Source organism: Chanodichthys erythropterus, chromosome 10 (assembly GCF_024489055.1).
Source record: "Chanodichthys erythropterus isolate Z2021 chromosome 10, ASM2448905v1, whole genome shotgun sequence".
NCBI classification, from domain to species: domain Eukaryota; kingdom Metazoa; phylum Chordata; class Actinopteri; order Cypriniformes; family Xenocyprididae; genus Chanodichthys; species Chanodichthys erythropterus.
Window position 1 is genome coordinate 18,676,777 of NC_090230.1, and position 72,089 is coordinate 18,748,865.

The window sequence follows — 72,089 nt, forward strand, 5'->3', positions numbered from 1 at the left end:
GTACTTTATTGTTAGTGCATATAAACGGTCAAAGATTAAGCTATAGATAGGGACTTTGTGAGAGCTCAATACTCGTTCAGCTGCACAAAAGCGCCACCTGTCGTATTTTAAAGGCGGTGCAGGCAGCGTTGATTTATACACATGATGTACAGGTGCTGGTCATATAATTAGAATATCATCAAAAAGTTGATTATTTCACTAATTCCATTCAAAATGCGAAACTTGTATATTATATTCATTCATTACACACAGACTGATATATTTCAAATGTTTGTTTCTTTTAATTTTGATGAGTATAACTGACAACTAAGGAAAATCCCAAATTCAGTGTCTCAGAAAATTATAATATTACTTAAGACCAATACAAAGAAAGGATTTTTAGAGATCTTGGCCAACTGAAAAGTATGAACATGAAAAGTATGAGCATGTACAGCACTCAATGCTTAGTTGGGGCTCCTTTTGCCTGAATTACTGCAGCGATGCGGCGTGGCATGGAGTCGATCAGTCTGTGGCACTGCTCAGGTGTTATGAGAGCCCAGGTTGCTCTGATCGTGGCCTTCAGCTCTTCTGCATTGTTGAGTCTGACATATCGCATCTTCCTCTTCACAATACCCCATAGATTTTCTATGGGGTTAAGGTTAGGCAAGTTTGCTAGCCAATTAAGAACAGGGATACCATGATCCTTAAACCAGGTACTGGTAGCTTCTGGCACTTTGCCAGCTTTGGTGCCAAGTCCTGTTAGAAAATGAAATCTGCATCTCCGTAAAGTTGGTCAGCAGCAGGAAGCATGAAGTGCTCTAAAACTTCCTGGTATACGTCTGCGTTGACCTTGGACTTCAGAAAACACAGTGGACCAACACCAGCAGATGACATGGCACCTCAAACCATCACTGACTGTGGAAACTTTACACTGGACCTCAAGCAACGTGGATTGTGTGCCTCTCCTCTCTTCCTCCAGACTCTGGGACCCTGATTTCCATAGGAAATGCTAAATTTACTTTCATCAGAGAACATAACTTTGGACCACTCAGCAGCAGTCCAGTCCTTTTTGTCATTAGCCCAGGCGAGACGCTTCTGACGCTGTCTGTTGTTCAAGAATGGCTTGACACAAGGAATGCGACAGCTGAAACCCATGTCTTGCATACGTCTGTGCGTAGTGGTTCTTGAAGCACTGACTCCACACTGAATCTCCCCCACATTTTTGAATGGGTTTTGTTTCACAATCCTCTCCAGGGTGCGGTTATCCCTATTGCTTGTACACTTTTTTCCTACCACATCTTTTCCTTCCCTTTCGCCTCTCTATTAATGTGCTTGGACACAGAGCTCTGTGAACAGCCAGCCTCTTTTGCAATGACCTTTTGTGTCTTGCCCTCCATGTGCAAGGTGTCAGTGGTCGTCTTTTGGACAACTGTCAAGTCAGCAGTCTTCCCCATGATTGTGTAGCCTACAGAACTAGACTGAGAGACCATTTAAAGGCCTTTGCAGGTGTTTTGAGTTAATTAGCTGATTAGAGTGTGGCACCAGGTGTCTTCAATATTGAACCTTTTCACAATATTCTAATTTTCTGAGATACTGAATTTGGGATTTTCCTTAGTTGTCAGTTATAATCATCAAAATTAAAAGAAATAAACATTTGAAATATATCAGTCTGTGTGTAATGAATGAATATAATATACAAGTTTCACTTTTTGAATGGAATTAGTGAAATAAATCATCTTTTTGATGATATTCTAATTATATGACAAGCACCTGTATATGTTTTGATTAATGTTTATAAAATCAGTTAAGCAGATTTATTTTATTGCTTGAGCACCAAATTATATTTACACCCATAGACTGTAAAAAAAAAAGGATAGACCATGAAAATTCTCAAATGAATTTTTTCTTTCCCTTGGGTGGAGTTTGAAGTCCTTCTCCCCCTTGCTGGATGCAACCACACCCTAACCCTACCCATAACCCTATCGCTAAACATAACTTTACCCATAAGGTCAACAAAGGTGGAGCTGGATGTCATTTGGCTCTGCACTGAGTGAGTGCCACTTCACAAACCCAACAAGGAAACGAAATTAGACTATGACAACACTTTATGTATCTATGTGGGAGGGGACGTTAGTGTTTCAGCTGTGAAAGTAGTTAACCCTATACCAACAAAAATGCAATATGCATAAAATAGCCTATAAAACAATCCAGAAAATAGGAAGTCCCAATTGCAAAAAACATTTGGTGATGTAGTTTAAGCATATGATTAAGTACTTGGAATTTGATAGGACAGCACAATTTGTAGTAGGCTATCCATTAGGTTTTGAATCTGCATAAACACATTAAACGCTAATGTCTATGCACACCCTTTTCATGGTTTTGCCCAGGCCCCTTAATTCCAATGAAGACAAATCTTGTTTCCTTCACTGTCAATCCACAAATCAAGGTTTATATAGAAATGGTTACTGAATCCCACCAAATGCCTTTAGGATGAATTGCAAGTCAGTGTTGTGATCTAATTTTCAGGGGAAGTTGCTAAAGAAGGGTCGATTTGTTGCTAAATGACATTGTGATGTCATTGCCTGATGACGTCATTACCTGATGACGTCAAACCATGACGCAAAACTTGTTATTGTGTAGAATACACATAAAAATATGATTTGAAATATGTCAATATGGATTTGTTCATAAAAATTTATATAAACATTTTATTTGTGAAAGTAATATAAACATCAGATATTTTTGTATTTAAATAGAATGTTGACTTACTGAACAGTTACACTTTTTTAACAATTACATTTTATGTGTAGGCCTATTTTCTTATTAACTAGTAAAACTACACATTTTTTAAAAAACAAAATATAGTTTTAAGCAGTATATTGCTAACTAACTAAGTGTGCTACACTCTAAGAAAAATCTGTAAAAATAGGGCACATTGTTCTGTGTTAATATGAAGGAATTATCCGTATTGATTTTTCACAGGTGTTTTACCTGTGTTTTAAATTACACATTGCATTTTGTGTTTTAGGGTTACACAGGATCACAACTTAATGGATAATGTCCTGGCAGAAAATTATTAGTACCTTTTCCATTTTTCTGTCATTTTTTTCTTAAAGTGTAAACCTAATAACATGCTGTATCATAAACAATTATTATTGAACAACTATCAACTTAATTCACGTTTGATGTGTGTACTGTTAGGCATCTTTCTTCAGCTCTATCCAGTGCTGCTTGCACTGCTATAGCTGTTCAGTGGTTTCCTCTTTTTGTGTTATTTAGATGAAAATATGTGCCTTTTTCCAGTAGTTTGAGTCACTTTTCAAAAGTTGCCAAATGCTTTTTAAAAAAAAAAAGAAAAAAAAAAAGTTGCTAGAGTAGTCTGAAAAGATGCTAAATAGCAACAAAATTGCTAAGTTGGCAACACCGCAGCAAGTAGAAGCTGTTAGGGAGGACTAACTGTCATGGCCCGTGGTTTTGACTTTAAATGTTTCACAAACATATATGGGTGTGATGTTTGAGTGTCTGGCTATAGTGTAGATCCAAACATAGTTTCACAACTTTTTGCTATAGTGGTTGGGTAAACAAGGGAACAACAGTGAAGCCATTCGAGTCAACTATATGATGAAGGGTTTAATTTTAAAGTGACAATGTTTTATTAAAGGGAATTTTTCATGTTACAACTCAATTACTGATGGATCCAAAATGGTCAATATTCATATTCTTGCATTTTTATGAATATTTATGTTAATCGTTTATGGCTTATGATTTATCAGTTTTACTTTTGATTTCATATATTTATGTACTTCTACTTTATATATATTAATTCTTATCATATTTTCAAGTATTTACTTGTTATTGTACCCTTATGGTTGTTCTTATTTTATATTTAAGAGTATGCTTGTTATGTTCAATTGTTCTTCAAAGTGTTCCAGTGTGACAGGTCACGCTGACACGTTTGTGGTTAGACATTGGACGCCTGCCAAGTACTGTAGAAGTGATGTTTTTAACATTTGCAAAATTCCCTAAGGGTTAAAACAACTATTTTTGACACTGGACCAGTGGACGACATAATGGGTGAAATTAACCTTTCTAATTTTAACAAAAACATCAGTTTGACTGGGTTGGGAATTTCACTGTATGCTTATGGTAGGCTATAATATGGACTGAGTTGTTGATAATGGGGCTTTTTCTCTCCTTTGCTCTCCTGGGCTTCTGCTTCTTCTCAATATCTGCAAATGTCTTAATGTTTTAATTCTTTTTGATTTTCATCTATTAGATACAATACTCTGGATTTTACAATACTCTAAATTTATGATTAACTATTGACTACTCCTTTATGATGGTTATTTTACCTTTTGGTTTTATTAAGTATTTATTATCAAGTTTTTGCATCAATTACAATGTCTGGTTTTAAATAAAACAAATACATTTCTATCATGACTCTTGAAGTATTTGGCATGCTAATGGGCAAGGCCGTAACCATGTTTTGAACATTTGGAGGGGACCACAACAGAACAGTGAAGGAAATTTTAGGTCTAATTCTAGTTGGGAAATAATCAACTATTTGCAAATAAGATTTGCATTAAAATATGCAGACATGTACTTTTATTTTTTATGCCTATCATGTCGAAGTCGAAAACGTTTCTTGTCTCGCTCGTCACAGTTTGGAATTAATGAATCACAAAACCTAAATGCATATTTTAAATTCAAAACGGCCATATTTGAGAAAAAGTTTTGAGTAGTTTGCATCACTGGATGTTATTGTCAGTCTTTTATCATTTCTATCGCAAAACAGCTGACATGTATTAGATGTTTCGCTGTTTACATCTTACCTCATTCTCTTTCGAGGTTAGGCTGGAATTCACGCTCTGCTTCTGTGAACAGTAAACCCCGCCTTCTTTGATTTGATTGGCCATCCCAATCATTTTGACATTGACGTGTGCTGTTAGACTGCTGAGGCAGACCAGTCACCAGGGCCCAGTTTTTCAAAAGTAATCCACTAGGATTTTGGATAACGGATTGGATCAAATCTTGAAAATGTGTTTTTTTTAGATCACGTAATCCAATCTTGGTTTTGATCCGGATCAAACCTTTAGTTTGGGTTTTTCAGAACTTTTTTGTAGGATTTGGATCACTTTGATAAAAAAAAAAACAGGATTATCCTGATCCCAACAGAGGGTAGGAATTCAAGGTGGATTCCAGGAGGAAAATGTAGTAAAACTTTAAAACTAGTCAAAAAATACAACATTTTTATCCAACCTGGTCTCATGACGAAAACGTACCCTTGGGGACGTTTTCGCGAGTCACGAAATACGTACCAGTGAGTACATATCGCTGCAGTTTCGCTCTGAAATGTCCACTGAGCATGTTTTTTTGTTTGTTTGTTTTTTTGTCGGAGCAGATAATAGAGTGACCCAGAGATGACGCGTTTTTGTAGGCAAAACCCGGAAGCGAGTTAGCATTTTAGGACTTCCGGTTCCAACGCTGTAAAGTCTTTTGAATGGGTTTTTCCTCTAAATACTTTCACGTTTTGATCTATGACATAAAACACACCAGTTATAACCCACTTGTGATTTTTTAAACTTTTAGTGAAGTTCCTAAACGTAATTTAGGGAGGAGCGAGCCCATCTAATCTTCCAATCAACAGCCAGAGTATATAAGCAGCTGCTTACCTCTCTTCAGTCTCAGCTGTTTCAGCATCCGGTAGTGCCGTACTGAACAATGTCCAACACCACGGAAATTCCACCATCCCCCTTCAGACGATGAACTTTCCCCGAGACACCAACAGTCACATCTCGCGTAAGATCGGATCTCACAGATCCAAACACGGATGCTCTTTCTGAGTGCTCATAAAGACCACGCTGCGGATAGCCACTCTCTCCTCCACGCTCAGGATCGCCCGTTTAACTGCGCCTCATCTGTCTTCTTCACAGACTTCATCTCTTCATTCTACCGCCGCTAATACACTGATTCTACCCATTTCAAATGGTCCGCCAACAGCCTACGTCAAGTCCTCTCCAGCTCTGGAATTAATTTCTCCCGCAGATCATCAAAAGCTAAACTACGTGCTGTAAATGTTTATGTTCAGGACATCAGGTCAGAAGAGAAACTTCTGAGTCTTGCTTTTATGATGCTGAAGTGTTTGTTGGCATGCTGGAACTGTTGTTAGAACTAAAGAAGATCGTAGAGTTTAGCTTTTGATGATCTGCGGGAGAAATTAATTCCAGAGCTGGAGAGGACTTGACGTAGGCTGTTGGCGGACCATTTGAAATGGGTAGAATCAGTGTATTAGCGGCGGTAGAATGAAGAGATGAAGTCTGTGAAGAAGACAGATGAGGCGCAGTTAAACGGGCGATCCTGAGCGTGGAGGAGAGAGTGGCTATCCGCAGCGTGGTCTTTATGAGCACTCAGAAAGAGCATCCGTGTTTGGATCTGCTAATCCACAGTCCGTTGCCGCCGCACGCACTTCCTCGTCCGCCGTTTTTCCGCCCGATCAACAACAGCTGCCGCAAAAACAGTCCCGCTTTTCCAGCTCTTCCCATATGCAGCTCCACTCCTCAGGCAAGAACTATCCAAACTTACTCCTGTCTCCCGCACTTTACTTCCTTCTATGGATTATGAAATGAAGCCTCTTGAATCTTGAAGCTTTTAAAAATAAATACATTTACAGCAGCCATAAACCAGCCAGTGCAGCCAAAGAATATAGATGTACAGCTCAGTCATTCCATTAAGCAAATTAAAGCCTGGCAATGTTAAACGTGTAGATTTCTGATAATATATTTTCCATACTAATGTGTTGCAATAAACTTAAATATAACAATAAAAATACTAACAGAGTTTGATGCAAGTAAATCATGCTCTAATTATGATAGGGTTTTATACTGTCTTTATGGCAGAATGTACGATCATGTAATGTAATGTACTGTAATGTAATGTAATGTAATGTAATATATATATATATATATATATATATATATATATTAGTAAATGGACTTTAAATTCCGTAAACCTGTAGAGTAGTGGTCTGGGTTCAACATTCTGAAACGCACGGCATTCATGTGACTGGAAAGATAGTTGAGACGTCTTTCATTTATCACCGCTCCTCTGAAAACATATGCATTCATTATAATTGAGCTGTGTATTCGATATGAGATTTGAAGCTTCAGTTTCATATGTAACATCACTAATTACTTCTGCTTTTTCAGTTCTTTTTCAATCTTCATCATGATAAACCCATGCGCCAGGATGCCCTCGCAGATGGTTACTTCTTGCTCACCCAGGAAGCGGATCCTAGCGTGAGGCTGCCTCCGCTAGTCATCCCTCACCCTCTATCCGTTTACAACTTACCTCATTCCTCCCCTCCCTTCTGTTCCCCAATTTCTTCTAACATTCTTCTTGGCACAGATCCTAGCATGAGGTTGTCTCCGCAAATGATCTCAACACACTTTTTGCCCACCAACCCCTTTCTCTCACTTCAGCCATCTTGGACACTAGTCAGTAATGGAGCCCTCCTCCCAGCATCCATCTTTTTCCAACACCAAACACTTCTTCAGGTCTGAGCCGCTTGCCAGCCCATTCTCTCGCAACAGCAGTCCCTCTTCCACCTCCTCCCAACGCAGTTAACATGGAACAACCAACATTCTCAACCCATAACTGTTCCCTAATTCCATCAGGTGCAGACATTTGATCTTCTTCCTTTGGAGCAGTCATTTTTATATCTACCTCAAGCTTTGCAGCTAAGTGAGCAGCCTCTCTCTTCTTCAATCATTATTTCCCAGTTAGTTAGTGAAATGGACACCATCCAGACAATTTCCAACCAGTTCTTTTTTCAGGCCTGACAGAATATTTCAGCCGCAGTCTGGAAAGTATACCTGACTCCAGCTTGATCTGCAATAACTTATAATCTGCAACAGCTGGACCTGATATAGTGGAAGGCCTCATCAAAAAGAACTAGATTCCAGATTCATGATCGGCCCATTTTGATTCTACACCTTATTCCGCATAAGCCCAATTGGAGTAACCAAATTAGATGAATTCTCCACCACCACAACATAGACCAAGCAATCATTCTCATAAACCTGTATCCCATAGTAGTAACAGCCAATCTATGGGGTTCCGAAATGTTAATTGCCCCTTAGAATTTCCGCCTGTTACCAGTTCATCATCATAGATGAACATATCCCAGGTCACCAAAATAAAATCACAGATGTTTTATCATCTTTTTCAAATTTAGAACATTGGCTCTGGAAGCAGACTCCAATCAACTTCAATTCCTCCTGATTCAGAACTCTCATTCGTCTGGTCCATTCCCTCAAGACCTCTTCATAACGCATCCACAAATACCATACTGCAAGCCGTTTCTCTCAGAACACTCCAAACCTACTGGACAGCTTGGAGTTCCTTCAAAAAACTTCCACAGAGCTTTCCAGGAGTTTTCCATCCTTTCAGTATCCTTCATCTCTTACCTCCATCATACCAATTTAATTCAGGAACAATCAAAATCTACCTCAGTGGCATACATTGCTCTCCAAGTTCATCCATGGCCAACAGTGCCCCGACTCAAGTCCCCAGATATCCCTCCTCATCAAAGGTTTACAAAACCAATCCCCCTCAGCCAAACACCAGACAACCTTGTAACCATCCATTTTTCTTATCTTTCTGCAAAGGTGCAGCCATCACAGCAGCCCAGAGGGGCCTATCCGAACACCAAATTTAAAAATGATCGGTCGATGCCCCGCCTTTAAAACAACATATGTTCGATCAGTTCTACATCACAAACACTAGCATCTTTCTGAGTCTGGACCGCTTCTCCCTACTATTTTTGCATCTCCCCGCTTACCAAGCCCCGCAGGGCTCATATTCATCTGGATGCAGTGAGAGCTCTCCCTTTTCGGATGTGTGTTAGCTACCACTCCTGGAGTGGGCTTTCCCATTCGAATTGCTGTGTGGGCTCCCCCGTCCAGATACTGTGCAGGCTCTCCCGTTCGACTTGCAGTGTGGGCTCTCCCGTTCGACTTGCAGAGTGAGCTTCCCGTTTATTTTATCGGGGGCTCTCTCCTTCGAAACGCAGCGGGAGCTCTCCCGGTCGAATCGCAGTGTGAGCTTCCGTTCAGGCGCCGTGGGGGCTCTCCCTTTCTGAATCGCAGTGTGATTCTTCATGTTCTTAACCATGGAGGCTCTCCTGTTCGGATCGCAGTGTGGGCCCTCCTATCTGAACAAGCGGACTGGAGGTACCAAGGATCGTATGTCCCATAAGGATTGCAGTGGGCCCTCATGTCCTTATGTGATCCAAACCACCTTGGAAGGACGGTAGCTCTGCGTTTTATCTATATACCGTAGGCTCCCTTTTTCTACGGCAGGCAGGTTCGCTCTGGATATCAGTGGCCCGTTTTCCCTTTTGGGACGAGGACCTCCTTCCCCCCTGTTGGCAGCTGGGGGCCCCATGTTGCAGACGTTGCGGCGGGACGTTCTCCAACCACGTACTCAAACCTCCAGTCCCAAAAAACACTCCCGCAGGAGTAATTTTAGAAGTCACTGCCGCAGCAGTGCAGCGGCGAGATGCATCCTAGTCAAACTCACACAGCAGCAATAAACGCAAGCTCCCGACAGAGTTCCTTAAATAACATTGCCGCAGCAGAAGCCTGCTCATAGCTCCACATGGTGGACATAGTAGGGCGACGCGTTCCAGCCCAGCTCCCACAGGAGCCTCATTAAATATCACTGCCGCAGCAGTATTCATTCATGACTCCAGGCCAATTAATCACAACCACCTTGTGTTCCGGCATAGGAAACACTAGTGCCACTCCTCACCTCAACTCTATTCTTCATGTCGCTTTAATCTTTCGCTCATTTTGGGGGGGTAACAAGCATTAAGCATCTGGGTATCCCATATACTTTAAATCCTTAAGCATTTTCAACCATCCAACTTGCTGTCCCAAATTTATTCTGCACTTTTTGGGGGGTGTATCAGAGCTCGAGTTGAAGATGCTTCATCGAGCCCCTCCTCAGTGGACAGCAAGCCAAATTAGCTAACCTAATATCCTAAAGATTATTTGGGCAAACGAACTCGTTAACTGTGTCTTAAAATCGGCGGTTGCTAACAAATTGCTAAAAGGGACTACTTCCTTTGGCGGGGACTTTAGACGTCATCATGACAAACAGGACATTTGGACAGCATTTCTCATGAAAAAGTGGATAAGTATTCATACACAGCGCAGATCATAATCAGCGAACATGTTTTTAAATAAAATTGTTTTTTTAATAATGTTTGAGGACGCTTGGTGGTGGTGACGTTGATCCGTGACCATGGTGTGCTGTAGTCCGTTTATAGCCTACTGTTAGCCTGACGACTTTATTTAGGCTTCAAAATGTATAAATGTTGTGTTAACTTGTAAAGATTATCTTGATAGACAAAACGTGTAAGTGTCATAACCCTTTGTTAAACACAGAGCTTATTTTCTGCGATTTTCCAAAAGTCTATGGGAAAAATGAATAGGCTTTCAGTCGAGGGAACCCGTGCGCCGCTAACTTCCGGGTTGGCCTACAAAAACGCGTCATCCCTGAGGCACTCTATAGGGTGAATGTGGTACGTTTTTATGACGTTGCTTTTTAGACGAATCGCCGCGGTTCTCGATTTGACATTTGCGCTCCTTTTCGTTTTAAAATAACTTCCCACGACGCCACACCTAAACCTACCCGATAGTGTTAACAAAAGCAAACGTGACGTAAGAAGCGTCCGTTTTTCAGCTCGTTTAGATCTCTCTTTTTTGCCGTCAGTCGCCTTTCGCGGGATTCGTACCCATGCAGGCAGGGGGAGTCGACTCCTCACCCTAAGTCCGACTCCGTATCGGCCAGGCTACCGAGCAAGCTTGGTCACGGTCAAAAAAAGCGAAACGCGTAGAGCCGGAGAGTCCAAAGTACGTTCGTTTACAAATCGGGCACTCCGGTCGGATGCGTTTTGAAGCCGTGACGTGATATTGCGTGAGGAGGCGCCAAGTACGTAATTTTGTGTCTCGCGAAAACGTGCCCACTGGTACGTCTCTCCCATGAGACCAGGTTGTTTTTATCATGTAATATACATACACATTTTTATCTTGCTCTTGATTAGTTTAACTGTTAAAGTAATAAATTAAATGCAGACATTAGTCTACATATTTAGCCTTTCGGTAACCTACTCTAAAGTAAAAAGAAATTTTGGTGCCATAAAACAATTCCTAAACAGCTGTAAATATCCAACAAAAATATATTTAATTCAAAACCCATATTCTTTCTATCAACATGTCCCTTTTGGGCTTCCGTAGAGCACTGGAAATCCAGATTTGGTGAAGAAGTTCCTATCCGGATCAGATTGATCCAATCCGATGTTGCTTTAAAAAACTGGCTCCAAAAGTAAGCTGGATTACGTGATCACCGACGGATCGCAAAAAAATTTTATCCAAATCAATTTTATCCGGATTAAACCTTTTGAAAAACCGGGCCCAGCAGACTAAAAATGTAACTTTTAAACCTTTTAAACAATCCCCACTTCAAAAAAAAAAAAAAAAAAAAACGCAACAAAGCTTTGTTTTATCGCCATATAAAGACTCATGTTTAATTATGCGCAAATAACCAGAACACGCATGACAATAACAACATCAACAAAGTTTCAATAATATGCAACAAAGCTACACACAAGCTTCCACATTTCAGAGGACGAGTGACAGACACAGGCTCAGTAACAAAGCACGTTTATTTTCAGCCGCGTAAAAGAAACATTGCAGAAATAGGCTAGCCTGCAGTGCATAAAAGAAGAGCAATGCGTAGATCAGTGGTTCTCAACCTTTTCCCAGTGGGCCGCACAATGGTCCAAGTGCAAGTCCCACTGGCCACATATAATTTACATATGACGTCACCAATGCAAACCAATCAGATTTAATGTTATGGTATTAGCAGATACTATTATTATACCTATTGTTGCACACAATAAATAACGAATAAAAACGAACTTACTGACAATAGCTTTACAATAATAATCAGATAGTATTGCTCAATGAAACTTTAAGTTGCTATTTAATTCTTTATGACTCTCTTCAACAGCATCGCAATAGCCACCAAACAATCACACAAACGCCTTAGGCAAATGTTACTCAGCTCTTTTTACAAACACTGAGCGCACTGTAATTACAATCTCTGACGATATCAAGCATTCTGTTACGTCGCAATCCCTCGCGCAGCATCGGATCCGCGAGCGCGCGGCCGAGTTGGGCTCATTCCAGCCGCCGTGCGCTGATACGGTTATTTTTACTGATTTAAAATAGGCCTACATCAAAAAAACACATCGAATTCACAGTTCAGTCTTTTGAAATTGTAGGCTTTGCTTGAGCAAACAGGAAGGCTGCCCATCTCGCTCATTAACAGCAAACTGATTCTTCCATTCTTCTTACCTTTAGGCTAGCTACTGCTGATGCTGCGACTCTTCTTGTTTGCATGTGTTCCTTCTTTGTATGTTCCACATTTAGTTTTTCTCCTCTAATAACAAATTTGACCATTTTGAGGCTTAAATTTACAAAAAAATAATGGCAACTGTTTCGTTAACTGAGTGATTTCGTCATTGCCTGATGTCTGAAAATAATAAATGCTCACCAAAATGATTTTATATGACAAATAAAGCATTATAGCTCATTTATATTTATTTATTTATCACTTCAATTTAAATTTAAAAACAAAAATAAATTGTAATGTTATAATTAAATTTTTTTAATTGTGGTCGGCATATCGCGGGCCGCATTACATTCGTGACGGGCCGCAGGTTGAGAACGGGAGTGTCTCATACGGTCTGAAAAGTGAAGCCACGCGCTCTTTGATCGCCCCCTGGAGGCTGGATGCAGTACAGGTCAAAAACCCCGCCCTCTCAATGCAGTCGAATGAGACTTCAGTGAAAACTTAAAAATAAATTCTGCTTCAAATAAAACTTTCTGAAAGATGGTTTTGGTCATTTAAGGTAGTTGTTATCACACTGATATATATTCAATTGTTCGTTTTTGTGATGATTTAGATTTTAGCTAGCAATTTGATGCTATAAAAATGGGGCGTGTCGTCATGATTCGAAGTTGATTGACAGCTTCTCTGAGGACTGTCGGAGCTTCGAGGGGAGATTGAAGATGTATTAATTAACTGTTAATTTTCGATTTCTTTGTTATTTAACACCAACAAAATGAGTTGTTCAGCAGTAAACTGTACTAACCGACGTACAGGATCTGACGGATCACTGAACTTTTTTTCTGTAACATCAAATGTGAGCGTTATAATAAATGTTATTAGTTAAGATAACACGCCTAATGTTAACCATGTCGGGAAAAAGCAGGTGATCGTTATCTGGCAGTTACTTATTATTTTTATGGGTATAAAATAATAATTAGCAGGACAAAACTAATGATAGCTTACTCTAATTAAAGCAATCGATCTCCTGTAACGTTAGTTGAACTTGATTTAAAATGGCAGGACCGTTTCTGACGATTTAGAGTTGTTTCTAGTGGCATATTATATTGATTTTTATCTACTGAATTTGCTGTTTCAAAAATATTATTGCTCTAGAAACAGAATAGCTTTATAGTTAGACTTTTAAATTGTGTATAATTTTTATAGTCTTTTTAAAATACATGAATTATGACGCAGTCGTCTGGGCGGAAGTTTGATATCACGACTCCGGCTCCACTGACGATTCCTTCTGCGCAGCGTGATTTTTTTTCCCCAAACCAGTTAAGTGCAAACCACGCCCCTTTACGTTAAAACCCCACCCCGCAGCCTTGACTCACGTCTCTAGCTCGATTTCATTGGTCAACTAAATCACGGCGCTGATTTGCCACACCGCCCCACATGAAAAAATACTATAATTTATATTAAGTACGATAGTGTTTGTAAACCGCACTATGGTAAAATGTAGTATAGAGTGTATATTTAAGTATTTACAACACTTTGTTTATAATACTGTAATACTGAATACTGTAGCATTAACTATAGTGAACTGATAAACTGTAATGAACAGTACAGTTTACTCTAGTAAAAACTAAAGTATACTATAGTGTATTGTAGTATAAGACACCCTATAGTTGTAGAATACTTACAGTATTGGGTAATTTGTTTATATTACTATAGTTTTTATATTACCACTACAACTAAAATTAAATTTGTGGTGGTAAATTCTAAAGTACTTTACTATAGTATGGTTCAAAACACTATAGTAATTACTATTATTTACTATAATATTTTTCATGTGGGAAACTAATTTTAATACAATACCCAATATACAAAAGGGATACACAAGTGTATACAAAGTGAAACGTTGCACACACAATTTACAACTTAAATAAAAAGGATGCATAAAGTGAATTAAAAGTGCATAAAACTACACACATATAGATTATAAAACACCCACAAACAAAAGGGTTTAATATATATATATATATATATATATATATATATATATATATATATATATATATATATATATATATATATATATTCTTTAGCTTATTCTTCATTCTTTAGTAAACAATATGACCTCATTACCCTGCAGTCTAAGGCTACCTGAAGCTGCGCAGACCAATCAGAGTATGACATCAAAGTACCCAGAGACTGATTTGAAAGCACACCTTTCTTTGAAATAATTTAATGATTACAAATGATCACAGAGCTGATTAAGAAAAAATACCACAGCACTGTGTGGTTAAAAAGATAAAATGCAAAAATGCCATGGTACACAAAAACAATATTACGTACAATTCACAATGCTATCAAGAACTTTAAAAGGATGCATGAAATTAAATTTGTCTGTGCAGTTCCTAGTGTAAACAAGTTTATGAATATGATTTTTAATATAACTTCATAACCTGCAGTCCTAACCTAGAATTCATAAATAATACTTGCAGTATAGGGTAAGTTCACCCAAAAATGAAAATTCTGTCATTAATTACTCACCGTCATGTCGTTCCACACCCGTAAGACCTTCGTTCATCTTCAGAACACAAATTAAGATATTTTTGATGAAATCTGAGAGGTATATGACTCGTCCATAGACAGAGATATATAAATCAACACTTTCAAGGTCCAGAAAGGTACTAAAGACATTGTTAAAACAGTGGTTCAACATGTTATGAAGAGACTAGAATTTTTTTTTTTTTTTTTTTAAGCGCACAAAAATTACAGCTTTATTCAACAATCTCTTCTCTTCTGTGTCATTCTCATAATTGTTTACGTCCAGCGCTTCCAGGTTCTACGTCAGAATGCCGGCTCAGTATTGGCTAAAGCTGATCATGTGATCAGCATGATGCATGCGTGTGATGCTGACGCAGGAGCCGGCCAATAATGAGTCGGCGTTCTGACGTAGAACCTGGAAGCGCTGGACGTAAGCAATTACAAGAATGACACAGAAGAGAAGAGATTGTTGAATAAAGTTGTAATTTTTGTTTTGTTTTTGCACACAAAAAGTATTTCTCATCATTAATAAATTTAAGGTTGAACCACTGCAGTCACATGACTGTTTTAATGATATCTTTAGTACCTTTCTGGACATTGAAAGTGTTGATTATATTGCCGTCTATGGACAAGTCATATACCACTTGGGTTTCATCAAAAATATCTTAATTTGTGTTCTCAAGATGAACAAAGGTCTTACAGGTGTGGAAAAACATGAGGGTGAGTAATTAATGACAGAATTTTCATTTTCGGGTGAACTAACCCTTAAACTTGTCTACTAATTGATATTTTGAAACATTCAAAACAAACAAATTAAAAACACCCAACCCACTCACACTATACAAACATTGGTACCATTTTAAGTTTGATGCGAGTAGTTCATTGCCACAGATTCTGACAATTTGTGGCGAACCCTGACAGCCCTTTTCCCCCCTTTTCCTGTATATCTGCTGTAGTCATGCTCTGGACCAGAACTACTTTTTCTGGGCCGTCCAGCTGTCAAACGCCGCCTAGAACCGGTCTTATTTGTTCTTCGGGCCACTGCTGTTGGCTGACAGCCAATAATAGGACCTGGTCTTCTAGCAGCTCGTCTTAATGCTGCTGCACGTTTTGACACAGACATCCCTTTACCAAAACAGTAAAATGCAGAGATCAGTTGGGTCGGGTTGTGCTGCATCTTTTCAAGCTGCTTGGCCATTGTAGTAATGGCATCACTGTAGTCAGAGTTTTCAGCCAGATCACTGAGCAGTCCCAGCATCCGTCTCACAGGAGACTGAGGTATAGATGCTGTTTAATAAGAAAACAATAAAACAATTAAACAACAACAAACACTTTGACCAGTAAACAAAACTGAGGGATGTCAATTTAGTCAAAACTAAATTATGTAACAGTAATGTCTTTCCACACAAACATCTGAATATAGCTGCAAACACTGCAAGCCCAAGCACTGCATGGCACATGCTTTTAACTCCCTAGTAATCTTTGCTGTTAGTTGTATGTTTTGATTTTTTACATCCGTTTACTTTTTCAGAATGGTATGATACTGAATCAGAATGATGATTTTGGTAGCAAACTTCTTTGGCTCTAATAACAATTAGACAGAATTTTTAATGTAATTAAGCTTCATGGACTCACCTTCCTCCGAGTTACCCGGCACACAGTGTCGTTTGGAGTATGTGTCCTCTAGAGTAGGTGATGTTTGGTGCAGTTGTGCAGAGCTGAGGGTAGACGGGCCCAGTTGATGCAAGTCTAAGGGTTCATAACAAGCACAGAGACAAAATGAAATGTAGCATGAGATATGCCACCATTAGAAAAAAAAAAAAAAAGGAATACATTGTAAAAAAAACAGCACCTCTCTCCCTTTATACTGACCGTCATCTTGAGCACTGAGATGGTACTGATGATCAGTATTGAAGTATTCTTGCCTGGGAGGCATGTCTATAACAATTGTATACTAATGTCACAATTCTTAATAAAAACAACTTGTACAGCAGTAAGTATATATAATGAAGGTTTTATGTCCCACTTGAACTTTCTTACCTACAGCTAACGTGCTTGGCTTAGGCATATTTTGCCGTAAAGGTTTCAGGAAGTCAAGAGAAACTGAGGCTGTGAAGATGATAAACAGGATATATTTGTTAAAATATCTTAAGAGGGTAGTGTCAGTCCATGTGTGAGAACCTATGCTGCAAAGAAAGAAAATTACCTTTTGTTATTTTCAGCAGCTCAGCCCTCATTTCAGCTGTTGTGGGAAGAAAGTTGATGGAGGTGATGTTGTAATTTTGCACTATTGCTGCCTGGTGTTTGCATGGTGCTCCACTATGACCAACAGGACAGAGCTCCAACTCCATGTCCACTGTATAGGTGTGCCCTGATGTGGAGGATATCACCTGAAACTTCTTCTCTCCAACCTAGATATTGTTGAATAGTCGTTATTTTGTTGTTTTGTTTTCTGGAGATGAACAAAGGTCTTATGAGTGTAGAACGACATGAGAGTGAGTAATAAATGACAGAATTTTCATTTTTGGGTGAACTAACCTTTTAAGTACCACCATGGTACTTAAATGGTTAGTTCACACCCAATGCACAATAAATAACATTTTACCTTTACATTTTAAATTTACATTTTACAGATGTTATAAATAATGTTTCAATAGGTTATATTATTTATATATTTTTTATTTTACTGCATGTATTCACAAAAACAAATATGCATATTTAATGTTACTAGCGCTTTGTCAATGTTAAGATTCTTTTTAATATGCCAATAAAACATACTGCAGGCTCTCTCCAAGTCTCTATCACTTAATTTCTGTGTAATTTCTGTAAAACAAAATGACAAATGTTTACTTTTTACATAGGGGTACTTTCATGCCTCCTTTGTACTTGCGTTCTTATTGGAATTGAACATTGACAGTTGATGATGACACAAGGCTGCAAGATGGCTTAAAAACATATAATGAGAAAAAAATCGTCAATTTTATAAAGATTTATATTTAAAAATCATACTTTACCTGAGAAATATCAGATGTTTTAATATTACTTTCTGTAGCAAGGAATCTTGATCGGTGGAATGCCTCCCAGTGGCCAAGTGCAACGTCTGTCACACGTGCTTCATAGTACATCTCTAGTCGGGTGACGAAAAGGTTGAATAATTGAGGGAGGTTGAATGCTTTTGTCCTCTGAAGTATTTTGTCTTTCAAGACTCGCATAGCAGCTTCCACATAGTTATTTGTTTGGTTGCCACGTGTTGGCAAGTCCCTTCTATAGCTGAGAGCCCAACTCTCACGTCGACTGAAAAGACTCTGTAGGTAGGTTAGGAACTTCTTGTATCTGTAATTAGTTTAAAAAAAAAAAATAATAATAATAATAATAATAATAAGTAAAGAATAAATACAGTACAATAAAAGCCTCTAAATAGGCCTCTCAGGGTAAACACACCAGAAATAATAAGAAAATATTCAAGCTACCTCTACCCGTCTACTATTTTCTCTACCTGGTGGTCAAAGGGTTGTTCAGGGCTTGCTGGTAGAGTAATTCAACTTTACTCATCTCCCTGGCATAAAGCATGTCTTTTACTATGCTGAACAGTGTCTGTCTTTCCTTCATCTCAACTTTGTGTTCTTTGTTCCACAACCACCTCCACACAGCTTGCAAAAGATGAAATATGCAGAGCAGCTGTGTGGCTTCAGGAAAGACCTGGGCTATAGCTCCCTTTTCTGCCTTTGAGTCATCTGTAAGAAACACACAAGGGCCTGCCTCACCTCTCCCTCCAAAGGCATCTTTTGTCAATAAGGACTTAAACAGCGTCAATCCCTCACTAACTGTCCTCTCATCTTCCGACTGGGTTATTACTATCCCAAGAGGAAGACCACCTGCACAGGTGTGTGTGAGAAGGAGAAACACCCTGCAGTTCTCCTGGTCCATGTTACCAGAAGAATCCATAAAACACATCTCTCCACTATTGGAAAGACTGTGTGTTTGTTTCATCAAAGGTGAACAAATGGCTACAAGTGGTGTTCCTGCTGAAGACATTCCAAGCTTTGCACAACTGTCATCACATGCTGCATTGTAGGATTTTACCTGCCTTTCCAAAGCTGCTAGCATTCCCTCCCCACTCTGCTCTCCAAACTCCTGCTTATTAACCTTCTGATACAGTCTGCAAATGAAATTATTTTTTTGAACTACATATGTCTGTCAAAGCTACTGATTTTACTTTGTAGACCTAGTACAATTTCACATACCTGTAGCAAAACTGAAGGTCTGGGCAAAGGGCACGGTTGGCTGAGGCATATAGTTGTTGCCATGCTCAGCCAGCAGGTCACTTTTAAGTACAGCCAGAGCTGATGTTGGGCTGTGCCCGATCTCAAACAACTGCGTCAGGGACTCTATTGCCTTGGCCCCTACATCCCTGTGTCTCAGTGCCTCCGCAACAAAGATGTTATGATTATGTCAACGCTATCTCACGACCAATTCGTACTTATTCTACGAGGTGGCTATTTCGTATAAATTCATACGACCTCACTCGTGCGAATTCGTACGATTTGTCTAAACCCCACTGACGGTTAGGTTTAGGGGCGGGGTTTGGGGTAGGTCATTCGTATGAATTCATACGAATTTGTCAACTCGTAAAATACATACGATTTAGCAAAAAACGTATGAATTAGTACGAGTGAGGTCGTATGAATTCATACGATTTAGCCACCTCGTAAAATACGTACGAATTGCCGTGAGATCGGGTTGGATTATGTACATTATACAAATGCACAGAAGTTGGGTAGGTGGGTATATGGGGATCATTGCTCCTGAAAAATAAAAACAAATCTCACAAAGCAGCTGGCAAAAACACTTATTTTATCTCATCTTCATATTTCTAACTCACCTACTAGATCCTCCCCTTTTGTCTACAGCCTTCACCAGAGTGCAAACCATTTTTGCCTCACAGCATGTATTTTTTGACAACCGTCTTTGATTAGCCGTGCCTGATCGAACACAAACATTGTGCTGGCACCTATAATGAGCCTACAGATAGATATAGATCAAATATGAATGTTTAAATATACAGAACTGTGCGCAAATCTTCGGCATGTTAGATTTTATTTAGTCATTTATATCTGTTGTATTAGTGTGCCAGTAAAAGGAAAAAAAAAAAAGTTTACATTTCTAAACTTTCATTTTGCCATCAATTGTTATAATAATAATAATAATAATAATTACTACCACCAATTTATTTATCTAGGAAAACATAAAATTGTGATGCATCTCTTCTTCCAGAGAGTCCTGGCTGACAATGACAGCAACAACAAATAAGCCAATGAGATTTTTTGTATTCACAAGGAGTCCAACACAGAGTTCTGATCTCACCATCATCATCGAGTCTGACTGGGATTACATGAGACAAAAAACTGAGACTGATTAAATCCTGTGGCAACATCTCTAATACTCATCTACCTGCAAAGCCGAAAAATGTAAAAATGTGTATGCATTTGAGAAAAATGCTGTAAATTGAGGATGTTTGAAAAAAATTCATAAATAAATGTTTTATTATTGTTTTAGATTTTATTGTTTTTAGATTTGCAGGTAGATTTCTCCAAGTGTATTAGAGATGTTGCCACAGTTTATTTTTCTCTTTATGCAATCCCAGATGGACTACATTATGGACTACATTATCTATGTGCGAACCATACCATTCTGGACTCGCTGTGCATACGAAAATCCACTTGTCCTAGGGTTGTGTAAATACTGGAGCCTACAGATGTCCAGTCCATCACAGGGATACAAATCTCACTGAACTAGTACAATTAATGGTAAAAGGAAAGTTTGAAAATGTTAACTGATATTTCTTACTGGCACACTAGTGAAATATATAATTGTCTTAAGATTTAGGTGAAGAATCTAATGTGCCTTTTGCACAATACAGTACTGTGTGTTAACACCATTTAGACTACTGTAAAGACATTTTCAGTGTAACAAATTGTCCTACACTAATTAAGTGTAAAGATGAATGAACTGATTTTACATTACCTTATAAAGCACACGTTGTCCCTTTCTTGGTTTCGTCACTGCCACTCTCCAACTCACTCCTGATGACTCACTAAGCTTTTTCACCCATTCCTTTACTTCACAACTTTCTGTTAGTGCAATTCTGAGCGACGCATCAAGTGTGGTCCAACTTTGATTGTGTAGTGCATGAACGATAGGCGCAGAAGTGATAGTTATACCCAGGAGGTAACAAGTTCTGTAAAAGTAAAAAGAAATTAGTCACCCTGCTACTTAACGCTGAGAGTTTGCCCATAAGCATTTTAACTGAGATGGCCTAGCGTTTAGACACACAAAGTTTTTTAAAACATAAATCATTATCAGAAAAGTGATGCATCAAATTAATTTAATTTAAATTTTTAACCCTAAGATGTACGGCTTGCTCTTCATCACAGCCAGAACAGGCGTAACGTTACTCCCCTGAGGGCGTCAGGTTGATCGAAATAAAGATAAGAGTAAAAATGAAAATTATAATAATAATACAAAAAACTCAAATTGAAACCTACAAATAACGTTACTTATGATAATAAAATGCAATTAAAAACAATTGGCAGGCTTATCTTACCGTTTGTCAGCGACGGATCCATCAACGGCCTTCATTATCGCCTCAGGTGACAATGTAACAGTGTTGACCAATGAAATCGAGCTAGAGACGTGAGTCAAGGCTGCGGGGTGGGGTTTTAACGTAAAGGGGCCTGGTTTGCGCTTAACTGGTTTGGGGAAAAAAATCACGCTTCTGCGCATGCCAGGGTTCCAAACTTTTTTTTTTTTTTACGTATTTTTTTACAGTCTATGGTATTGCGTAACGTGTGAGCGCCCATTCATCAGCCCATTTTGGCTTCAGTTCAATACGGTTCAATACAATGGAAGGAAGCGGCGTCGCGTCGTCCATCTTTTTTTACAGTCTATGGTTGAGAACCACTGGCGTAGAAGAAGACAGCAGCTGTCTTCTTCTACGTTTCTATCAAAAACTAATAAATTATAGTTTTTTATTTTAAAATAAAAGCGATTACAAAAATAAATGTTTACTGTTCATGTTTTTTTTATTGTATGGAAAAATCCCACTTAAAAAAAACAGACCGCCATTAAATTAAGGTATAGAAACTGCATTTCCAAAAGAAATCTATTCACTAGACAAAAACTGTCAAAACCAGCCCTGGTCTCCTAAAGAACAAAAGAAAGAAAAGAACAATAGAAACAAAAGAGGTCTGCATTTAGAGTATTGTAAGAGTGTATTGAGTCACACTTTACAGGACTCATGTTACAGTGCAATTACATTGGTAAGTACTAAAGTAGTGAAATGTATATACTTAAATTGCTTAAGTTTCCTTCACAGGGTTACATGATGCTAAACCAGTGTGAAAGCAACACCTGCCCCTATGCGCTGACAGGTGAGTGTGACTCCACCCTCATGTTTATCATACAGCGGCTCTCAGTATAAAATCAGCATCAGTCTCACACAAACACTCACACACTATAGACAAGCTTCAGAGACACTTGAGGACGACTACAGGGCAGCATGTCTAATATTGCAAAGGTTCTTTCTAGGAGGCAGGACAGAGGAGAAGGAGTGGGAACAAACGAGAATGCGATTCCCTACAACAAGCAGGACTATCAGAGCCTGAAGCAGGAATGTCTGGCAAAAAAAACCCTGTTCTGTGACCCGACCTTCCCTGCTGAATCCGACTCTCTGGGATACAACGAACTCGGGCGGTACTCCTTCAAGACCAGAGGAGTGGAGTGGAAGAGACCCAAGGTACTGTGATGTCCCTGTGTGAGTCTGTGTGGTTCTGGTAAACCCTACACGTTATAGGGATAAAATGTCCCCAGAAAGATAGCAATATTTGAAATCCTTGTCCTTGTGGGAACATTTTTGGTCCTCATGAGAAAAACAGCTTATAAATCACACAGAATGATGTAAAAATGCAGAAAGTTTTCTGTGAGGTTTAGTTTTAGGGGATAGAATATATAGGTTGTACAGTATAAAAATCATTATGCCTATGGAAAGTTCCCATAAAACATGGAAACCCAACATGTGTGTGTGTGTGTGTGCTTTCTTTACACAGGTGGAGTTTAGGTAAATATAAAGGCGTGTAATCTTTGTTTGTTTTATAGAATCTTAAAAAATACTTTTGTTATATACTTAATTTTGAAAAAAGTAAAATAAAAAAAGTAGTCAGGTTAATTCAAGACTATTAAGGTTAATTGAAAATATTAATATTAAATAACATTAAATATGAAGTATTTTTATATGGTTTTTGTCATCCTTGTGTTTTGTAGAATATACCTGACAGGACCTTTAAAAATTACTCTAGTTTTACCCAATTATCTAAATGTAAAAAAAAACAACTACTGTTTTAAGGTTAATTCTATATTACATATTTTAAATAATAACAGTATTAAAAAATAAAACCAGTTAATTTAGATGCTACCACATGAAACTAATTTTTAATTACATATTTTTGTAGTACATTTTGTAGTACATACAAAACATGTATTGTTCTGTGTGTGTGCATAGATATGCTCTCTATGGTAACTGACAGAAGCTCAGGTTACTATTCAGGTGTGAGGAGGATCTTTGTGTGTGTTTCTCTGTGTGTGTGTTGATACTTACAACAAGCATACTCTCTGCTCATTGGTATCTCTGTTTTTTCTTTTATGTATACACTAGCCACCACACAATTGTTCAAATGAACCTATTACATGCGTTGTTTGCTAAGAGCAAATAAAACATATTGTTATTCATGTGTAATAATATCAGCTCTAATTGTTCTCAATTTTCTGTTTTTTAAAGGAGCTGTGCTCAAACCCTGAGTTCATTGTGGACGGTGCCAAGCGGACAGACATCTGCCAGGGAGCTTTAGGTGAGAAAAGATCCTTTTGGTCACATTAGTGTTCAGGTGTGGCCTGTAGAGAAACACGATGAATCATTTATGATTTTCACTAACATGGTGGGCAGTGTAGGTGAAGACATTATTACTGATAAAAAAAAATAAAAAAAACATTCTGAATATGGCATTTCAGGTTCAGTTTAATTCAAATATCAAATGAAGTGTTTAGTTACCTGTATCTGCTGGTGTGTCTGTTTTATGTTGACTTGAGTACACTGTCCTCCACCCTAAACTCACACAGACTCATATTGTGCAGAGCTAACCACCATGACAAACAAATATAAATACTATATCAGAACAGATGCGACACATGCAGCTTCAATGATATTTAACACTATTAAAATGACAAATCAACACCATAGAGCCATTTTGTTTGTTCAAACAAAAAGAGATGTAAAATTGTACAGAGCCCCCAAGAGGACACGGTCATGGAAGAAATATGAGGAGGGAAAAAATTATATTTCAATGCAATGGAACTCTTTTCGTAATAGATCTCTTTTTGCAAAAGAATGCAAAAGTTTGTGCGAATGCAACACAAAAAGTAGGGCTGCAACTAACGATTATTTTGATAATCGATTAGTTAGCCGATAATTTCTTCAGTTAAACGATTAATAAAGAGCCCAGTTTTCTTTTTTTTAAATTTGTATTGACAAAACAAACTATTCCACATCCTGCCCAATGTTGTTGTTCAAACAAACATGCCAACTGAATGCTATGAAAACATATTGGTAATGTATATATCTTTATTCAAAAGAGCTATATCACAGTTTAAATCCCTACATTAAAAATGAAGATAATAATAAAGATGATAAAGAAAAACAAAAACACAAACTCAGTGTTAACAGATAAGAGGAATGTTCTGCAGGAACACACATTCACTCTGGACACAGTAACCTGTTACTGTCATTTCTTTATCCTGTAAATGTAAGAAACGTCTTACAATTATATTCAATTACACACTGTTATCCCTTTACAGTTACCACTCTCATAAAATACTTGAATTACATGTTGACTTCTAAACCTAAATTTAACATCCAACGCGCTGAATCAAAGACTACAGAATAACACAAGACGCGTCACTCATTGTTTTGATGGGAGGAAGCGCAATGCGCAATATGGCAGAATAAGACCCGCCTTCTAAATAAGAGCCAATCGCCAATTGGTAAAGTCATTGCGTCACTGCAGTGGCTGTTAGAAGCGGTGCCCAAGGAAGTCGACCGGAAGTTGAAGTCGGCCGCGTGCCGCCATCTTGTAGCAGAACTTCACTTGCGTTAGCATCCCATTGACTCCCATTCATTTTGGCGTCACTTTGACAGCGAATAACTTTACATCTGGGGCGTTTAAAGACTCCATTTGTCCATTATTTATTTCTAAACATACACGACAATGTATAAAGGGCTCCATTACCTTCTATGTTACATTATGGCCCCGTAGAAACAGTTTTTTGTAAAAATAGGCTAACGATTGCGTCATAACCACTCGACTCTTTTGCACAGTAGAGAAATTACCGTACAGACAGGAGGAGAAGCTCGCAGGCAATAGTATGCATTAATTTAATATGGCGTACTGGCATTACATTTTAAAATACTATACAAACTAATTAATCAGAATACTTACTCCTGCTCACTCACGCCAAAGAACTCTCCGCTCAAGCTCGCCGTCTCTGCAAGATTAACGATGGCAGTTTTCACGCACAGCTACTAGAAAATTTACATCTGTCAGACAGGTTGCTGACGTCATCAAGCTTAGTTTGAGTCTGCGCGTCAGAAACGGAAGTGCTAAAAATCACTAAAAATGGGCTTCACTTGTCTCAATTGAGTTCCAATGGGGTCGCTGTGTCCATTTCTTTTACTTTCTATGGTTAGAAGCTCCGGTTCCTAGAAATAGTCAGACGCGCGCCTCCGAAATGAGACACAAGAGACGCGCGTTTAGGACTGCGCATGCGCATTAGCTTGATCCATCCTGAAAAATAAATTTTTTTGTCATGATTCGAGCTTTTAGAAATAAAATTTATGAGACAGTTGTCAGATTTCATTGGTGATTTCAAATATGAAATTTAATCGAAAGCTTGTCAAACAACTTTTTTAGAAGTTGATGTTTCTCCCTTCAAAAAAATAGGAGCTGCACTTAAATGCCCGAGAGGCGTTTCAAAGATGGCCGCCGAGTAAAATGACTTGTCTTAAAATGACTTTGGCTGAATCTTAATTGTCTTCCTCTCTATGCGTCTGGTCTGTTTGACGCACATATGCATTTAACACACAAACACATTAAACAGCACTATCTGTCAAAGCGCCTGACAGGGCAAGCCATGTTTAACATTACGCTAATGCATCAGCTTGAAACTTAAACAGAATTCTCATGTTTTGGGCAGCTTGGATCACGTACCTTTCCCGCAGCAGCTCACTCCGTTTCCTACACTATTTTTAGATGCATTTTGTCCATGGAAATGCGTTATTCAGTGCTGTAATTTGACACGACTAGCGGAAGTTTTCCGTGCACGGTGGGCAGACACAACCATAATGACATGCATTGTCGAGGATTTTCATTATCGATTATTATCGATTAGTTGTTGCAGCCCTACACAAAAGTTGTAACGCAAAATTTTTGCAAGAGAATGCAAAAGTTGTGCGAGTGAATGAAAAGTTTCTTCGGGGAAATGCAGTTTCTTGGGCGAACGTAAAATCTGCAAGAGAACGCAAGGGTTTTGCGAGCAAATGCAAAAGCATTGAAATATGGAGAATGTGATGTGGGAGGAAATACATTCTCAAGTTTTAGTGGTAGCTCAAGCATGAGCAACAATATGAGTGATTCTAGTTTTAGTAACAGCTAATTAAAGTTACCTCACACTACAAGTGCTGTGGAAAAACATGGGAGTGGTCAAGTCTTAAGCTTGAAGGTTGTAGGTTCAAACCACACAATGGTTGATCCATTAACCATGACCATTGAGCAAGACATACACCCAGGATACTCCTTGAGAAAAACGCTGAAGCCTAGGTTGATCCTGCAAGACTATCAGTGTACTAGAAGTTAGTTTGCATAAAATAGGCATAATAAATACCTAATTACGTTTGATACATTGGCAGGTGACTGCTGGTTGCTGGCAGCCATTGCATCTCTGACTCTGGATAATGAGATTCTGGAACGTGTAGTTCCACCTGGACAGAGTTTTACGGAGAATTATGCTGGCATCTTCCACTTTCAGGTCAGAACATACAAACAAACTGACTCACACTGAAGTTCTATGGATTTAAAATCAAATTTAAACCTGGGGGAAAAAAGTCTGGTTTCAGACTTTTGGACTGCATTCAAGTACTTCTAACGATGCAATATATGATCATATAATTTCAGTGATAAAGCTTCACTGTCAGACTGATGGTGTTGTTCTCGTCTCTTCAGTTCTGGCAGTATGGTGAATGGGTGGACGTGGTCATTGATGACCGTTTGCCCACCAGAGACGGGAAGCTGCTGTTTGTTCACTCTGCCGAGGGCTCTGAGTTTTGGAGCGCTCTGCTGGAGAAGGCCTATGCAAAGTGAGTGTGCGTGTTTATTCATCATAATCTACCTGCTACTACTTACCTGAACTGCATTGTTGAACAATATGAAACTGGGTCACCCGAAACACTTGGTAAACACTGTGCCTACTGTACAACCACAGCCTTCAAAACACACAATGTTCATACAACGTCACATATCCATGACATACTAACCAGTGACTCAGATTTCTACCATATTTTAAAGGGTAAATGGCTCATATGAAGCTCTGACAGGAGGTTCGACCACTGAGGGTTTTGAGGATTTCACCGGAGGCATCGCTGAGATCTATGAGCTGAGCAAAGCTCCTCCGTACCTGTTTAACCTCATGCAGAAAGCACTGACGCTGGGCTCATTACTGGGCTGCTCCATTGATGTAAGTCTTATTCCACTTCTGTTGGCTTTCTTTTTGTTGCATTTTGAGCTGCTATAGCTTCTCTATGGCAATAATAACTAGTGATTAATACATAACAATGTGCAAGTCTTCAGATAAATGTTTTGTTGGAGCTGTGGTCTACTTAACAAACACACTTTAGACACCTAAGCTCTTATTTACGAATATCCAGATTAAAGGATACTTGTGAGACCGAACAATTTGAATGTGCTACAAGGATGTTTTGCAGGCGACTTACTAAGAATACTTTCCACATATGCAAATAGGCTCACCCATATTTAAAGGAGAATTTTGTGTGTGGAAATATGAAATGTTAGTTCACTCGTGGCTCACACTAAATACCAGGAGTTTCAAAAGTGACAATTAATATCATTGCTGTAATAGATAATTAAGGATACACATATATGAACATTTTGGCTGATAATGATGAAAATACTAATATATAGTATATGTACATGTAGTAATATATATGTACACACACTGCTGTTCAAAAGTTTAAAATCAAAGATTTTTTAACGTTTTTGAAAAAAAAGTATCTTATGCTAATGAAGGATGTTTTTATTTGATCAAAATACAGTAAAACAGCAATATTTAAATAATAGTATTAAAATCAAAATAATAGTTTTCTATTTCGAATATATGTTAAAGTCCCCCTGTAGTGAAAATCAAGTTCCCTTTCAGTCGGTCACGTTCGACGTACGTCAGTAGTGACCGACGAATTGGGATATCGCTTAGAGAGCCCTATCAGCTTCGTGTAAACTAAAACAAGCCAATGGAATTGGCGTGCGATATTTGCATAATGCTCACCGCCTCCGTCAGGTGTATATAAATAGGAAGCAGATGCAATCGCACTCTGTCTTTCGCTTCAGAGCCATACAGTGGTGTCCTATTTTCAGAAGACTCCTTTCTTCGTTAGAAACTAAACTGCCTCAGAAGAGGATTCTCAGCAGCCGTGTGTGCTGGTAGTTACGGCGCTTCAGCGAGGTCGCGAGCTTCCGAGGAGCCGAGCTATAAGCTCTCAAACTGCTGTTTTCACAGCAACAGGCCAAGAGTGAAAGTGTGTGTGTTGCGATTTGGGCCGGTTCCTCGGTGTGTCCAGGGAGTGGTGTACCTGGCACATCGCGTCACTCCCTGTGTGCTTCAGCACGAGCGAGTTGACTGTTTCCCCTTCTAAAAGAGCTTTACAGACGAACCCTGACAGTATGTCATTTCGTCTGTGCGTTAATGGGTGCGGTCGTTCCCTGGTCCCTGCTGATGGGCACAATCGTTGCATCTCGTGTTTGGGCGTTCAGCACGCTGAAGCAGCGTGGTTCTACAGCCCCTACTTCATTGTACCAAAAAAGGGCGGTGGGCTACGGCCAATCCTGGATCTGCGCGTCCTGAACCGGTATCTTCACAGGATGCCGTTCAAAATGCTCACGCAGAAGCGCATTTTCGAATGCGTCCGTCCCCGGGATTGGTTTGCAGCAGTAGATCTGAAGGACGCGTACTTTCATGTCTCGATTCTGCCTCGACACAGACCCTTCCTGCGGTTTGCGTTCGAGGGTCGGGCATATCAGTACAAAGTCCTACCCTTCGGGCTGGCCCTGTCACCCCGCGTCTTTACGAAGGTTGCGGAGGTGGCCATTGTTCCCCTCAAGGAACAGGGCGTTCGTATTCTCAACTATCTCGACGACTGGCTGATCCTGGCCAGCTCACGAGAGCAGTTGTGCGAACACAGGGACATGGTTTTAGCTCACCTCAGCCGGTTGGGTCTTCGGGTCAACTGGGACAAGAGCAAACTCGTCCCCGGGCAGAGGAACTCTTATCTCGGTCTCGAGCTAGACTCGGTTGCACGGACTGCACGTCTCACCGAGGCGCGCGTCCAGTCGGTGTTGAACTGCCTGAGCTCGCTCAAGCGCAGGACAGCGGCCCCACTGAAAGACTTTCAGAGGCTCCTGGGGCATATGGCATCTGCAGCCGCGGTCACGCCGCTCGGATTGCTCCATATGAGGCCGCTTCAACACTGGCTCCGGGGCCGGGTCCCGAGATGGGCGTGGCAGTGCGGCACGCTCCGTGTCCCCGTGACACCGAGCTGCCGTCGCACCCTTGTCCGGTGGTCGGACCCTTCGTTCCTGCGGGCCGGAGTACCCCTCGAACAAGTGTCCAGGCATGCTGTGGTCTCCACAGATGCCTCTGCCACAGGATGGGGGGCCACGTACAACGGGCATGCAGTGGCGGGCCTTTGGACGGGGCCTCAGATGCATTGGCATATCAATTGCCTTGAGTTGCTAGCGGTACGTCTTGCGCTGGCCCGCTTCAAGAAGCTGTTGTCAGACAAGCACGTTCTAGTCCGCTCAGACAGCACTGCGGGCGTTGCGTACATCAACCGTCAATGTGGTCTACGCTCCCATCGCATGTCGCAACTCGCCCGCCATCTCTTGTTGTGGAGTCAGAAGCATCTGAGGTCCCTTCGGGCCACTCATGTCCCAGGTGTGCTCAACCGTGCAGCCGACGAGCTGTCACGGCAGCCTCCACTTGCTGGCGTGTGGCGGCTCCACCTCCAGGTGGTTCAGCTGATTTGGCAGCATTTCGGCGAGGCCCAGGTAGACCTGTTTGCCTCCCCAGAAACTGCCCACTGCCAGTGGTTTTATTCCCTGACCGGCGGCACGCTCGGCACGGATGCCCTGGCACACAGCTGGCCCCCGGGTCTGCGCAAATATGCGTTCCCCCAGTGAGCCTTCTCGCACAACTCCTGTGCAAGGTCAGGGAGGACAGGGAGCAGGTTCCGTTAGTGGCTCCGTACTGGCCCACTCGGTCCTGGTTCTCGGACCTCATCCTCCTCGCGACAGCCCCTCCCTGGCCGATTCCTCTGAGGAAGGACCTCCTGACTCAGAGACGGGGCACCCTGTGGCACCCGCGTCCCGATCTATGGAACCTCCACGTGTGGTCCCTGGACAGGATGCGGAGGTTCTGAGTGATCTCCCGCAAGCGGTCGTAGACACCATCACTTCCGCTAGAGCTCCTTCCACTAGGAGTCTCTATGCGCTGAAGTGGAACCTGTCGAGTTCCTCCGCCTCCCCCTTCGGCTCGGACATTGCGGAGTGTCTGATGCTAGGCCTACATCCGTCGCTGATGCTGTCTGTTGGCTGGGGCCCATATGTCGTGACCCCTCTACGTGAGCGATCCCATATGTGTAATTATCCACGGTTTAAAACTCCCTACGGCGAGTCCGTGTCTTTCCCTTAGCAGAGCCAGCTCTGCTGTCACCTGTCAGATGAGTCTCCCCCTAACCAGGTGGAGCCATCCCAGGGACTCCATATGCGTACTGCCCCTCGGGCCAGTCCATATGTGTATTCCCACGTAAACTCCTCCCCCATTGGGTAGGTAGTGGCCTCCGCAGCGTCCCCTATGGGTTCGCTTCCCCAGTGTAGTCTAGTTTACTTAGTGGGTAGTGGTTAGACAGCAGTAAACTTTCTCGGCGTGGGCTCGCCCCCTTCTCCGTCCAGCCGGTGCTATGGGCGGCTGAGCTTGCGCTGGGCACTGGAAGGGGTTTCGTAACTGTGGCGCTTTAGTTGGGATCCCAATTCGTCGGTCACTACTGACGTACGTCGAACGTGACCGACTGAAAGGGAACGTCTCAGTTACGTATGTAACCCTTGTTCCCTGAAGGAGGGAACGGAGACGTACGTCCCGTCGCCACAGTTTCTGTAACCTCGCTGTAGCGCGGACACCAGTTGTCTCCTCAGCGAAAAACAGAGTGCGATTGCATCTGCTTCCTATTTATATACACCTGTCGGAGGCGGTGCGCATTATGCAAATATCGCACGCCAATTCCATTGGCTTGTTTTAGTTTACACGAAGCTGATAGGGCTCTCTAAGCGATATCCCAATTCGTCGGTCACTAGTGACGTACGTCTCCATTCCCTCCTTCAGGGAACGAGGGTTACATACGTAACCGAGACGTTTTTAATATTGTTTATATGTCTGTGGTGTTTTTAATATGCTTTAAGACAAACCATGTGCAAATTCATAAGTCAACACCATTGCTAAGTATTTTGTCTTTAAAACTGCTGTGATCTAAAGACAGTTTCAAAAATACAGTTTGAAATCGCTAGTGTTTCTGACATCACAAACTCCCATGTAACCAATCATGTCAACGTGCTGGCGGGCTTTAACATATCGTTAACTATGACCGCTCTGATGCAAGGGAGTCATGTAACATTAGCAACACATTATTATCTGTTTGATAACATAGTCAAGCAAATTATGTTACTTACTGTTATGTGTCCGACGTTGTAAAAAGCGATACCATTGTGCAGCGTTTACCTCAGTAAGTTGAGTAAGAGGGGGTGGGGCTAATTGGCATATTCATTTAAAAAACATATAAATATGTCATTTTGGAGTTTTAAGGGATGAAATTATTGACTACGGGGGACTTTAAAATGTTATTTTTACTCCAGTCACATGATCCTTCACAAGTCATTTTAATATGCTGATTTGATGCTCAAGAAACATTTCTGATTATTATCAATATTGAAACTGTTGCACGGCATAATATATTTTGTTTTTGTTTTTTTCAGGATTCTTTGATGAATAGAAAGTTCAAGAATGAACACTTTTGTAACTTTATAAATGTCTTTTTATTACTTTTGATTTGTTTAATGCATCCTTGCTGAATAAAAGTATTCATTTCTTTAAAAAAATCTTATGGTAGTGCCATTGCTCTCATGTGGGAAATACAGGTTTGAACTAGCTACAGTTTTTATCATTAAAATCATATTTTAATTATTGAGCAGATTACCAGTTCATATGAGACGGAGGCGGTGACAAGTCTGAAGCTGGTGAAGGGTCATGCCTACTCCGTCACGGGCGCAGAGGAGGTCAGATATCGCCACTGATGCTGAAATATGGATTTGATGGGAATAATCTGAAGGAGCTCTAATTATTGTCACCTTACATGCAGGTTCACTTCAGAGGCAATCTGGTTCAACTGGTGCGTATCAGGAACCCGTGGGGTCAGGTGGAGTGGACGGGTGCTTGGAGTGATAAGTGAGTTCCCTAAACAGATCGTACTCCTTCAACATCGGTCTTGAGAGTCCTGTAAAATGTTTCCCATCTTTTCCTCAGTTCCAAAGAATGGGATAGCGTCAAACCAGAGGAGAAAGCGAAACTGGATTATTCAGCTGAAGATGGAGAGTTCTGGTAAGAGAACTTCAGCTCTTTAGCCTTTTAACCCTCAACATTGTAACAAATAACTTGAATAATCTTCCTCATCCTGTCAGGATGGCGTATTCTGACTTCATAGAGCAGTTCTCGAAGTTGGAGATCTGTAATCTGACTCCAGACACTCTTTCAAGTGACAATGTGAGCCGGTGGAACTACAACCAGTTTGAAGGAAACTGGAGGGTGGGCTCCACTGCAGGGGGCTGCAGGAACAACCCAGGTATATTGAATCAACCTGAATGTGCTTGAAACCAGATTTGGTTTTAAAGTTGTTTTTGTTGCACCATCCAATCATTTGGTTTTTCTTCTCCAGCTACATTCTGCTCAAACCCTCAGTTTGTGATCAAGCTGGAAGATGCAGATGATGATCCTTATGATGGCGAAAATGGATGCACATTCCTTGTGGGTCTGATGCAGAAAGATAGTCGTAAAGACAAGCGGTTTGGACGAGACCTGAACACCATTGGCTTTGCTATTTATAAGGTAATTGGTTACATAATGCCATTGAAACTAGAAACAACTCTCAACACCAAAAACAACTTCACAACCAACAGTACCACTAACCTTGCAAACACTTTTTCAGCTGTCTTGGTTCTAAAAGTGTATTTCCAAGTCATTTTCTCCATAAAGATTAAAAACAACTTCAAGAAAGATTCATTAACCAAACCAACCTGCTAAGATTAATCGCAAAATTACAGAATTTTATTTGAAACTGTATCATTAGTAATGCAGTTCTTCACCTGTTTGATTACTAAAGATTTTTAGTAATGTTAAAGATTTTTGTGATGTTGAAATATTGATTAAAAGCCTCGTAGTTCTGTCTGGAAATGTAAAAAATACCTCTGTGGAGAATGTAATTTTGCTTCCAGAACCGGAACACATTATACAACACATTTTTCCATTAACATTATTATTTAATTTTTTAATTTTTTTTTTTATTGTGAAAATGTATGAATTTGAACATTGAATAATATAATATTCTTTGATGTTTTTCAGGTTCCAGATGAGGTGCGTATAAGCTCTATATGTTTTGTACATAAGAGTAGCTGGACAACACAAATGTAACCGGTCGTTCTTTCATTTATCCATTACTACGGAGCCCCTGAAGGGGCAAGGTGATGCTAAAAAAATGAGATTGAAGGAAAAAACTATATTTCAGTGCCTTTGCATTCCTTGTAAAACTCTTTCCTTTTGGGAGGGAATGCAAAGTTTCTTGGGGGAAAGCAATCCTTTTTCTAGGAGAATACCAGTTTTCTTGGGGGTACGTAGTCCTTTGGAAGAGAATGCAAAGTTTCTTGGGGGAGCGCAATCCTTCGGGAGAGAATGCAAAATATCTCAGGAAAACGCAAAATTTCTCTGCGGAGCGCACTCCTTTGGTAGAGAACGCAGTTTCTTGGAGGAGTGCATTCCTTTGGGAGAGAACGCAATGTTTCTCTGGAGAACGCAAAGTTTCTTGTAGGAGCACAATCCTTTGGGAGAGAACGCAATGTTTCTCTGGAGAACGCAAAGTTTCTTGGAGGAGCGCAATCCTTTGGGAGAGAACGCAATGTTTCTCTGGGGAACGCAAAGTTTCTTGGAGGAGCGCAATCCTTTGGGAGAGAACGCAATGTTTCTCTGGGGAACGCAAAGTTTCTTGTAGGAGCACAATCCTTTGGGAGAGAACGCAATGTTTCTCTGGAGAACGCAAAGTTTCTTGTAGGAGCACAATCCTTTGGGAGAGAACGCAAAGTTTCTCTGGGGAATGCAAAGTTTCTTGGAGGAGCGCAATCCTTTGGGAGAGAACGCAATGTTTCTCTGGGGAACGCAAAGTTTCTTGGAGGAGCACAATCCTTTGGGAGAGAACGCAATGTTTCTCTGGAGAACGCAAAGTTTCTTGGAGGAGCACAATCCTTTGGGAGAGAATGCATTGTTTCCGGGGGAACGCAATTCTTTGGGAGAGTATTTGGAAGTTTCTTGCGGGTACACAATCCTTTTTTCGAGAGAACGCAAAGATTATCGGGGGAATGCAATCTTTTGGGAGAGAATGCAAAGTTTCTCATGGGAGCACAATCGTTTTGGAGAGAATGCAAAGTTTCTCTGGGAAACACAAAGTTTACCAGGGAACGCAATTCTTTGGGAGAGTACTCAGAAGTTTTTTGCGGGAACACAATCCTTTTTTAGAAAGAATGCAAAGTTTCTTGGGGGAGTGCAATCCTTTTTTTGAGAGAAACCAGTTTCTCAGAGGAGCGCAATCCTTTGGGAGAGAACGTAAAGTTTCTCTGGGGAACGCAAAGTCTCTAAGGGGAACACAATCCTTTGGGAGAGAATACAAAAGTTTTGTGAGCAAATGCAAAAGCATTGAAATATAATTGTCCATTCCATCTTACATTTTTTCCATCACCATATGGAACAACCTTTTCAAGTTTTCAGATATTTTCGGAATTTTATCCATCTGTGTTTGTGTTGCAGTTAAAGGGTCGCAACAATATTCAACTCGGTCCTGATGTACTGCTGCGTCAGCGGTCCGTTGCAGGGAGCAACACCTTCATCAATCTGCGAGAGATAAGCGAGCGCTTCAAACTGCTTCCTGGTGAATACGTCATCATCCCCTCCACTTTCGAGCCGCATCGCAAGGGAAGCTTCGTACTCCGTGTGTTCACAGAGAAAGAGGCTGCTGCCAGGTTAGTTCTGAGTGTGTAAAAAACAGTGTAAATGGTTCTAGTTTTAGACCACATGGTGACGATGTTGCACAGGTCCTGTTTTGTCTACTCTAGAGTTGATCGTAACACTAAAACATCTGTTTGCTCTGTGTTTGTGTCTGTTTTTAAATCAGAACAAATAAATCACAATTGTTCTTTAAACATTCTTGTATTTGCACCCAAATGTATGATGGATGTAATTCTGAATTCGTCCCTGCAGCCCAATGGATGCAGAGATCAGTGCAGATATTAAAAAGGTGAATTTCATTTATCATTTACAAACATAGCGTATATTATACATATATATATATATATATATATATATATATATATATATATATATATATATATATATATATTTTTTTTTTTTTTTTTTTTTTTTTTCATTTAAAGAACACTTTTTTCTTTTCCAGCAATACATATCCGAGAGTGATGTGGACCCACATTTCAAACACCTTTTCAATAAGGTTGCTGGAAACGTAAGTCACATGACATCATTTTCAGTTTTGGGTCATTATCAAAAATTATATATTTTCCCAGTATGCATGATCTTGTATTTTCTCTGCAGGACTCAGAAGTATCTGTGACTGAACTCCAGAAGATCCTGGACAGTGTTGTCTCGAAACGTAGGAAAACACTATTATTCACATAAATGTATAGATATTTGCATTTAAAAGCCCCTTGAAATGGTTTAACAATCTGTTCTGTTCATTCTCACAAAGTTTTGTGCTTTTTCACACAGGAACTGATCTGAAAACAGATGGATTCAGTATGGAAACCTGTCGCCAGATTATCAGCCTGCTAGATGTATCCTTACCTCACTGGATGATATGAATAGATAGATAGTTTTTATCAGCCAAACCTCTATGTCCCTAAATATTTTCTTGAAGTACCCCCTTAGATTTTCAGTTAAATTTCAATGATTCTTATATTCTTATATTTCAGCACATTCGCATGTTCACGTTTCTCTGATTTCGGATGACTATTTCCATTCCTGATTATTTTCATATATCTTATATAATTTTTTTTAAATAGTTTTTGTAAGAGTTTTTGTTTTAAAAATGTTTATTTGTTTTGATTGTGCATTTTATGATTTAATTATTAGCTTTTCATCAACTCACAATATGCCTGCAAACCTCATTTTGGAATTTAAAACACGGATTATCTAAATGTTTTAAGGGTGCTTTAAGATTCTCAACACTAGCATTCTTCCATTGTACGACCGCAGCAAACAAATTAATCATCATAATCCTGCTATAACCTTTGACCTCAGTTCAGAGAGATGGCAGCGGCAAACTTGGCCTTGTGGAGTTTCACACATTGTGGACAAAGATCCAGAAATATTTGGTATAATATTTCAGATCAATTTTGGTATAATATTTCAGATCAATTTCATCATTTTTAGTGATGTTTATTAATGAATGTGGATTTTCTGTTGTACCTCACCAGGAAATTTTTAAGAACCGGGATTCAGACAACTCGGGCACTATGAGTTCCCATGAGATGAGAGATGCCGTGAAAGAAGCAGGTAATGAGTCTATGGTTAGACAGTGAATTAAGAATACATTTCTTCTAAAAGTGTGTAATAGCATATAGATCATAATATAGAGTGAAATAATGCTTGTATGTGTTTTCCTTTACAGGGTTCCAGCTGAACAACGAAGTACTTCAGGTGATAATCTCACGTTATGCGAATCAGCAGTACGCCATTGACTTTGATTGCTTCGTCAGCTGCCTGATTCGCCTGGAGATGCTCTTCAGTAAGTTTTAAGTTTTATCCAGAATGTTTTAAATGACTGGAAATAAATTTAATTATGACAGTTTGTTTATAAGTGTTTAACTGTAACGTTTTCGTCTGTGCTCTACACAGAAATGTTTAAAACGTTCGATAAGAAGAACACCGGGAAAATCGAGCTGGATATCCTGCAGGTGATGCACAAGTGTGAACACGGACGTTGATTTCTGTATCTCCTCAATGTAGCGTTATCATTTACAGATGTGTTGTTTTGTGTTGCAGTGGCTCTGCTTGGCTCTCAGTTGAAAATCTGCTTACCATAATTGCACAAGAAGTCCATTCATTTCCTGCAGTTAAACTAAGGAGGCAGACCAGGAATACACTAAATGGGGGTTGCTTGAGTAAAATCAACTATATGGGTATTAGCTAAACTTTGAATTGCTTTCAAAATGCAATATGTTTATGGTGCTTATCTGCTGAAAATAAACCATTTGCAATAATAAAGATGACTATTTTTCACATTTTTCATATTTACAAAGTCCTGTTTACAAATAATTACCATAGTTTCCACCAAAATAACATAGTACATTGTTTCTAAACTAATAACTCAGCCATAGAGTGGCCCAGATCTGAATTAAAGACAAGGGGCCACACATGAGCCATTACTGGCCCGTGTCTCAGCCAATTACTAACCCATAACTGGCCCATAACAAAAGGTTTGATTATTGGTACTGATTCTAAGCCTTAAGTAAACCAGAACCCCAAAAATGGAGCCGCACTTGAGCTTTATCTACTGTTAAAGGAGACCTATAATGCCCCTTTTACAAGATGTAGTATAAGTTCTGAACGGTTAGTGGATACATGTATGTAGTTGCTGTGGAGTTGATTCAACTCATCGACTAGCATGTGCCGTCATGTTAATCTTTTGTGCAAATCCAGCATTGAATTGACTCTCGTTTGTGAAGCAGTCTGGCGTAAAATGACGGCATGGCAACAACACTCTACTACAACAACACTTCCTCTTCTCTAAAGCAGCCAAACATGCCCTCACTCCCTTTGTTGCATGTTTCCGGGGGCAGGGAAACTGGTTGTAGTCCCTGTTGTAGTCCTTAAACTGCAAATTATTTAAAAGAAAATATCTCACATTGCATTGAACTTTGTAGATGTTGTTTAAGTTCCAACAGCAACTATTTAAAGTTACCCACCCCCCTTAAAAAAAAAAAAAAAAAAAAAACTCAGACAGAAACCCTTTAAATCTCAACAGAACATTAAACACTCTCTCAGAATCCAGACTTTGTCTTTCATACAAAAGTTGTTATTGAGAAGTAACAGGTTTAGATGTTGATGTTTTATTGAAAATAATAACGTTTGAAGTCACCATTATGGTGGTCAGTGTTTGCTTTTGTTGGACTCTTGCCGCTTTTATATTAGGTTTTCTCTGGCTGCTATAGCAAAAAATGGAAGAGAAAATCTGATCAGATGACAGACACTTTTAAGTGATGACGTAGTCATCATTTAGTGGCCTGATTCACTGATACTAGAGTCTAATCTTTAATTTCACATGCCAGTACTACTGCAGAAATTCCTGCAGTGACAGATTGTCATAATACTGATGCCGCAATATCACAGTAGTACTACTGTAAATCATGTGAAATGAACTGCTAATGTACTCAGAGATTTGACTTTAAGTGATATCAGTGAATCAGGCCACGTAATGATGACGATATCATCACCAGTATGTGACCAACATCATCTGATAAGATTTTCTCCTGCATTTTTTTTACCTTAACAAACGTGTATCAGAAACACCCACAGTTAAAGCAGGAAAAGAAAAACTTATATTAACAAGTCAAATGTCAAGAGCTCGACTAAAACAAACACCAGCCTTCCTGTTTTACATTGATTTTTTTTTTTTTTTTTTTTTGCTTTTAGTTTGTTACAAAAATGTATGTATTATTTAAAATAATTTATAAAAGACTTATGGTTTGCAAAAAGCCCACTTATTCTTATACTTTATGTTATTTCACTAATAAAATAAATATTTTTTTAATATTATTTTTTTACATCTCAAAATGTGATTCTTAAAATAAAAACAAAACAAACAAATAGGCTACACTAATTTTCATCACCATTTTTTCTGGTTATACAGGTTTATAAGTATTTAAAAAATAATCTTGAATAAATATTGGGGAAAAAAAAACAAAAAAAAAACGAAGAATTGTCCATAAAATTTGCAAATCCTAATTAATCTCAAATCAATTCAGATAGATTTCCAATTTGAACAGTCCACTTACACCAACTCATTTAGAGCAGTTTCAAAATAAAACAGGATAGTTTATAACACATGGTAAACATTTAATATAGTAACCTCTCAGTACCATAATAGGCCTATATCAAAATATTAGCATCCATAATGCCACCACAGTAGCATATTTTTGGAAGATAATTTTTGAAGAATTAGCTGTGTCACACGTTTAGTCTGAAGATTCTGAAGCTGGCTTTATATTTTCTTCAATTTTTTCAATTTTTTTTTCTGCTAATAGGTTTCTAAATATTTAAAAAATAATCTTGAATAAATAAAAAAAAAAAAAAAAAAAAACATGAAGAATTGTCCATAAAATTCACCTCTTTTTTTACCGCATAACTATCATAATAATCATAAGATTTTTTTTTTTTTTTTTTTGTAGGAAACTTCTTTAATTTTGTTAGTGATACAAAATGTGTTTGCCATTTTCCATGGCTTTGTCCCAGTTATGTGTAAAAAGTTGTCATGACATCAAATGCGTTATTATTATGCGTTCATCAATGTTAAGGTGGTGACCTTTAACTTGTAAATTATGTTTTACGCCGATAATAAATAGATTTATGTAGTGAAATCATATAGGCAAATCCCATAGTTAGATTAATGCAAAACAATATGCCTATAGAAAAGTTTTGTTTTTTTCACACTGCCCTACTGACTAAAGGCTAGTTACGCCCCCTGACCACGCCCTTTACATTTAACATGTTGTGAGCTAAGGTGTTCTGTTTGTTGTGACGGACGCGCAGAGATGTCAGGAATTGCGGCGAAGCTCCAGCAAAACAGGGCGCGAGCAGCGGGCATCGGTACCAACGCTCAAGCGGTCAAATTCCTCAATCAGGACTATGAAGCGCTCAAGCGAGAGTGTCTGGAGTGCGGACGCTTATTTCAGGATGACATGTTTGAAGCCAATACATCTGCGCTCGGGTTCAAGGAACTGGGACCAAACTCATCTAAAGTGCGCGGGGTTGAGTGGCTGAGACCAAAGGTGAGTGTAATACAAATCGTTTTCATTGTACAAAATGTTGATAACAAAAGATGTTGTACAGAACTGTCGCATATAGAATGGCCATCAGAAGTCAGCCACTGAAATACTGAGACACAATAGCAGTTTTTCTGGTTGAGGGAGTTTCTTTGAAGGGCGGATAGAGGACATTGAAAATCATCAAAATTGTAAAGGGAAACACCCTGTTTGAACACACTAATTCATTCTGATCTTACCTTGCTCATCTTGTTGTTCTGTGTTCAGTAATTACTCTGAAGCTTCCTGAATTTTGGCTCACCATCATTTGTTTTTGAGGCACTATGATCAGGAAGCTGCACTTGTAGTTAATATAGGTCAGTCAGATCATTGTAAGGTAAATCTGATTTCAGAAAAACAAATGCATATCAGTGTTTCAGTGTGTTTTCAAATATCATCCAGGCAGCCAAGAAATAACATAAAGTCTACACTAATGACTATGTAAAGCCATTGCATGTTAGTCTTAAATTGACAAACTGCTTCAGTGCAGTTCAGACCAGGAAATTATGGGAACATATACTCCCCCAGCAGCATCATCTCTTTAAATGCTGCATACTTATGCTTTGTGAGCGCCATTATGCATTACTCCTTACCAGAATCCCTTTTAGAGTCAATTAGAGTGAATATGATCCTTACAGCTGGTATGATGAGTGGTTATTGTTGTATTCAAGAATGTTGTCAGTTGGACTCACAGCTTTTTTCACGGGTATTCAAACAAGTTTTAGAACAAATATACTGTAGAATATGAGTGATAGGAAAACCTTTGAGATTTCTTGAGCTCTCTGGCTATTAAAGGTGCCCTAGAGGTGCCTTTTCAAAAGATGTAATATAAGTCTAAGGTGTCCCCTGAACGTGTCTGTGAAGTTTCAGCTCAAAATACCCCATAGATTTTTTTTAATTAATTTTTTTAACTGCCTATTTTGAGCCATTATTACATATGCACAGATTAAGCGTGCAGCCCCTTTAAATTTCCCGCTCCCCCGCCCGTGAGCTCTCAACTGCCTTAAACAGCAAACACAAAGTTCACACAGCTAATATAACCCTCAGAATGGATCTTTACAAAGTGTTCATGCATACATCGATTCCTGTGAGTATAGTATTTATTTGGATGTTTGCATTTGATTCTGAATGAATTTGAGGCTATGCTCCATGGCTAACGGCTAATGCTACACTGTTGGAGAGATTTAAGAATGAAGTTGTGTTTCTGAATTATACAGACTGCAAGTGTTTAAAAATGAAAATAGCGATGGCTCTCTTGTCTCCGTGAATACAGTAATAAACGATGGTAAATTTAACCACATTTAAAAGTACATTAGCAACATGCTAACGAAACATTTAGAAAGACAGTTTACAAATATCACTAAAAATATCATGTTATCAATGATCATGTCAGTTATTATCGCTTCATCTGCCATTTTTCGCAATTGTCCTTGCTTGCTTACCTAGTCTGATGATTCAGCTGTGCACAGATCCAGACGTTAATACTGGCTTGTGTAATGCATTGAACATGGGCTGGCATATGCAAATATTGGGGGCGTACACCCCGATTGTTACATAACCGTCGGTGTTATGTTGAGATTTGCCTGTTCTTTGGAGGTCTTTTAAACAAATGAGATTTATATAAGAAGGAGGAAACAGTGGAGTTTGAGACTCACTGTATGTCATTTCCATGTACTGAACTCTTGTTATTCAACTATGCCGACGTAAATTAAATTTTTGAATCTACGGCACCTTTAAGGAAACAAGATGCAATTGGCACTTTCCACAAATAGAGTACACTTTCTTGTCCATATAGGCTACTTAAGAAAACTCCCATATTTTTTTGTAAAAACTATTTACATTTATTAGACAAACTAATTATATAACAAACCTAGCATGAAAAGTAGCTTGTCCATGAAAGCTTTTGACATTGATAGTATCCAACAGTTAAAATCAAACAAAAATATAATACATTGTTGTACTGATATTCAATGATTGTACTGATATTCAATGAGTTGAATATCTCAAAGAAAAAAACTTTTTTTTTAACGCTGTTATCGCATGATTTGCCCCATTTATAGAAAATATAACATTCAATAAAATCAAAACACCCAAGAAGAAACATCATTTGGACCCTTCCCATGGTAGGAGGACAAAATAATTAATTTTCATTGTAATAACCATTCAACCCTGTTACACTGGGTATTGTAATAAAAATTATCAAGTAAATATATTTCTTTAAGGTTAATCAATAACTAGGCTATACACCAACAAAATAACCTCAAAATTTCTTGCTCCTACTGAGTTATGTTTTTTTATTGAGCTAATTTTGCAGCCCTGTTACTGCATTTGCCCCTGTAATAGAAAATGTAACTTAAACTTGTAACCCCCAAGAAGAAATATCAATTGGACCCTTCTAATGTCGGAAGACAAATAACTTCATTTTCATTGTCAGTTTTTACACAAATTTCAGTGTTGACTGCTTAACCATTCAACCCTGTTTCTCAGATTATTGTAAAAACAATAATCAAGCAAATATGCGTCTTTTGGTAAATATAGGTTAATCGGTAACTACAAATCAATAAAATAACCAGAAAAGCACCTACTGAGTTATGTGTTATTTAAGCTAATTTTGCAACTCTGTTACTGCATTTCCTCCATTATAGAAAATGTAACTTAAAATTGTGACCCTGAAGAGGAAATATGTTTTGAACACTTCATGTGGCTGGAAGACAAAATGGCTTCATTCTCAGTGTCAGTTTTTACACAAATTTCAGAGTTAACTGATTAACAGCATTCTTCCCTGTTACTCAGGTTAATGCAAAAAAAAAAAAAAAAAAAAAATTATTCAGCAAATATATGTTTTTAATTAGTGGTAAATAAAGGTTCAAACAGTAACTACAATCCAGTAAAATAACCACAAAATCTGTAGCTCCTACTGAGTTATGTGTTATTTAATCTAATTTTGCAACCCTGTACTGCATTTCCCCCCTGTTATGGATAACTTCATTTTCATTGTTAATTTTTACACAAATTTCAGAGTTGACTGCTCAACCAATCAACCCCGTTACTCAGGTTATTGTAATAAAAATGAGCAAGAAAATAGTAAAACAACCACAAAATATCTAGCTCCTACTGAGTTATATGTTATTTAAGCTAAATTTTCCAACCCTGTTACTTGGCCCTATTTTGTATACTGTATGGAAAGGACCATGTGTTTGATCATGTTGGTTCAGCAATTAACTCATCACTTGTTAAGGTAAACCTGTGATTCATGTTTCTGGAATGTGTTTTGTCATCCAGCAACTGACGTCCAACCCAACGTTCATTAGTGGAGGAGCGACTAGAACTGACATCTGCCAGGGTGCTTTGGGTGAGTTCATTTACCTGTAATATTAGCCCATTGTTGAGCTGGTGAAACTTTAGAAATGTTGATAACAAAAGATGTTGTACAGAACTGTCCCATATAGAATGGCCATCAGAAGTCAGCCACTGAAATACTGAGACACAATAGCAGTTTTTCTGGTTGAGGGAGTTTCTTTGAAGGGCGGATAGAGGACATTGAAAATCATCAAAATTGTAAAGGGAAACACCCTGTTTGAACACACTAATTCATTCTGATCCTTTTTTATATTATTATAATGTCCGTTTCTCATATCTGGGAATTTTATTAATTGCATATGTTCTTAAAGAAGTATTCTGAAAATGACTTCCAGGCTGTTGTAGAATATGAAAAAAGCAAATCCTGTCTAGGTTACAACTCTTAATCCTAAACAAACACACATACACACCCTGCCAAACCTGCTTTACTCCATACAACCCAAACACTGGTGTGCTTTTATCCTGTCCTGGTTAAAACGCAACAGTTTTCTCTCATGCAAACATGTCCTAGGGGTCTTCAGCTTTCCACTGTAGCTGAAAATGTTTGGTACGAGCCCTTTTCAGAATCACAATCACTATTGGTTGAGTTTTGGATGCCACTGACTTTACTGGCTATAAAGGAAACGTCCGTGATGCAAATGAGTTTGCAAAATGAGTAGGAAAAATAGGACAGGTGTTGTCCTGAAGCTTGGCATAGCAGCTTAAAGCATAGGTTGATAGGTAGTTATGTTTTACCAATAATATAGGATGTCACTGTTGAAGTTTTGCTTACAATAGTCAGTTGTAGGTAACATGATACAGTGCAGTACATCAGCTCATTTAGATTTGAACACAAAATTATACCACATTTCCTACTGGTTTCCCAGGTGACTGTTGGCTTCTAGCTGCCATCGCTTCTCTTACCCTGAACCAAGACGTGTTCGCCCGTGTGGTCCCACCTGGTCAGACCTTTGACGGTGACTACGCTGGAATATTTCATTTCCAGGTTAATAGCCTCTCGTTCACTTAAAAGCCAACCAACCAAAAATATTACAAATAGTATGAATGATATTGCGTTTTTATGGCCACTACCAATACAGATTATTTTAATGTTTAAGTGCCTGCTAACCGATTATTGTTTTCTTTGTGTTTTTTTTTTTTTTTTTTACATAATATTAATAACATACTTATACAAATATTTACTTATTTCATTAATTTCTTATTAATTTATTTCTTTGCAGTATTACTATTGTTGTAATGTATGCAAAGTTGTCTTCCGATCTAAAAGTCAGATTTATTTTCATTGTTATTTTGGGCTCATTATTAAGCTATTTAATTTGCTTTATTTAACCAGGGGAAGTCATAGCTATACATTTCTCTGTTAAAAATTAAATGGATTACCATACATTCAGAAACAGTATTGCTGTAATATTTAATTGGCATTTTGTCAAAAATTAACCATAACCATCATGTCATTCCAAACCTGTAAGACTTTCGTTCATCTTCAAAACACAAATGAAGATATTTTAAATGAAATCTGAGAGATTTCTGTCCCTCAAATGACAGCCTACGCAACTACCACATTGTGGCTTCAAAAAGTTCATAAAGAGATTGTAAAGTCCACATTTTCTGAAGAGACACGATTGCTTTATTTGATAATCAGATTGAATTTCGGCTTTTTTTAACATATTAAAATTGATTAGCGAACATAAACAGAAGCTCAACTGAACCTGCTTGACACTCGAGAGCAAACCTCTTGCTCTCAAGATGCATAACACACAAGAATGAACCTCAGTGTCTCGCACATCAAGCAAACATGCTTAAGCTTCCGTTTACTAGATCTGATGTGTGCGATGATAAATGTTTATATGTGAACAAAAGGTGAAATTCAAAATTATATGGTAGTTCTCAGTTCTCAATCTCTCAGATTTCATCAAAAATATGTTCATTGGTTTGGAATGACATGAGGGTGAGTAATTAATGACAGAATTTTCATTTTTGGGTGAACTGACTCTTTAATGTTTACATACATTGACCGTCTCTTCAGTTCTGGCAGTATGGTGAATGGGTGGATGTGGTCATTGACGACCGTCTGCCTGCAAGAAAAGGAGAGTTGCTGTTCGTCCACTCCGCCGAGGGCTCTGAGTTTTGGAGCGCTCTGCTGGAAAAAGCCTATGCAAAGTGAGTGTTTGCTTATCAGCTCGGTAGATTAAAAGCCCTCAAACACTTCGTTGGAAATAATAGTGGAAAAACTACTTCCTTGTCCTCAGGCTGAATGGCTCATATGAAGCTCTTTCTGGTGGCACCACCACAGAGGGTTTTGAGGATTTCACCGGAGGCATCGCAGAGGTCCACGAATTGGCGAAAGCAGGTCCAAATCTCTTCAAAACCATCCAGAAGGCTTTGAGCTGGGGCTCACTGCTGGGCTGCTCAATTGATGTGAGAAACTTCATGTTTATGTGTGTTCAGTTGCTGAACCTTGTAATTACTAGCAGTTTGTAACCGGATCTGTTGTGCAACTGTCAGTGAACTATAATAAACAGTTGTGTGTAACCGGTTCTGTTGTGTAATGTTTTATTTCGGTTTGCATTAGATCACAAGCTCTGCTGATTCAGAGGCAATTACTAGTCAGAAACTGGTGAAAGGACACGCCTACTCGCTTACAGGAGCCGAAGAGGTTAGTGTTGACTAGTATTTTCAAGAATTTATATTTTATTGGTTTGCTTAGATCATAAATGTTACCTGGTGTCTGCACAGGTGGAGTACAGGGGTGAGTTAACCAAACTGGTCCGGATCAGGAACCCCTGGGGGCAGGTGGAGTGGACTGGACCCTGGAGTGATGGGTGGGTAAGCCTTTGTTGGCTTCAAAACGCATGTCTGCAAATTGTTTAAAGCTATAATTCTGAGATACGTTTGAGGTTACGTAGGTGGTGTTGCAGAAAGTAACCACACCCACCTGTGGCTCCTATCAAACATGTTGCCTGGGAGAGAGACCTGAGTTGCTATGGGAACTCTGTTTAAGCCCTTATGCCCTCAGGTGTAGGAAGAACAGGTTCAGTGCCACCCATCCTTCTTGTCAGGCAGTGTACGCCTAACAAACGCAATAAAGTTCTGCCTCGTTTCACAAAAAAAAGGACTGGAGTAATTATGCTGAAATTTTAGCTTTGCATCACATGAATAAATTGTATTTTAAAATATATTCAAATAGAAAACATTTATTTTAAATTACAATGATATGTCACAATATTGCTGATATTACTGTATTTATGATCAAATAATTGCAGTCTTGTTGAGAGTAAGAGATGTTCTTCAAAAAATAAATAAATAAATAAATCTTACAGACCCCAAAACTTTGAACAGTTGTGTATATAAGAGCAAATTTAATAGTTTATCTATATAATGACCTGGAAATTCACTGAATGTCATGTGATTGGCTTGTAGGTCTACAGAATGGCGTCAGATCAGTGACAGTGACCGTGAGAAACTGAACTCCAAAGCAGAAGATGGAGAGTTCTGGTAATCTGCGAATGTTTTATTTATTCATTTTTTTCCCTACATCTTTATTTAGCATTTTTCCTACATTTTAGTTAAGGTGTTTGCTTTCTAAGATCACTGACAGGATATTTCTCTGTATCCCAGGATGTCATACTCTGATTTCCTGCGTCATTACTCACGGGTGGAGATCTGTAATCTGACCCCTGATGCTCTCACAGATGAGAGTGTCAATAAGTGGGCGCTGTCCAAGTTTGATGGCAACTGGAGGAGTGGATCTACTGCTGGAGGCTGCAGGAACTTTCCAAGTAATTAACTGAATCGACTGCCTGATTATTATATTACATTATATTAAAGAAAAATTATTATATTAAAGTAAATATTTTACTAAACATACAAAACAAGAAATAATCAAAATAACATCTAAAAGCAGAACAAAATAATACTAAACAAAGACAACAAAAATGAAATAAAACACCAAACAAAAAGGAACAGCACAAAACAAAAGTATACTTAACAAAAACAACAGCAAAAAAGATAGTAAACAAGAACAACAGCACAAAACAAAACAAAAGTATTCTAAACAAAAATAACAGCACTAAACAAAACAGAAGTATACTAAATACAAAAACAACCGCACCGAACAAAAGTATACTAAACAAAAACAACAGCACAAAACAAAAGTATGCTAAACAAAAACAGCACAGAACAAAACAAAAGGATAGTAAACAAAAACAACCGCACCGAACAAGTATATTAAAGAAAACCAACAGCTTAAAACAAAAGTATACTAAACAAAAACAACCACACCGAACAAAAGTATACTAAAGAAAACCAACAGCACAAAACAAAAAGTATACTCAACAAAAACAACCACACCGAACAAAAGTATATTAATGAAAACCAACAGCACAAAACAAAAGTATACTAAACAAAAACAAAAACAACAGCACAGAACAAAACAAAAAGGATAGTAAACAAAAACAACCGAACAAAACTAAAGTATAGTAAACAAAAACAACGGCAAAAACAAAAGTATTCTAAACAAAAATAACAGCACTAAACAAAACAGAAATATACTAAATACAAAAACAACCGCACCGAACAAAAGTATACTAAACAAAAACAACAGCACAAAACAAAAGTATACTAAACAAAAACAGCACAGAACAAAACAAAAGGATAGTAAACAAAAACAACCGCACTGAATAAAACAAAAGTATACTAAACAAAAACAATAGCAAAAAAACAAAACAAAAGTATTCTAAACAAAAATAATGGCACTAAAAAACAAACAAAAGTATACTAAAAAACAAAAGCACAAAACAAAAGTTTACTAAACAAAACAGCACAAAACAGAAGTATACTAAACAAAAACAAAAAAACTATACTAAACAAAAACAACAATACAAAACAAAAGGGTTACACTTTATTTTAAGGTGTTATATAATTACACCATAACAATATTTAAGTACAGAGTAATATTAATTAACAACATGTATATAGGGTTAGGGTAGGATAAATGTTTGGTTGAGGGTTAGTAGCATGTAATTATGCATAATTTACTGTTATTACTATGTCCTTGTTACATATGTTACATGTACTTACCACTGTAAAATTAAGTGTTACCAACAAAAGGATAGTAAACAAAAACAATTTTTTTTGTTTAATTTTACTACTTATTACAACAAAAGCCATGTTGTTTGACCTTCGTTTTGTTCCCGGCAGACTCGTTCTGGATGAACCCCCAGTTTTTGATCAAGCTGGAAGAGGAGGATGATGATCCGGCTGATAATGAAGCGGGGTGCAGCTTTGTTGTGGGTCTGATCCAGAAGAACCGTCGCAAAATGAGAAAGGTCGGAGAGGACATGCACACCATTGGCTTCGCCATCTACGAGGTGAGCAGCCTAACGCTGTCTACACCCTTGAAGTACACTCACACAGCCAGACATCTGATTTTCAGTGGTAAGAATTATTTTACAAACGTAAATAAATTATAAATATCTATATCTCTCTTAATGTCATCCACAGGTTCCTCAAGAGGTATGGACTGCTCATACTAAAGCACAAAATGTCCAGAAATACAGTACAAATTCCACTAGTGTCTTCATCTGATCCTCTTAAAGAGATATTTCACCTCAAAATTAACACCAATAATCAAATTCCTATTGAAACGTTCTGTTGTAGTTTGTTGGGAAGAGGAACGTCCATCTGGATCGTAACTTCTTCGTGCGACATGCCTCAGCGGCCCGCTCCGAGACCTTCATCAACCTGCGGGAGGTGTGCTCTCGATTCTGTCTGCCCCCCGGCGAGTATCTCATCGTGCCATCCACCTTTGAGCCCAACAAAGATGGAGACTTCTGCGTGCGCGTCTTCTCTGAAAAACAGGCAGAGTTCCAGTGAGTTCCTGGACAGATTGTGGCCCGCAATAAGTAGATTAGTCCTAATGAGAAGTTTATGTCTCCTCACTGAAATGTGTTTGTTTTTTTAGAGAGCTTGATGACCCTGTCAAGTGCAATGTTCCAGAGGTATATTTCTCCACCATGTCCAATATGAATATAATACTGTATTATGACATAAACATGCATTATTTCACTTTTAATCTTGCAGATTGATGTGAAAGAGAGTGATATTGATAGCCGGTTTAAGAATCTGTTTGGACAGCTTGCTGGGGCCGTGAGTATTACAGGATAATGATTTAATTATGCTATTTTTGTTCATATTAATTTTAATAAACCATATGCAATCACATTTCCTCCGACAAGGACTGTGAGATCTCACCATTTGAACTGCAAAATATCCTGAACAAAGTGATATCTAAACGTAAGTGGGCCATTTTTACATGCTTTTTATCAGATACAGATTACATTTTTAAAAAATATAGTAAATAATTAATTAAATAATATTTTAGAGATATTATGAATAAAATTCAATAAATATAACAATTTATAACAATAAATGTAAGTAAATAATAATTTACGTAAAATTGCTGCTGCTGCTTGAATAGACATAAATCCTGTAGCAGATCTAGGCCGGTGGAGCTGGGGGAGGTGGAGGGTTTCAGAGGAACTCTGATAGCGCTGCAGGACTAGCTCACAGCAAACACTGAACCAGTAAATGTTGAGGAAGCAATCTCACTGGCTGCAGGATCAGCCAATCAGCTTGTGCCATACAGTAATGATGTGATTGCTTGCAGATTGCTTGCGCCCTCTAGAGTTTCATGACTGAACTATACTATATTATATAGGACAGTCCAAAAGTTTGGAACCACTAAGATTTTTAATGTTTTTAAAAGAAGTTTCGTCTGCTCACCAAGGCTAAATTTATTTAATTAAAAATACAGTAAAAAACAGTAATATTGTGAAATACTATTACAATTTAAAATAACTGTGTACTATTTGAATATATTTGACAAAGTAATTTATTCCTGTGATGCAAAGCTGAATTTTCAGCATCATTACTCCAGTCTTCAGTGTCACATGATCCTTCAGAAATCATTCTAATATGCTGATCTGCTGCTCAAGAAACATTTATGATTATTTTCAATGTTGAAAACAGTTGTGTCCTTTTTTTTTAGGATTCCTTGATGAATAGAAAGTTCAAAAGAACAGCATTTATCTGAAATACAAAGCTTCTGTAGCATTATACACTACCGTTCAAAAGTTTGGGGTCAGTAAGAATTTTAATTTTTTTGAAAGAAATTAAAGAAATGAATACTTTTATTCAACAAGGATGCATTAAATCAATCAAAGTGGCAGTAAAGACATTTATAATGTTACAAAAGATTAGATTTCAGATAAACACTGTTCTTTTGAACTTTCTATTCATCAAATAATCCTGAAAAAAAATATTGTACACAAATATTTTGTACAATTGTACAAATCAGCATATTAGAATGATTTCTGAAGGATCATGTGACACTGAAGACTGGAGTAACGATGCTGAAAATTCAGCTTTGCATCACAGGAATAAATTACTTTGTCAAATATATTCAAATAGAAAACAGTTATTTTAAATTGTAATAATATTTCACAATATTACTGTTTTTACTGTATTTTTAATTAAATAAATGTAGCCTTGGTGAGCAGACGAAACTTCTTTTAAAAACATTAAAAATCTTAGTGGTTCCAAACTTTTGGACTGTACTATATTATATATATATATATTTTTTTTTTTATTTTATTTTTTTCTCCTTTTTTTTTTTTAAATAACCTTTTATAATAACTTTTTTTTAAAAGGCAAAGACATTAGAACTGATGGATTTAGTTTGGACACTAGCCGCAACATGGTCAACTTACTGGATGTATCCTTTTGAAGAAATACACAAGATGTGACAGATCAGGTGACTCAAAGAACATTTAAACTATGTATTTCTACTCTATTCTGCTCTAGCTTTGTCTATTCTATTATTTCCTTTATTGAGGTCTCAGAAAGACGGCAGTGGCAAACTGGGCCTGCTTGAATTTAAGATTCTCTGGACTAAAATTGAGATGTACCTGGTACGTTTTCATGCTTCTATCATTTTCATTATTTGTACAATCCAACTTCGAAGGTGGTATATAGTTATAAAATGTCATAACATTGCAGTCCGCCTGTGTTTGTGTTCTGACAGGACATCTACTGTACAATTGATAAGGACAAATCAGGCACAATGAGCTCTATGGAGATGAGAGAGGCAGTAGAGAAAGCAGGTCAGATCTTGTGTCTTAAGTACAACCAAAAATGTCAATTCTGTTATCATTTAATAACCCTCATGTTTTTTTTGTTTTTGTTTTTTGAACAGGCTTCTCTCTGAGCAACCCTCTACACCAGATCCTGGTAGCACGCTACAGCGACTCCAATCTCACCATCGACTTTGACAACTTCGTGGGCTGTATTATGCGTCTTGAATGCATGTTCAGTAAGTGTCCGGAAAAAAGAGCGCTATTTGAATAAAGACTGATATGTAAATTGTGCATTTACATATCTAAATTCTCATTTGCAGAAACATTTAACATGCTGGACAAGGACAAGAATGGCACAGTAGAGCTGAACATGGCGGAGGTTAGTGTCTTAGACTGTGAATGTTAGTCATGTGACCAACAGTGAAGCTTCTAGATTGATCTTGAATCACGGCATGTTTATGAAGGAAAACTTTTTTGAATTGTACTTTGTGAAAATTTAATTTCACCAAATTATCTCAAAAACAGTCAAAAATGACTATTACTTTATGACTGCAATTCTGATTCACCACACTACTCTTAGAAAAGAAGGTTCAATAGGGTTCTTCACCCTTTATGCCAAAAAGGTTCTTTACAAGGAGACATGTCTTAAATGATTGAATAATACTTTGAGCGGCTTAATTAATACAATTTAATCAAAATTACAGTCATGCACTTACAATGCAAGTCTATGGGGCAAAATACTGTATAGCCACAAGACTGTACATGTTAACATGATTATAGTGATGGAACCCCTAAAAGGTTCTATATATGAAGCGCCTGATAGAACCTGATAAGGTTCTATATAGAACCTTTTCTTCTTTCACACCAAGGACGATAACTATAACAATAATGATTAGATAGTTCTAGTTCTAAAAATCATTCTAAATATAAAAGAATAGCAGAGTCCACACAACAGCTGTAACGATAACAGCACAGAGAAAAAATATCGTTGGAATCCCTTTCAGAAGTTTTTTTTTTTTTTTTTTTTTTTTTTTTACAGCTAATGAGTGATAAAAACATTGACAGCCAATCAGAATCCATCCTGCTTTAAAGGGGCAGTGTGTAAATTTTAGCGGCATCTAGCGGTGAGATTGTGAATTGCAATATAGAGAAGCTATGGTAGCCAACAAAGGACAAAACCATTGTCGTCTGAGACAGCAGAGAGTAGTCAGTCAAGTAAACATGCTCTGTAGATCAGTTTGTCCGTTTAGGGCTACTGTAGAAACATGCCGGCGCAAAATGGCGACTCAATGTAAGGGGATCCGCGGCGTATGTAGATACAAATGGCTCATTCTAAGTTAATAAAAACATAACAGTTCATTATGTAAGGTCTTTATACACCACAGTTATGTATATCATATTGCATTTTTGTCAATAGATCCTCCTAAAATTTACACCTTTAAGAGCTTGAGCATTTAAAGCGGCAGATGACAAAACTGCAGCGCATGCTTATAATAAACAGAACAATATCTTGCACTGGTGTGGACGCTGATATAGTTATCATTATAGTTATCATTCTTGGTGTGATTAGGCCTTAAGAGTGTAAAAATGGAAGGTCAAGTTGAGCGCATTCCATCATGAGATACATTATTCCATCTTTCTATTCAATGCACCATCCTGTTAATGTGCATACTGAGCCCAGTATACATATAATATGCTGCAGCAACCATTGGAAAATTATGCTTTGCTCTTCATTCCCAGTCGTTTGACTGTAAAAATGTATTTTGTCTCCCTCTAGTGGCTGAATTTTTCCATGCTTTGAGGAAAATTAGCAGATTCTGGACCACTGGGAGGAATCTGACCTGCATCAAACTGATCACCATCTTCATATGCTAAATAAATAAATAAAGAGGTCCCTGTGCAGTACATAGATTTCATTTATTGGTGGTTTAGCAGTTTATTATTGCTTATTTTGTTGTGCAGTTCATAGAAGGGTATCATAAAACGATAGCACAATAGATGACAAAAATTTGTTAGATACAAACAAACTGTTATGTGTGTTTCTTTTCTGAAAATGTAATGGACAAAAATTAATTGTTTAATTTAATTATTTCTTTCCCTCTCTGTATGTCTATACTGTAAAAAAAAATATATATATATATTTTCATGATTTATCATCAACATTTTTTCTTTTGTCAAATCAACTTAAATAATTAATGTCGTTCAGATAACATACTATTTTGAGTTTCTGTTGATTAAACCAAGTGCCTTCATTGTATTAACTCAAATTTTTAACTTCAATGAACTCAATTTTAGGGCAACCAGGTAACTTAAATTGAACAAACAATTCTTTTTTACAGTGTATATACACTTCTTTAAAAAACAAACAAACAAAAAAACTTACTTTTGAGAGATGTACTAGGGATTTTGAGCAAGTTACAGGCTTTTGCAGGTAATATATTGTGTGGTGTTTACATAGTTGACTCCTCGATGAATCAAACAAGAACAGCATAAATTGTAGGAATAAATTATATTTTAAAGTATATTCAAATAGAAAACCATTATTTTAAATTGTAACAATATTTCACACTATTGCTGTTTTTGATCAAATAAATGCAGGATGAGATTGACTGTTTTTCATGCTGCATAATTATGGTACAAAAATGGTAATATAATAAAGTCCTTTCACCTCACTATTTCGCCAGCATACACTTCACATAATAAGCCTGTAAGTGGCATTTGGGCTTCATTAATGATAGTTTCATCAAATAGTAAACGTGTATATACATAAATACACTAAATGAAATGAACACTACTTACTTACCATTAACGCGGCTTTTGGTGCTGCATGGTTTTATGCTGTGTGTTGTAGTCAGTTAACATTCATTTGGTCAGCGATGCAATTTGATTTGGGAGTCATTCTACGAAACAGGTGCCATTTGGGTCCGCAACGTTTGATCAGATGCATAAAGGCACAAAAAATGTCCCAAAGTCTGTTTCCAAAGCTTAAAATTATTAGTTCAAGTGTGATTTTTTTTTTTTTTTTTTTTTTTGAAGATTAGCATATCATTTGTCATTATTACATAGCCAATTTCACTTGTCCGTGTTAACCAACATGACATTTGCATCTAAAATATCACCAAATAAGTTATATATTTTTTTCAAACATATACTATTTTCAGGATTATATGAAGCTTGCTCAGCTTCATCTGCCAGTTTATGCCTCGCTCTTCATAGCTCTGCTGCCGCCATGTTTCCAACACCTGGCCCCGCCTTGACGCGGGGATGTGATCGGCTCAAAATGCATTTTCAAATCCACATTGAATTTTGCTACATTCATTGCGGGACATTTCATGAAAATGCAATTAAGAAAAATAACATTTAAATGATCATTTTGCGAAAATTTTTGCTTGAACGTGTTAAACATATACAATAATTTCTGTAATACATTTTCATTTTAATTTTGCAACTTATAAAGCATTAAAATATATGTTTAAATTATATGTTAACAGTAGTGTAAATGGCAAATGTAAAGTATATTATTGAATTTGAATTATCATTTTGGTCCAAACATTGCGTATGGAAAATGTAAATTTAAACACAGAAATGCATTGCCATTTTACATATTACATTGCCATTTTGCATATTACATTTCAAATTGAATATTGCTACACATAAGCTTCCATAGGTGAGACGCCACTCAGAACTATCATAAATGACCTGCAGAGGGCAGCAGATGAGATCTGATTAGAGGTCTGCACAGGCTTTAAACAGAGGCATGAGCCCGGCCGTACCCGAGCAGTACTGTTATAGCTGTTATAACCAGCTTTGTAAGAACTACACTGCACGCAGGGGCGGTTTCTTCATTAAGGCAATAGGGCGACGCACCACCAAAGTGAGAAAGGGACGGATTTTATCATTATTGAAGACAACTGATGATAACAAGCAGAATCACCAAAGGAGAAAAATCACAATTTTTAAGTTACCATCATCGAGGTCAGGGTTTGTTTTAGTTGAGCTCTTGACCCTTGACTTTGTAGTATTAGATTCTGTTTGGGCAGTTTTAACTGCATTAAAACCAACCAGACAAGCAAAGTTAAAAGATGATCAGGTGTTGGTTAAGTTTTCACATAATTAATTGATCTGAACTCATTTAGAGCCCAATCTCTGAGTTAGATTTACATTATTGACTACAGCAACACTGTGATTCTACAGTATAAGATCAGCTTTAACAATACAGAATTTTTTTTTTGTAAAAAAAGATTTTCTTATCACAAAAAAAGGAAATATTTTAGGCACACACAGACATAAAAAATCAGCATATAAATCTCAACAACAATGACAAGCAACATATTCTGATCAACAGATCAACTCTAAACATTAGAAAACAAGCTACTAAAAAGTCGCAGAAAAACAGCTAAATTTTAAAAGCTGAACTTGTGCTGTAGAATCACAGTGCTGCTGTAATCAATAATGTAAATCTAACTCAGAGATTGGGCTCTAGATGAGTTCAGTGATTCAGATCAAATAATGATTATGTGAAAACATAACCAACACAACCTGATCATCTTTTAACTTTGCTTGTCTGGTTGGTTTTAAAACAGCCCAAACAAAATCTAATATTAAAAAGTCAAGGGTCAAGAGCTCAACTAAAACAAACCCTGACCTCGATGATGGTAACTTAAAAATAGTGATTTTCTCCTTTGGTGATTCTGCTTGTTATCATCAGGTGTCTTCAATAATGCTCAATCATCACTCAATTAATCACTTATTTATCTCATTAATGCTTCAGTGGATGAGATAAAAATATGGCAGGACTTTTACTCTTTGACCCCTGGAATACCAACCCACCTCTGCTCTGGATATAGTCCAATCAGCGTTGAGTCACGCGCACGCTCTGTGGAGTCTGGCGGAGATTTGCCCCAACTGCTCCCTTAGACTTCCATTCAAATAACTTTTTTTTCGAACTGCAGGCGCTGCAATGCATTCTCTATGGGTTCCGGGAGGGCTCGCACTAACATACTTTCGTCATCATACGTAACCTTAACTTGTGCAGCGATTGGTGGAAACAAACATTCCTCTATTAATATTTTTTTTGAGTTGAAGTGACATTTAATAATTTCGTCAGTGCATAATTTACATTTCACAGACATATTCTCCATCTGTAAAAGTTAGAAAGTCGAGAAAATATTTCCATTTTGCAGCCAGGCGTGGACGAGCCTTCAGCAAGCACAAACTTCCGTGAACGAGCGCCACCGCGCGCCGAACAGACAGAGTTCAATCTGAGTAAAATACATTTTGCTCAAAAATTTGTTGAAAATTCGTTTTTGTTGGCGAACATAATAAGGTCATATGTAGAATTTCAAACCTACAACTAAGTGTATTTATACGATAGCAGTAACTGTGTAAAGTGACTATTCTAGGGTAATCGTAATAATAATTATTATCAATCTGTTCTGTTCTTTTGTTTTTATTTAATTTTAATTTTTAGTGTATTTAATTTCGGCTTCAAAAATATTTTGTTTTTAGATTGTAAAGGTACAATTTTAGAATGTAGCCTAGGCCTAATGTGATTTGACCCCTTTTTTTGCACATCATTTATAGCTGTAACGAATGGGACTCACAGGGTCCCCACCCACCAGTAAAGCTAGAGCCACTCAGTTGTAATGCCAGACCTATATATCGTTCTAGAGTCCCATCAGGATCATGCAGTGGCATGAGGGAACTGAGCGGATCAGAAAGTCCCCCACGAAAGAATATCATAACGCCCCCCTCCCGGAAGGCGCGTCCTCGCGCCGTAAAAGGAACAGCTAGGGAGGGGGAGGTGGGTGCATTGGAGATCTAACGGCAGACGGGGACGGAATCTCCAATGTTCGGGCAACCGCGGCAGGTCAGGTGGCTCAGGCGGCCACGGCAGTTCAGATGGCCTGGGCAGCCACGGTAGGTCGGGTGGTTCAGGCAACCACAGCAGGTTAGGTGGCTCGGGCGGCCACGGTAGATCAGGTGGCTCGGGCGGCCACGGCAGGTCAGGTGGCCTGGGTAACCACGGCAGGTCAGGTGGCTTGGACAGCCGCAGCAATGAGTCCATAAATGGCCCAAGTGGGCTACAGTCCATAAATGGCCCTGACAACAGTGGCTTGGCAGGGTCCCCACCCACAGTAAAGCTAGAGCCACTCAGTTGTAATGCCAGATCTATATATTGTTCTAGAGTCCCATCAGGATCATGCAGTGGCATGAGGGAACTGAGCGGATCAGAAAGTCCCCCACGAAAGAATATCATGAGACATACTGTGTCAAAGGTTGTTAAATGTGCCAGTCCAATAAAATCCTCGACATAATCCTCAATTGTTCTGTCTCCTTGACGGAGACACATTAACTGGACAGAATGACTCATATTAGCTGAGACAGGAACACTCACGAAAGCTGCTGGATCTCGGTGTGGCGAAGTCTTCTGTAACGAATGGGACTCACAGGCAGGGGATCCAAATGCAGAATTTATTAGAAGTAAGAGTGGTCGTACAGGCAGGGTCAAAACAGGAACAAACTGGAACAGTGAGGAACAGGCAGAGTCGTAGTCAAGGGACAGGCAATGATCAGGACAGGCAGCAACGGGTCAAAAACAAGAAACAGGCAGGAATGATAACAAGCAGGCAGACAGGATAGAAACGCTCGGAAATGACACAATGGTAATTAAGACTTCACCGTGAGGTGGTGTGTGTGCGAGTCTTTTATAGTCCTGGTAATGAGTATCAGCTGGGTGTGGTGATTAGTGTGGAGTGTACATGGCAGTATGTGGCAACAGGTGATTGGTGGAGTGAGTGCATGTGATTGACAGGGAGGATTATGGGAAATGGAGTCCGGAGTGAACAGGAACGGGCAATGATCGTGACAATAGCATATACTACATAGTTACCTTCATGTTTGTTTTCATAGCCTTCAATATGAACATTATTTCTAGGACAATGTTGGGCAGGATCTTAATCTGTATTTAATTAAAAAAAAAAAAAAAAAAATTTTACAATTTAACAATTAGCCTATTCATTCCTGCATTTCTAAATTGTTTTTTTTTTTTTTTTGCGCCCCCCTAAATATTTTTTGCACCAGCCGCCACTGACTGCACGTAACCGCTGAGCTATTTATTGGTTGAATGACAAGATCATACCATACAACGTTTAAATAGACAGAAACATCTAACTTCTAAGTAGTAGAAAAGACGCACAGAGGCCAGTTTTTCTTGATCTGTCAGTGTAATGAAAATGAGTTTAAGCAACATGAGCGAGAGCTAGAGACAAAGCGCATTTCGGCCACGTCCACAATGGGGGGCGGAGGGTGGGGTGGAAAGACAATCCAACCCTCTCCATTTACTTTGTATTGTGTGAAGCTGCTTCCTTGTCATTTCTTCCTTCTAACAAAAAACAATGCCTTAAAGCTGCTGTGTGACAGCAAACAAGCTAAAAAAACCCAGGCTAAGAAACCCAAGGAGGCAGCTTCGCGCAATACAAAGTCAATGGAGATTGTTAGATTTCCTGCATGACATTAGGCTCATTTGAGATGTGCCTTGCAGCAAAGTCCCTTTCAAGAAAAGTCTGTTCACTCTGCGGCCATATTTGCATCGCTTCTGGGCAGCTATTTCAGGCACCCAAGACCTAGGCTGTGTTCCAGTTCGTTTTTTAAATGCCCTTCCCTCGCTAACTTCCCTCAGTCTCGTTGACTCGGATGTACGTCATTGCTTATGTAGCACGAGTGCCCACTACTGGCGGAAACTTTGCAATGGGCTAAGCCCTTGATCACTTGGAATCCACAATGGAGCTGATTATTTATTTTTTCCCCTTACAAAATTGTTTAATGCAGTATTCTATATGCATATGTGTGTGTTTTAAATATTTAAAATTAATTAATTAATATATATCCTAGAGTTGTTTGTGGTGGGTAAATTAAACGCGATATGCGGTGACATCACGATTGTGTTGCATTGTGGGTTCTGGAGCTGCCTGAAGTGTACATATGAAGTAGACTCACTCCCTCTGTCAAAATCGAGGGAGCAAGAGTCTGTCCATATAAACTTCCCTTGTCCACTTCACAAAGTGGAACACACTTCAAAATGGCGGCAGGGATTCCCCCGAGGGGAAGTGCTTAGGGAAGTTTGCGAGTGCATGTCCAAAACTGGAGTGGAACGCAGCCCAAGCCCTACCTATTTGAATGACGGAATCCTGAAATCTCAAACAGTACTTGGCGAACTCCCAATTAAATTACATATTTCAAATCAGCAACAAAATACGACATGAACTGTTCCATAAATGTTGTTTCTTATGCTAGCATAGCATTAAAACCGCTTATTTTTCAGGCTAGACCCAGGTTTTTATGGGAACCGGAGCCTCTAACGGCAGCTACAGTGACGCAATGACTTTATCAATCAGCGATTGGCTCTTTTACTTAGAAGGCATGTCCTTAATTTAATTTCATTATTATTAATTCAGTGTTTATAATGCTAATACTAGATCTTTTAAAGAATTGTAACCCAAACTGACTGGGTTTCTAAAGAGCAAAGGTTTTGTGAAAAAAGTGGAAGACTTAAACACAAAGTCTGTAAAATAAACTGTTAAAAAGATTTGATGATCACTAGTGATAGTATTTTATTCTGTGTTGTCATTCAGGTTGGATTTGTAAGGCTTGATTTTCCTGCTAAACGAAAACTGAGATCAAGCATCCGGCAATAAAATTCGCCTAGAGAATAAGATCTCAAAGAAATAGCAATGGACAATGCCTCCCCCTCCACACACACAAACAAACACAGTGACTTGAGTCGGGGGCTTTCCTTCCCCCGACTCAAGTCACTGAAAATTCTTCAAGATATATAATGTAACTTGTGTATCTATTGTTTTTCCCTTTTCATGTTTGGTATCATTTTAAATGTCTCAGTGCGATTGGTAAAATGGTCTCATTTTCACAGCAGTCACTGGTATTATGAAGAAGATTGAAAACGAAGGAAAATTCTGTCCTCTCTTTGGGTGATGCCTTTTGTGAAAACCCACTCCTCTCCCCCAAAACAGGTGTGGTGTAGTAAATATTTATAACCCTTTTGTTTGGTCTGTATATAAGGTAAATTGCAAAGCAGTCAGGGGGGGGATCTTCTGTAGCCAGAAACCCCCACACAGTCATGGACAAGTGTCTTCGAACACTAGTCCACCACTGTGTGTATATGCATTTCAATTGATGTTATGCATTCATTATTTCTGAATTAGCTTCTAATTGTAAAACTATGAAATTGACATTTTTACTTGATAAATAAAATATTATATTTGATTTACTCTGGATTCCTCTGAAACCATTATGACCAGTAGATTATTGGAGTCCATATTTCTGCAAATCTGCATCAGGATGGATTAAAACTAGAGGCTCAATGAAAGGAGCATGTTGCACATCATGGGACCTTTTGATTTTTGTTTATCAACTGGCTTAGCAAGTTGCAGTATCATGACTAAGAAAACTGTATTTTTGTATGAACAAGCATGTGGCGGTTCGACTCAAATGCATTAGTAAACTCTGCACCCTCTGACTAAGACCAGAACTGGCGAGTTTGTGATCGTGAAAAGACCTTAAACAGCCGAAGTGACTTTTCTAAGCGATGTGGGTCCGTAATGAAAGAATAATTGAAAATATGAGATACGCAGAATAATCAAATATCTAAATTAATACATAACAAATGATTAATTTCTAATTGGAATCACAACCTAAGAATAAGAATCATTTGAAATTGGAGTCGAGTGAAATTAAGTGAACTTCGCAGAGGCGCTGAAAAGGCATACACGCGTTAACCTTCGCCCAGGCCGTCGGACTCCGTTTTTGGGCCGATGGGGGGTACCCTACAGATTTTAGCTTTAAAATACATTTTTTTTAACAAAGCATCTGATATTGCCACAGAAACTAGTGGACTGCCGACTCGCTTTCACCCCAAAATGGTGGAAACGCAGGGCCGCTGCTGGGCGCCGGTGTTACAATGGAATGTTCTATTGAGTTTCAGATCATTTTGTCATATTTCTGGTGACCAGTCTTTCTTACAAAACTAGTTCAGGAGTGTTTGCTTTGTAGCTGCTCTCACAAAGGGGTAATTCCCTTTTACCTGTTGACAGTAACAGACATTTAGACATTACGATGTTTAAACACCTCAGCCGGGCCAAACCATTCTCATTAATTATTTGATATTTCCATGAATAATTGAGCTGATAACAATTTACTGACATACTCTAACAAGTCCACTGGAGGCGAGTTGTAGTTGAGAACCCGTGTGCAGTTTATTTAAAACGTGAACAGATACAAAATAAACAGAACTAAGCAATGACTTGAGCAATCCTGAAACTCGGCTTGACATGAACAAGAAAACAGACTAAACAGCAGTTACACAAAACAAAGCTAGACATAAGACAATGGTAACATAAGAGCTATATATACACACACAAGAACTAACGAGATAAGAAAAAACTGAACACAAACAATGAACCAATCAAAACGTGACACATAAGACAATAGGAACCAATCGGAATATGACATGACAGGATCATAAAACGGGATAAGGGAATCACATAACAAACAGTAACCATGATTACAAAATAAAAGACAGAAAAACATAAACGTAAACCTAAACCCAAAACGTGATGCATACAAACCTGAAACACGGTGGAAAATTAAATCAGATAGATCAGAATCAAAGTCCAGATAGCAAACATTTAGTTTCTTCATCAATTAAATAATGTCCATGTTTATTTGACACATGAGTTGAAGGAAATTGCAGCGTTTATAATTATGGGTTTCATGTTTCATGACACCTTCAGTTCCACTAATGCTTATAAATCTGTATTTTTTTTAAACAGTAAAAACTCTTTTCATGTAGACGCAATGTTATATTGTGTAAAACTAATAAAAAACATAGACCCCACATTAATGATTTTTAAATAGTATAGGCTTATGTACTTTATTCTTGTGCAAACAGATGCTGTATTAAGCAGTACATGAAGTATTAAAGGGTTAGTTCACCCAAAAATGAAAATTCTGTCATTAATTACTCACCCTCATGTCGTTCTACAGCCGTAAGACCTTTGTTTATCTTCGGAACACAAATTAAGATATTGTTGATGAAATTCGATGGTTCAGTGAGGCCTCTATTGAGAGCAAAGACATTCAAACTCTCAAGGTCCATAAAGGTACTAAAAACATATTTGAAACAGTTCATGTGAGTTCAGTGGGTCTATCTTAATATTAGCGATAAGAATACTTTTTGTGCGCCAAAAAAATAAATAAATTATGAATTATCAACAATATCTATATGGGCCGATTTCAAAACACTGCTTCATGAAGCTTCTGAGCTTTATGAATCTTTTGTTTCATTGTGTATGAAACAAAATATAGTGATTCGGATCTCCTATCAAACAGCTAAACTGCTGAAATCACGTGACTTTGGTGCTCCGATTCACGGATTCGATTCGTAAAGCTCCAAAGCGGTGTTTTGAAATTGGCTCATATAGATATTGTTGAAAGAAAAGTTATTTTGTTTTTTTGCCGCACAGAAGTTTTCTTGTCGCTTTATAATAATAAGATAGAACCACTGAACTCACATGAACTGTTTTAAATGTGTTTTTAGTACCTTTATGGACCTTGAGAGTTTCATTGGCTTTGCTCTCAATAGAGGCCTCACTGAGTCGTCGAATTTCATCAACAACATCTTAATTTGTGTTCGGAAGATGAACGAAGGTCTTACGGGTGTAGAACTACATGAGGGTGAGTAATTTTCATTTTTTGGGTGAACTAACCCTTTAACATCTGTGTATTTGACAAATATTGCATTTAATTAACTTTATCTTTGATAAAGTATGCAAACACCACACGAGCACCACTACGAGAAGAAGAAAGTGTTCGACTTCACGTCTCTGTTTTCAGCTCGTCCCGACTGCAAATGGCAACTTTCGCCTATCAGTTACATCCAGTCGCAGGAGAAGTCGGACACACTAGGCTTGATCGAGATGAACTACATTAGCTTGCCACCGTCTGGCGAGATCTGCCGGTTGCAGGTGGAGGAGGAGTACAGAGACGGCCGTCAGGTCGGACACTTTGTGATTTCCGTAGTGTGCTGAACCAATGTCATTCATGGCAGACCGCGCGATTTTTGCGTTGATTGTAGCCAAAGAAGTGGATGCGATTGAAATTCCCATGTTTTGAATATCAGATATTCAATATCAAGATAGCTTAAATACAGGAACTTATCTAAGAAAAAACACGCAACACACGTCACCCTTGTCATCACAGAATCCGACCAATGAGAATAAAGTGTGTTGTCATCAAGGCTTTCGCAGCCAATTTTGAGCAACTGCGGCGCCTGATCTAGGCGGCTGGTCTCATTTTGCTCCCTCGGTACTTTGATGGCACATGTGATCATAAGGCGGCTGCAGTGCTGATCAAAGTCAGACAAATTTTCTAACCAGAAAGCATTGGTTTAGTCAGGCGGCAGCCAATATTTGCAGCGCCGCATGAAGTCAGACAAGCCTACTATCTCATCCCTGATAACGCGTTTACTGCCGTGAGGGCGGGACATCCTCTCACTCACATGAGACCAACTAACAGCAAACCACAATCATTCGATCAATTCCAAACAATTAGACAAAATCAAGTCGGGCTCTACATTTGTTCTTGTTCGACAAGCGGTTTCACTCGGATATTCGTCACAGTTGGAAGAAAAGATTATCGCAACTTCCGACATTAATAGTGATTTAGTTTAATCTTTTTAACATTTATTCTAGTGCTTTCAATTGCGAGATCGATTGTAAAGTGCATTACTGTAAATTATAGTTTACAAGAAATAGTTTTTTGTTTGTTCTTACAAATGAGGAATGAGTCTAGAATATTGAAAAAATGTTTTACAATGCTGATTTAAATAAAGTTACATAATTGTTTTACTTAAGTAAAAAATATTGTGTTACAGGAATGAAAATCTACTAACATTACCATTGAGAATAATGGGAATTACAAACAAACAAAAAACTCAAATGTTAAACAGACATTAAGAGTCATTTCTTCATTTTTCTCTGTCAAGCATGAAATGGGTGAGGTTGAAAATAAACTTATTTCTTTGCAGGAAATCCTTTTACATGTTTTTATATGTAATACTTGTGTCATTGTTCCTGAGCAGGATCTGTTCATGATGCAAATGGTTTCACTTGAAACAAATAAAATGCTTACATACACAAACACACACACAAAAGGAATAATTTAATATTGTAAACTGATGTAAAGTGAACCTGTACACCAACTTAACAATTCTTTTATTGCGGAATATTCAATTAGTTGGGATGTTTCCACCTCAGCATGGTTGGCTGGATGAATGAATATCTAACCAATAAGAAGTCATCTGATTTGTGTTTGCTGTAAGTACTGCTATCAGTCCAGAATAGTAACAACGATTGTACTGCGGTGGATTCACCACAAACTGTTCCATATTTGGTGGTTTGATAGGGACGATACCCAAACGCTCCAAACACATTCCAAGATATGCATCCTCAATATATATGGGCTTAATTTGCTTTGATTCCTGTAGGAACTTTTGTGGGAGGTCCATTGAAATAATGTAACACATGCCCAGAGGATATGGAGGATATGTACTTTTGGGGTACACATCGTATGGCAGGAAAAACTTGTTGGACGGGTTTCGTATTACAGGGCTTTCGTACCACACTAACCCAGTCATATAGTTGCCTTGTATTGTTTTCAGACTCACAAGCATATTTATTAGGTTGTTCATGTTGAGCAGCACGTCAGCGTCCACTTTCATCGCGTAGGTTGCCTGTTCACACTTTTTGCTGAGCCATTCCATCATCACCATGGTTTTAATGGTCAGATTCCGGTAGGAATCCTGAAAGTTGCTCTGCAGAAGGTCTTTGTATTGTTGGCTCTCATTCTGGAGTCGCTTCTGCAGCATTTCTTCATCGTTTCCACTGTGTAAGCCCACAAGAAACAGAACCAGCACCACTTTGTCACCAAAAACCTTTTGTTCACCCCACGTTTTCCTGATGCCATTGCGTGCGTTAACATCCCAAGGGGGCACGGGGACAATAACCACCAAATAGGGCTTTTGTTGTTCACATATCTCTGGCTGATCGATGATGAATTTGTAATTTCTGGGGTAAGCAACATAGTACAACCCTGGTTCTTCCTGAAAAAGTTCCTCAGTTGGTTCTTCTGTACTTGAAATTTTCGCAACAGAGTACATTTTTGGTTCAAATACCACTTGGAACCACTTTGGGCTACAAGTGAGATAGAGCAGTAAAGAAACTCCTGAAACCAGGAGACAAACCAGTAAAGACTTCTTATAGGACATCTGAGTGAACGAGGCACAGCTGAAAGAGCACAAAAAGAGACTGGGTCATATTTTAAAATGAAAAGGTATTTGTTGCAAATATCATTATAATTCATACATACCATTGTGTTTTAGGGAAGTGCCACATGATATTTTACAACCTGAACTAACCTTGCCTTGTCATAAAAATGTCAAATTATCTGATATTTTAAGAAACTAACTGACCTCGACACGTAGTCATGAGGGTCTGCAGGCGTCACACCTCCAAACTTTAGGTAGACAAAGGTAGACAAAAGACTGCAAGGTGTTAAGTAGTAAACTTACTCCTGCATGTGAGATGATGGCTGAAATTCAATTCCTCTCATTAAAAACTCAAGGTTTCGAGTATGACGACATAGTCCTTATTCACAGCAGCGCCATCTTTTGATTTTAAATGGGTATGAAAGCGAGGATGTGAAGGATAGACATACATCTCTTCAGTGGGTTGTACTGTTAATGTGTTTTTGGATTGTCCTGCAGACGAAACACTCCAAAAATATATTTCCAAGACATTTCAGTAGAGAAAAAAACTCCAGACAATGTGAGATGTGGAAAATTATAAGTCATCTATGACATTTATACAGCTTTACACAGGGGATAGATACCACTGAAAACACACTAAGTCTATCCCTCAACGCCTCACCTTCATACCTGTCATGGTGCTGCTCCAAATAAGATATATAGGGTGAATACAGGTAAAGTGAGACATTTTCTCATACAGGGTTATTCCGTGTCAAATGAACCAAATTTCGGAAACTTCCCCATCTCTTTGTTGCTTTATGTGAAAGAAAGTGAAATGTGTGACATACACACAAGCATTTCATGCAAATTAGGACACCTTTACTGTCAAAGTGGGACATTTAGTACTTTTAACCTTTAACCCTTTGACGCGTACGATCACACCGGTGTGATCAGTCTTGGCTGGCCCCAGGAGTGTACGATCACACCGGTGTGATTAGAACGTTCAGTGCATTACGTGATCAACTGCCAAATTCAAATGTGCGTGCGCGCTTTAACTGGCGCTAGACACACGCAGCGCTTTTCATATCTCACATATATGCAGTGTTTTCAACCAAATAATGTTCATTTCAGGTTTCAGACATTTAAATGCACATGAGTACTAACAAAACAATATATTTAGAGTTTGTAAAATACACAACGATGTCTATAGAAGCGGAAATAAACCTTTCCGTTATAACTTGACAACACGTTTAATTCATATCAGATACACATTGTGAAAGTAACTTAAAAGCTTACTCTATTCTTCCCCAGTTCACCGGCACACTTATTCATGTATTTCGGGAGAAGTGGATAAATTCACGGGTTGTAAATCCAACAGATCCGATTCTCTGCGCGGTGCAAACTAACATGGCGGCGCCCATCGCTCATATGGCTCAACTAACGCGATCATTATAAAAGGTGTTTAAACAGCAAAACACATCCACTTGCACATACTTGGCAATCGGAATATTAGATATTTCATGCTATAGTTAACAAATTTGTGAATATTTTGAATAAAAAAGGAAAAATTAAATGAAAGCAGACCATCATTCATACAGTGCTGCGGTGTGCCACATAACAAGCAATGACACGTCACCATGGAAACCATAAAGTGATACGTTCCAAATAATGGACGCCTTAAAAAACTCACGCTGGGGGGTCAGCCAGAATATTTGAAACTTACGTGCGAAAGGGTTAAATGCATGACTGTTTTGCCAATCATTCTTACATATTCGGGTCTTTATCGACCCGGATCAATATCTAACACGGAAGGATCTCTACCTGTCGCGATAATATAAAACTCCTCTGATATTAGAGTAACAATTACAGAAGAATAAAATAAATCGTATTTTGTTATACCTTTTGAAGCTTGAAAGGGCTCCGTTTGAGCAGATATTTATTGCCATCATCACTGTCCTCATCAGAGCTCATTTCCCAGTAAATCTCAGCAAATAATAGGCTATGTTTGTCTTTTATGTTTGAGGTCACGAATATAAGCTCATTCGCGATCTCAAACGTATTCTCAAAACTATATAATTTTCAACATCTTCAAAATCAATATTTCAATCGCTAACAGCTTCACCAGATCCATCCAGTAACAGTTACAGTCATATTTGATTGCGTTCAGTACTTGTTCTGCAGTAAATCGCTGAGCCATTTCATGTTTTGCCTATTATTTCATTTTCTGTTTGAATGAGTCATCACTTCAGCATTGTGTGTCAGACATTGCCACCTTGTGGAATAAAAGTGAATTGCACTTATTCCATCATCTAAGATTCAGTTATTGCTGTGCAGAAAAAATACATGTACACTCATACACACCTCGGGTCGTTTGCGACCCTATACAATTTTTACAAAAAATTAATACAAAAATAGCCATTATTTTATAATTTTGTGATTTTTTTCTTGTTATATTCTTTATAATTAATTGATTGAGGAATACCAAGAAGGTTGATGTCTAACTTTAAAAAATTAAGGAGGACGAGGGTAGTGACGTCCCAGGTCACTAAAGACCCGAGGTATGCATTTAAGGGTTAAATATTAGTTGTAGTCCAGGTGATGTGATTTTTTCTTTTTTCTTTTTTTCATAAAAGCATGAAATTTGGTAAATTGGCGACCATTTTACTTTCCGCCATAACCAAATTATGTATTTTGCATCATATCTTTTGAATCAAACATGATAACACATAAAAGGTGATGTCTACCCCTATGTTTTGATGGTCAAGGATTACAATGATACCATTTAAAACATCATAAACGTTTTAGGTGAATAGTTAATGGTGAATTCAGTGATGTGAGAAGGAAATCAGTTTCTGAGAACCTAGAGACCTCACTATTTCATCATTTGACTGAAAACTGGCTAGATCCCCAAAATGATCATGACAGAAGTGAACATTTGGCCTTTACTTAAAGACTTTAGATTCCAACATCAATATTTGACCGATGTTTTACAATAAAAAAAATGTCACAGTAACAGTAATTTATTAATTTGTGTTAGGAGTTCACATCAATCATGCTGAATCAAACTGGTTTTTACCATTTCACATAAAAGAAAACACGTACCTATTTCAGTTGCACCCGCTGCTTCCATTTATTTACAATCACAAGAATGCACAAAACACTGTGGAAGTGTTGACCACAATGGTCTCCAGTCGCTTGGGTCCATCCAACCCCAGACTGAGATAGCATATTTGGTGCCACCTCAAGTGTTTGTCCCCAACAACATCCTCCTTGGTACACTGCTCTTTTGAGGTGCTGCACCAGTGCATCCTTATGCCTGGCTCACACTACAGGAGTTTTTAAATCCTAACCGAATATGAAATCTTCAGCACACACATAAGGAGAATCTTCACAGATTTTATTCTCACAAATCTCAAACATGCACACACTACAAGATTTGAAATTTGTAGCGCAGCACACACTACAGGATATTATTAAGGTTATCATACCTAGAAGAGCACCTCATGCGATTTCATTGGGAAGCGGATGTAAACAGGTATGTTTACATTTGCTAGCAGCTTTCTACACTCACCCGGTATGTTCAAAACCAAATTGATTTCTCCTTAGCTTTTCTCTTTGTCCGTACAGTTGTATCATGTTTTTGAAGACGTGTTATTCAAGGAGTTGTGTTGTTGCAACGCGCCGTTCCGCCATCTCCACTGTCCAACGGACCCCTACAGCAGCTGGTTTTGCGGCCACAATTTCAAAAGCACTCCCATTCACTTCTCTCATTGGCTGTTGTTAAAGAACTGACGTAATCTTCCCGATTTAAAATCCTAAATATCAAACCTGTTTGATATGATCAGGGCGGTTTGTGTGAGAGCAGATCGGGAGGTGCAAGATTCAATCTGTGAACGCCTCACATTACCAGATAATCTGCGCCAAACATCGGAGCCGATCGAGGCCCTCAAGATTTTTTCTCTGATTCTCAGGAGGGGAAAATCGGGCATAAATCAGGCATAAATCGGCCTAAAACCCCTGTAGTGTGAGCCAGGCATTAGATGGGGGATTTGTTCCATTCCTCTTCCTTTCTTTGCGAACAACACAAGACGAGCTTGATCGATGTTGAGTTGGCTGCTGGTGCATCATAGAGGAGAACTGTGAAGTTGACAGGGCATTGAAAGCCTCTGTTGTCATGTCATCTGCAGTCCAGGTATCCCCTGCTGTCTTCTTGCCCGTGGTTGCAAACGTAGATGCTGTGTCACAGCCAGTGAGGGCATGGAACACAGGAAGGACCTTGGATTTGTCAGGACTTGGCAGTTTCATGGGCAGGTATGTATCTTAAGTTCTTGCCAGTCCCGAATGCCACCCACATCTCCTCAGTGTCTAGCTCTGACACATATGTAATGGCTAGGACCACGTCATCTGTGTCCACAGTGCACAGGGTGATCATTTTAAATCTTTTGCTTGCAGAATCTGCCACAGAGTAGCATTCTTGTATCTGCCTGTCATGTATGCAAGAGGCAATCTGATTTGATTCTTGTGCAGGCCAGTGTGCCTTAACAGAAACTGAGGACTTTCTTGGGTAACACTTTATTTTAGTGTCATTGTTACATTTGTTACATGTAGTTACTCCAGTAATAACTATAAATTATGCATAATTAGATGCAACTACATTTACCTACTATTTGGTTTGGTTTAGGGTTAGTTACTAAATATTACTCAGTACTTAAAATTGCAGTGTAACAAAGACACCTTAAAATAAAGTGAGACACTTTCTTGCTGTCTCATGGTACACCAGTCGTCAATGGTGATTAGCAGGTAGTCATGTACTGGTTGTAGGCCCATGTCATCAGGATGTGGAGACTACTGGCAGTTATAAATTTTTGTATTACATCAAGAAAATGCAATTACCCTGCCTCCTTGGTAAGATTTTGGATGTCTGTTGCTACACATTTGGCCAATGTATTAAATATTAGGCATTGCTTACAATATTATTGTTCTTTATATTTGTTTGTATTATACTGTATGGCCAGAGATGTACAGTTATTGTTTGTGCCTGTCCATGAGAAGGAGGAGCAGAACTGGACTGCAGCACACAGAAGTGTGTGCGGTTCTATGTGTGTTTGCTCAAGGACACAGAAAACTGTGGTTCTACTCCTAGAACCTTATAAGGACATCAGCCATCTTGGCTGAGTTTACTGGAGTTCAAGGACACAAAAGCCAGACAGCTTGCACCTGCAAAGGCCTTGAGAAGAGTCTGGAAACTTTGGGAAAGTTACAACGTATGTCAATCAAGAAGATAACGTCTGCGATAAACAACATGAGTATAAAATACTGATGAGTTGATTGCCTCTTCGGATACTGATACACCAGTACCCCCGACGCCTAGAAGCCCACAGCTGAGGACAAGAAACCCCAAGCTGAAGATGGGAAGCCCAGAGCGGACTACACCTTTGACTCAAGAGTGATTACTGTATTTTATACTTTAATGATGAAGTTTTATTTGCCTTTACATTTTTGTTTATTATAAAAGTAACCAGTTAAAAGAAATTTAATTGATTACAAAAG

At 38.5% G+C, this 72,089-nt stretch overlaps 3 protein-coding genes and 1 long non-coding RNA gene across 4 annotated transcripts; 2 read left to right on the forward strand and 2 right to left on the reverse strand.

Annotated features, from left to right (window-relative positions):
• Positions 1–19,712: 19,712 nt before the first annotated feature.
• On the reverse strand, positions 19,713–21,415 carry LOC137027563 (uncharacterized). Its single transcript, XR_010896052.1, has 3 exons — positions 20,956–21,415; positions 19,814–19,953; positions 19,713–19,736 (listed from the first exon to the last, which is right to left on the reverse strand). It is a non-coding gene; the product is annotated as an uncharacterized lncRNA (long non-coding RNA).
• Positions 21,416–22,442: 1,027 nt separating this feature from the next.
• On the forward strand, positions 22,443–37,862 carry LOC137029208 (calpain-2 catalytic subunit-like). The gene is made up of 21 exons (XM_067398761.1): positions 22,443–22,726; positions 23,765–23,834; positions 26,945–27,063; positions 27,258–27,391; positions 27,600–27,768; positions 32,565–32,648; positions 32,732–32,817; positions 32,896–32,970; positions 33,051–33,211; positions 33,305–33,474; positions 33,988–33,999; positions 35,440–35,651; positions 35,890–35,926; positions 36,083–36,148; positions 36,238–36,295; positions 36,412–36,476; positions 36,948–37,016; positions 37,119–37,197; positions 37,313–37,429; positions 37,540–37,598; positions 37,687–37,862. The coding sequence occupies exons 1-21, from the start codon at positions 22,490–22,492 to the stop codon at positions 37,708–37,710; spliced, it is 2,103 nt and encodes a 700-aa protein (XP_067254862.1). The 5' UTR covers positions 22,443–22,489; the 3' UTR covers positions 37,711–37,862.
• A 2,562-nt stretch (positions 37,863–40,424) lies between these two features.
• Positions 40,425–54,764, forward strand: capn2l (calpain 2, (m/II) large subunit, like). The gene is made up of 21 exons (XM_067398762.1): positions 40,425–40,691; positions 44,007–44,076; positions 44,951–45,069; positions 46,111–46,244; positions 46,334–46,502; positions 46,657–46,740; positions 46,821–46,906; positions 47,505–47,579; positions 47,703–47,863; positions 49,284–49,453; positions 49,587–49,598; positions 49,743–49,954; positions 50,047–50,083; positions 50,166–50,231; positions 50,321–50,378; positions 51,794–51,858; positions 51,986–52,054; positions 52,168–52,246; positions 52,339–52,455; positions 52,540–52,598; positions 53,997–54,764. The coding sequence occupies exons 1-21, from the start codon at positions 40,455–40,457 to the stop codon at positions 54,018–54,020; spliced, it is 2,103 nt and encodes a 700-aa protein (XP_067254863.1). The 5' UTR covers positions 40,425–40,454; the 3' UTR covers positions 54,021–54,764.
• Positions 54,765–65,546: 10,782 nt separating this feature from the next.
• On the reverse strand, positions 65,547–67,236 carry b3galt11 (beta-1,3-galactosyltransferase 11). Its single transcript, XM_067396924.1, has 3 exons — positions 67,222–67,236; positions 66,765–66,808; positions 65,547–66,579 (listed from the first exon to the last, which is right to left on the reverse strand). Exons 1-3 carry the CDS (start codon positions 67,234–67,236, stop codon positions 65,547–65,549), a joined length of 1,092 nt encoding a protein of 363 aa, XP_067253025.1.
• Positions 67,237–72,089: the final 4,853 nt, after the last annotated feature.

Excerpts from the sequence above, each read along its gene's own strand:
- b3galt11 (XM_067396924.1), bottom strand. Across the intron at positions 66,580-66,764 it reads CCTCATGACTACGTGTCGAG|CTGTGCCTCGTTCACTCAGA; the intron begins GTCAGTTAGTTT and ends GTGCTCTTTCAG.
- LOC137029208 (XM_067398761.1), top strand. The coding sequence starts at position 22,490 with ATGTCTAATATTGCAAAGGTTCTTTCTAGGAGGCAGGACAGAGGAGAA. Across the intron at positions 27,392-27,599 it reads CTGGAGAAGGCCTATGCAAA|GGTAAATGGCTCATATGAAG; the intron begins GTGAGTGTGCGT and ends CATATTTTAAAG. Across the intron at positions 32,818-32,895 it reads ACGGGTGCTTGGAGTGATAA|TTCCAAAGAATGGGATAGCG; the intron begins GTGAGTTCCCTA and ends TCTTTTCCTCAG.
- capn2l (XM_067398762.1), top strand. The coding sequence starts at position 40,455 with ATGTCAGGAATTGCGGCGAAGCTCCAGCAAAACAGGGCGCGAGCAGCG. Across the intron at positions 46,907-47,504 it reads ACTGGACCCTGGAGTGATGG|GTCTACAGAATGGCGTCAGA; the intron begins GTGGGTAAGCCT and ends ATTGGCTTGTAG. Across the intron at positions 50,379-51,793 it reads GAACAAAGTGATATCTAAAC|GCAAAGACATTAGAACTGAT; the intron begins GTAAGTGGGCCA and ends TTTTTTTAAAAG.